The sequence below is a fragment of the Rhinoraja longicauda genome, chromosome 4, assembly GCF_053455715.1.
Source record: "Rhinoraja longicauda isolate Sanriku21f chromosome 4, sRhiLon1.1, whole genome shotgun sequence".
NCBI classification, from domain to species: Eukaryota; Metazoa; Chordata; class Chondrichthyes; order Rajiformes; family Arhynchobatidae; genus Rhinoraja; species Rhinoraja longicauda.
The window spans coordinates 29758126-29830214 of record NC_135956.1 but is presented as its reverse complement, the minus strand read 5'-3'; the positions used below and the strand labels follow the sequence as shown (position 1 = coordinate 29830214).

At 40.6% G+C, this 72089-nt stretch overlaps 1 protein-coding gene across 1 annotated transcript; it reads right to left on the bottom strand.

The window, feature by feature from the left end:
- Positions 1 to 13030: 13030 nt before the first annotated feature.
- rab2a (RAB2A, member RAS oncogene family) lies at positions 13031 to 71373 on the bottom strand. The gene is made up of 8 exons (XM_078397436.1): positions 71222 to 71373; positions 54121 to 54192; positions 51924 to 51991; positions 48872 to 48954; positions 47096 to 47188; positions 44784 to 44895; positions 26962 to 27030; positions 13031 to 13392 (listed from the first exon to the last, which is right to left on the bottom strand). Exons 1-8 carry the CDS (start codon positions 71268 to 71270, stop codon positions 13297 to 13299), a joined length of 642 nt encoding a protein of 213 aa, XP_078253562.1. The 5' UTR covers positions 71271 to 71373; the 3' UTR covers positions 13031 to 13296.
- Positions 71374 to 72089: the final 716 nt, after the last annotated feature.

The following is a 72089-nucleotide window of genomic DNA, read 5'->3' as shown; positions in this document are numbered from 1 at the left end:
AATTATGTCCATACAAGAATAAGCCATTCAGTTCTATTAGTGTGTTCTGCATTCACATAATAGTTCTGTACATTAATTTTATTGCTAATAATCTTATATTAAAATCTTAACATTCGTTCTTGAAATTTTTGATTGATCCAATAATTACAATTTTAATATGTTTACCATGCATCACATTATTTTAAATAAAGCTCTTTTTGAAAAAACACCCTTTAAAAAAGTACCACACGGTTCATCTCCAATTTTAAGAATATGTCCACTTGTTCTGGACTTTTCTGGAAGAGAAAAATAGTTAATCTGTAATAGGATTGTGCCCCCTCTGAAGTCAATTTGTCTCTCCAGAGGGTATGATATCCAAAACACAACACAGTGTTTCATGTATAGAATTTGGCCCGCATTCCACAACAAGAAAAGTTGTGTTCGAGTTGAGTTTGAGACTTTAATTTTTTTATTCTTGTTGAATAGGTTTTAGTGATTTGTACACATTCGTATTTAAATCAATTTCTCTCTCACTGCTCTGGTCAATTATTGAGATTGGCATTACCTGGTCTGGAGTAGATGACATCTCTAAACATGGCAGTGAACTGCCATGTCCACCAGGATTCTCTTGAACTTACAGTACATCAATGCACTATAGGAAGGTTTCTGACCAGATACCTCTCAGCCTGGAATGGCAGCTGCCCTGTTCTTGACCTAAACCTACAGCACAGCTTTGGCCATTACGGATTCAACCCGAAACGTCACCCATTCCTTTTCTCCAGAAATGCTGCCTGTCCCGCTGAGTTACTCCAGCACTTTGTGTCTATCTTCGGTTTAAATCAGCATCTGCAGTTCCTTCCTACACATGGACGACCATAATCCATCTTCACATTTCAACGGTAAGGCTGGAAATATCATCAAGGAAGCCTCCCACCTTGGTCGTTCCCTTTTCTCTCTTCTGCCTTCTGGGAGAAGATACATGAGTTTGAAAGTCCAGACATCCAGCCAAAAACTAAATTTTCCCTACTTCTATCAGACTCCTGAACTAATCCCATCTTTCACACCCGCTTTCTTGACGTGCTGCCATGTACCCTTATTCTTAATTCTACTTCATTCATTTATTGCATTATTCCACTAGATTTTTTTGCACTACTTCAGTTTGCACTGCAATCTTTCTGCTGTTTTGCATTGCATTTGTTGTTGTATTTGACAGTACCATGTGTACAGTTTACTCTGAGCTTCATGAGGAATAATGTACTAAGATCTTTAATGCCCACATGAGAGTATATTAGGTTAATACATGAAACTTAAGATCTAAAATCTCATAATGAAACACATTCCCTCAATTGCAAACAGCCACGATTATGTGCCCAAGTCTCAGGAGTGCAGCTTAAGCCCATGATCTAACTCAAGGTTAACTTGTTAAGTCACAAATTACACCCATTTTCTTCAGTGCTGAGTTTGGATACTGAAACTAATTATTAATCTGTTTTTCAAAGAACTCTCTTGTTTAGTGAATATTACTAAGACTTAAAATAAGTTTCATTTCTGAAAATTAATCCATTTTGTTACTAATTAATAATGACCAATGGAAGGGAAAGTAAAATACAAAATACAATTGTCTGAAATATAAAAACAGAGATGTAATGCTGAGGCTCTATAAGGCGCTGGTCAGGCCGCATTTGGCGTACTGTGGGCAAATCTAGGCCCCATATCCGAGGAAGGATGTGCTGGCTCTGGAGAGGGTCCAGAGGAGGTTTACAAGAATGATTCCAGGAATGAGTGGGTTAGCATATGATGAGTATTTGACAGCACTGGGCCTCTGCTCGCCGGAGTTTGTGAAGGTTGAACGGGACCTCATTGAACCTTACAGAATAAAGAAAGGCATAGAGTGGATGTGGAAAGGATGTTTCCACTGGCGGGAAAGTCTAGGACCAGAGGTCATAGCCTCAGAATTAAAGGGCGTTCTTTAAGAAAGGAGGTGAGGAGGAACTTATCTAGTCAGAGGGCAGTTAATCTGTGGAGCTCATTGCCTCAGAGGGTTGTGGAGGCCAAGTCAGTGGATATTTTTAAGACAGAGATAGACAAATTCTTGATTAGAATGGGTATCGATTTCGGGGAGGGCAGGAAAATGGGATTAGGAGGCACAGATCAGCCATGATTGAATGGTGGAGTAGACTCAATGGGCTGAATAGCCTAATTCAACAAATATAACTTATGAACTTGTAAAATTTATTAGTAAGGACACACTTGATTTTGGTTTATTATTGTCACGTGTACCATTGTTTTGTTTTGTTTGCTAGTCAAGCAAATCATGCCATACACGAGTACATCAGGTATTGCAAGAGAGAAAACAATTGCGTAGAATATAGTGTAATAGCTACAAAGTACAATTTTTTTTTAAATGTGCAAGGGCCACAATGAGATTGATCAGGAATTCATTCTTAGTATATGAGAGATCCATTCAAGTCTGATAACAACAGAAAAAAAGTGTTTTGAATCTGGTGGTACGTGTTTAAGCTTTTATATTTTTTGCCTAACAGGAGAGGGGAGAAGAGAATGACTGGGTTCTGAGTTGTCCTTGATTATGTTGTTTACATTGCCAAGGCATCGTGTCGCATAGATGGAGTCAATGGGGATGAGGCTGGTTTGTGTGAAGGGTACTTCCGTTTTAAGAAAGATAAATTATAACAAACCCTTTTAAATATTTGGGGAGTAACTGGAGGATCGGTGAATACATACATTTGGATGTTTAGAAAGTATCGCAATAGATTATTACGCAATAGTGAGATTCTTGTGATGTGTTTGATGAGCAAGAAACAAGGAAGAAGCAAGTCATTTTCAGGATGGCAGGGTGTCGTGATTTGTTTGATGGCTTTGAATACAAGTGATCTTAGTGTAAATGTAAGGATAAATTGCTGGAATTATATTGGACCAGTTTGATGACACCCGAGTACCCTGGACATTCCTCATCTCTTTACGTAAAGGTCAGCAAAAGCTTGCAACATTGACACTTAGGATGAGAAGCTGGTCTTAAGATAGAGATTTAGTAAATTCAGAGGGCTAGAGAGACTAGAACTCGTGGCTACAATCTGAGAAGAGGACTAAATTTAGGACTGAGATTAACTTTTTTTTCATTCAAAGGATTGCTTTTCTGGAATTTCCTGTCCCGGAGGAATGTTGAAGTTCAGTTAAAGATAAATTGATTATTTGCGTACAAAAAGGAATCAAATCCAGAGAAATGGTCAAAGTACAATAATGATGTGAAACTGTTTAATATAAAGCTTTTATTAAATGATGGTGCCAGTTCAACCACACAACTTGCTCATGTCAAACTCTAATGGAAAATGGTTGTGGGGGAGGGGTGTTGGAAAGTAAAACTAAAGTAACTGGGTACTGGCAAATAGAAACATTTCCACTAGCTCCAACATTTCTCATGCATCATTGATGATCCAGGCACATTGTTACAGAGTTTCTCGAGGCAGTGGGCCTGGGCCAACCACCTACAGTTGTTTTAAGAAAATAAACCACCTACAGTTGTTTCATCAATAGTTTTCTTCCAGTATTAGGGCAGAAAGTGTTCTTACTGAAGCCCTTTGACTTATTGATACTTGGTTTCAAGAACAAACAAAAACTTGGACGATGCAGTGAAGGTCCCCTTATAATTCTAAGGCATTTTCTCTATCCACAGGCACCTGGCACTACAATAAAAATTATACTCCACTTGAGCTTGACTAAGTAGCTGGCTTTATTGACACTAAATTCACCATTTGAAATCTATCCATCACCAGAACTACATGGCTGCCAAAATTTCAACCACAAGATGCCAAGGCTTCTGCTACTTAGAAGGATGTCAAATAATCAGAATTGGACAGCACAGTAAAAGGCACTTTGGCCCATCTTGTCCATGGCATACTGAGCTTGTTCCATTTACCTGCATTTGACCCAGTACCCTCTAAACCTTTCCAATCTATATATCTGATTGTCTTTTAAAAGTTGTAATAGTATCTACTTCTGAAGCATCCTTAGGCTGCTTGCTCATTCCAGATAGACTACCCTCAGGGGAAAAGTTGCTCAAGGTCTTTCTTAAAACTTTCCCCTTTCACCATAAACCTATGGTCTCCAATTTTAAAATCTTTTACCCTGAGAAACAGACAATGAGCGTTAACTTTATCCATACCCCGCACGATCTTATGTATCTCATTAAGGTCACCCCTCAGCCTCCTACACTCCAAAGAAGAATAGTTCCAACCTCTGCCTATAACTCAAGCCCAGGTAACATCCCAGCAAATCGCTTTTGCACTTTTCATAGTTAATATCATCTTTCCTACAGCTAGGCAACCAGAACTACACACTACTCTAGGCTTGGGCAGAACAGTGGTGTAGCGGTAAAGTTGCAGACTTACAGCACCAGAGACCCAGGTTCAATCTTGACTATGGGTTCTGTCTGCATGGAGTTTGTACTTTCTCCCCAAGACCACGTGGGTTTTCTCCTGGTGCACTGTTGGTCGGCAAGGACTCGGTGAGCTGAAGGGGCTGTTTCCATGCTGTACTTCCAAACTAAATTAACCTAAAGGTGTGGTGTTACCAATGATCTGCACAGTTGCATTATCATATCTGCTTTTGTACTCAATAAATTTCGCAATGAAGGCAAGCGTGCCAAATACATTCACCAGTGTCCATCTGTCACTTGTTGGAAACCATGCACCTGTACACCCAGTTCTCTCTGTTCTGACACTCTGCAGGGTTCTACCATTTATAGCTCATTTGTCCTGGTTTGACGTACCAAAGTGTAACACCTCACACTTAAATTCCATATAGAAAAGATCCACTGCCCTGCCTCATCATTCCTCTTGGTGATCTCTGCAAAAATCTATCACATATGTGAGCTATGGTTTCCCACACACAAAGCAAGCCATACTGACTATCCCTAATCAGTCTGCGCCTATCCCCTTCAACAAGTTTCCCACCACTGATCACAAGGTCGCAGCATGTAGTTTCCTGGCTTGTCCTTGCTGCCATTCTTAAATAACAGTAAAGCATTAGCCCTAGCCTCCCCCCACCTGTTCCCCAGTTTGATACACTGCCCCCCCCCCCCTTCCCCAGTTTGATACACTGCACATCTGAATATTAGGTACTACGAAATCTGTAGATTCATACAATGAAGAGTTGTAGCTACAGTAGTGTGAGCTACGCTTCTAGCCAAGTTCCAGTATTGGTCACATGCCGATGTCTACCCAGCCAGGTGGAAAATTGGCTGGCCATGTTTAATACGGTATGGCTGGGTAAATCAGTCGTATACCATAGCGAGGAAACTTTTCATCAGCTCCAGGTAAGTGGTTGCAACGTCATCAGAAATTGAATTCTCAGGACAGTTCGCTTTGTGGCCAGAAATGTCCTGGGTGGTGATAGTCAGAGTTTGGACAATTGGATAACCATATCATTTTTTAGCTTGCCCTCAGGCAGTTTAGGAATGGCTAGGTTTTCCTTGGTAGGTTAAGGATTGTTAGCAGATTGCCAAGAATAACATTTATTGGAATTGGATTGTGTCCCAGCATGAGGCTGTGGGGTTTCAGACATGCACATGCTGTCCTTCTGATGATCAGCTTTATTATTATTTTGTGGAAGCCTCCATTTCCTGTCGTAGGATTCCAAATATAGATCTTCTCATGAATTTTGAGCCTTGTGAGCCAGGACTAAATCATCAGCATATAAAGAGGCATGACTTTATCAAAGAGAAGTTGCTGCAGTACATACTGAAGAGCACTGGTGCCAATTCTGATCCCCAAGGAGCCCATTAATGATGATGAATGTACAGCAGTTGCATTAATACCAAAGTGCTTAAGGAATTGTTAGTTTCTGAGTAGGAAGTTGGACATTTTCACATATCAATAAATTGAGTATTGCACAGCACACATTTACACCACATGAGAATATCACATAACAGATCAAAAACTCTGGCTTCAGATTTCCATTCAATTATGCTTCATTAGTCATGAAACATCAGCAAAGTCAAATGTTATCAAGTAGTACTTAATCATTGATAATTTATTGATCAATTTCCAAGACAACTACTATATTCTAAACTTCATTGCAACTTTTGTCCAAATATGGACAGATGAATTGAATTCAGGTGTGAGAGTAATTGCCTATCACATTATAGGAGCAACACAGCCTGCTGCTATAGTTTTCAGTTTTAAAAACATTAGTTTTTACAAGGCTTCCCACGAAGAAAGTTAGGTTAATTAATATTTATTGAGCTGATAAGAATGCTGGGAGAATAAAAGATGGGATTTATGCAGGACCAGTCAGTGTAAATAGGTGATTCATGGTTGGTGCAGTCTCAGTGGGCCAAAATATATATTTCTGGCTTTATGACATGTTTGCAACTCATCAGCTAACAAATCAGTTTGTTTCAGCAAGCAGCATATCTTACAAACATTGATGCTTGGGCGAATGTAATAAGTAACAAATAATCTACATTTCACCCATCTGCCAGGTACCCTATTATCCCTAAGTCACTTCCCCATGACATTCCATTATCACCGAATCTCCTATTAACACAATGTGGAAATTAAATGGTAGAAAGAAAACCCAGGGTGGTTTTCATTAATATTTGGAGACAAAACTGAAACAAAGCTTCCATATTTGCCAGGGCAGAGTGGAAGTTTTAGGGTTAAGACATTTCTTCCCTCAGAACTCTGTCATTGACCATCCCTTTACAATCACGAATGCTGCTTGATCTGATGACTTCTTCAAGGAGTTTATCTGCTGTCTTTTAGTCTTGTATGTAATCTGCGTTAGAAAACGTTTGACATTTGTTTTCTCTGAATGCCAATTCTCCTGACAAAAGAAAGAACAATTTGGAAAATAGATCGATTTTTTAACACAATCTTAACCTAGGGAAATAAAAGCTTGCCTCGCCTTCATCCCCTTTCAAAACATATCCTTCTGGAAGCTGGCTCAAAGCAAAATACCAGAAAATATTTTCAGTTGGAAATCTTGAAGAATCATCAAGCTGAACCAAAGTCTTAAATCTCTGTATTATAGAAACTGATTCTTATAAAAATTACAAATATTTAAAGTGGCTTTAAAGGTAATCTTACGCACACATTGTTTGCTCACTATAAGTGCAATTTATTCTGAGCTGATTAAAATTTAAATAAACAATTCACTGTCGAGAACTGCATCAGAATAGTGCTGGAGGTTTAGTTCACCATTGCAGTGTCCCACATATCCTTTTGGTACTACATGGAAAAATAAAATCACAAATCATAAAAATATCCTCTTAATTGAATTTGCACCACTTTTTTATTCACTATGGTGAAATTTGCTGTGCATTTTAAAAGATACAATTGAGCATTGTTATTGCAATATAATTAATGTTGTGTAAAACCTACACAATCCAATATGTTCAATAACTTATTTCTCCCCAACATGTAATGATTCAGCATTTGCAAAACTTGAACAATTCATTTGAGGAACCACCTACCATTGTCAACATGGGTTGAATTATTGGATAATTATTGATCATACAATTTCATTAATGCAGAACTATTTTCATTTTCCTGCCTGGTTTAAGGCACACTTTAGCAATGAAATAAAAATATCTTCAGAAATATTAAATTAAATGTAATGAGCAAGGATCCCTGTGCAAAAGTGTACTGAATGTGGAAATCATCAAAGTACGTAATATTACTTCCAGTTCACTGTTTGTCATTTGTTTTTAACTTTTACAGTAAGTGATAAAATCTTGGCATTAATTCATTATTTCCTTTGGCATAGTAAATTTGAGGTCTCCAATGACTCTGACCAATTTCTACAGATGCACCATAGAAATCATTCTTTCTGGATGCATCGCAGCCTGGCATGGCAACTGCTCTGCCCAATACTGCAAATAATTCGAAAGTTGTGAATGCAACCCAATCCATCACATAAACCAGCCTTGCTCCCACTGACTCCATCCAGACTTGATGCTCCCGCAGGAAAGCAGTCAAAGTCAAGGACCACCCACACCCCGTCCATTCTCTCTTTTCCCTTCTTCTGTAGGACATAAGTTGCAAAAGCTTGAAAGCACCTACCACCAAATTAAAGAATTGCTTCTTCCCCACTCGATTCTTGAACAGACCTCTTGTATGTTAGGGATTGACACCCAATCTTCCAAAAGGGAGAGACAGGATAAGCATGCAGGCAAGAAAGTGGGAGAAAGAATATTACAATGGAAAAGTGAGATTATTCAGCTTTGGAGGAAGCTGCCTGTCGAGCTGCCTGTCCGTGGGTGCGGGGGGAAGAGAGGGGAAGTTTTGTTGCCTCCATCACAGTGAGGGGGTGTTTGGAGTCACTGTGATGGATGTTTGTGTTGGGGTCGGGTGTCCTGTGTTCTTTTCTTTTTTGCTGTGTTTTGTGTGACTGCTGAAATTTCGTTCGGTGTAAAAAGCCGAGTGACAATAAAGTGTTGTCATGTTATGTTATATAGAGTACAGCAAAACTCATTAGTACAGAGGACTCAGATCTTCCAATTTATGAAAAGCCCCATGTTAAAATGATGTTATAATGAGCAATTTGCAAAGTCTGTGCTAAACATGATGCCAAGATAAACTAATCTCATCTGCCTGCACTGGATCCATGTGTCTATCTAAAAGCCTATCGTATCTGCCTCCATCACAGACACCTACCCCTGTAAATAGACTTGCCCCGCACATCTTCTTTAAACTTTACCTTCTCATCTTAAACCGATGTCCCCAAGTCTTTGACATTTCCACCCTGGGATAATAGGTTCTGACCATCTGTCTTATCCATGTCTCTCAAATATATACTTCTAATATTTCTCCAACCTCTGGTATTCCAGAGAAAATTATATTAATTTGCCCAACCTCCCCTTGTTGCTAATACCTCCTAATCCAGGCAGCATTCTAGTAAACTTCTTTTGTAGCAATATGTAATTTTTCCTTGGTAATTCCCAAGATCAAAGATGACTTGCTCAGTAATTTCCAAGGTGAATAATGAAGTAACAAGGTGGGAGCAACAGACTCTTCCACAGAAGGACCAGGAGTTATCCGGCTAGGCAGATGGCTGGTAGTTTAAGAGGTGGTGCATTATGCTGCCCAGGAATATAAATGCATAGTCCCAGGAATATAAATGTTATCCAGAATGCTCATGCACTTAAAGCATTCTTGGGCCAGGAATTCCCACATCAGTAGGAATGATGCGATTTTTTTGGAAGGCCCATTTCAAGCACATCCTTGAATGATTTCCTCCATCTACTTGACATCTTCCCATGAACGAGATCAGAACAGTGGACGTGTTTCCCAGAATCCGGCGTGGGGCATGCAAACAACATGGCCTGCTCAGCAGAGGCAGAGTTAATTGTGTAACGTCCTCTATGCTGGGGATGGTTTGTTTATCCAGTGAATATTTTGCAGATTTAGCATTGGTGCAATCTTTAGGTCTTGAGATAGACTAGGTCTCAGGGCATACACGACAAGGATCATTGTTGTCCAGTTGATCCTGAGGTTTGAACCAGGTCATACCCTTCAATTGACCAAAAGCTATGCAAGCACAAGGGAATTTGGGACCTCCTGACCGGGAGGTTGAAAGGCCATATTCCAACTACACCATAATAAGGCCTCAGTTGCTTAAGCTTTTAATCTCTGTGATGAAAGGTTTGGGTCATAAATACACAATCTCATTGCTCAAAACTAAGAAGAGGATATACCAGCAGACCCCATCGTGATCTCTAATTGTGGAAAAAAAACCAAGTCTTGACTGCGGTAACTACAGTGAGGTCTTCCATAAAGGAAGTCATTGCTGGGGTATTTCTGAACCATTTCCTCCCAGTGGGCAAAGAGCTTCTCTCATTCTAAAGGTATAATGGACAAAATCTCCATAAGTCATAGGAGTAGAATTAGTCCATTAGTTTTGTTTACAGTGCACAAGCAGCTTCCACTGATCTAAATACAGTTTGTGCAGTCATCATGATGGATTTCCCAAGAAGGCACTCGAGTAATATGATTTAGTGCGGCCCTGCAGAACACCCAATTTTTAGTGCTCTAGATTGTGGAGACCAGACCCTCAAAGCATGCCTACCATTCGGTCCATCGCATCTACTCTGCCAATCATGGCTGATATGTCTTTATCTCTGATCCCCATTCCTTCTCGCCTAATCAGAAATGAAGTGAGAAGCCTTAACTGTTTCTCAACCTCACATCAAAATTCAACTGAGATAGACCAAGAAGCACTCTCCTCAAATTTTACCAACCTGCTGAAGCTCATCATCCCCTTGTGATTGCCTCATACTGGCATGAAATCCATAATTGCAACCAAGGGATTATTGATCAATATCAATGAAGACCAGTGCCAAACAAGATTGTGTCTTTGCCCAAGATTGGGCCTCTTACCCAAAGAATAGACACATCTTGGATGCAGTGGTGTTCATTCTATTGTTTCCTCAGATTTGGGGGTCATCTCGAGATAAAAGATCAAGGGTTGTAGTCACTGGATCTTAGAAGAGTCCATGACATTTTGAAAGGGTAGATGCAAGGGTTAAACACATGCATATTAATGAATTTATTTTCTCACACACTCAGAACACCCCAAATAATTTCTTGTTATTCAAACCACTTAGTTTTCTCAACTCTCAGAAATTTAATAAGTGGCAATAATGAAAGTGAACCCAACCAATATTGGAGCGACTTTTGAAATTTAATTGTGAAAACATAATTCTGAAAACCCTAGAACTGTCCAAACAAATTTTGCAAATTATTGCACTGCCAACTAAGACTAGAGAATCTGAAACGCACCAAATGACTGTGTCAATTGGTAAATCATTTTAAGTCTCTTTTCCAGAGGGCCACATCTGTTAACTCTCTTCTCCAGAGAGCCACAGGTGTAAGGCATATTCAAGACAGATCAATATATAACTGGAAACAGCAGAAATCAAGTAGCTTGGACATTGGGCGAGAAATCGATTGTAGGTACTAGATCATCTCATCTATCATTGCATGAATAATTTGTGCAGTTAGTGGAGCCAGATGTTCCATCATCTCACTAAGTTGCCATGGACAGAATTAGTCAGCAGGCTATTTGGCATGAAAGGGACCATAATTGCATTCAACTCATCTTCACCCAGCAATCAGAGTGCACCACATTTAAAGACAGGAATCCCGTTTAATGTTTTTTCTCCCCTAATTGAAGATCAGTCAATTGCAGAACACCGTCACCCAAACCTTCAAGCTCACTGGCAACTTAATTGTACAATCCTGGTACATTCAAAATCATTTAACTTAGTCAGGAGCTCATTTACAAACATTAAACACATGCATATTAGTGAATTTATTTTCTCACACACTCAGAACACCCCAAAGAATTTCTTGTTATTCAAACCACTTAGTTTTCTCAACTCTCAGAAATTTAACAAGTGGCAATAATGAAAGTGAACCCAACCAATATTGGAGCGACTTTTGAAATTTAATTGTGAAAACATAATTCTGAAAACCCTAGAACTGTCCAAAAATTTTGCAAATTCTTGCACTGCCATCATCTCCCCAAACTACATATATGTTTTTAACCATCCTTTCCCAAAATAAAACCCTATGCAATCTTCAAATGTGATTAATTATTCGCTACTTCAATTCTTAATGATAGAAACATTGTCCATATACTGCCTTCAAGTTAATTGCAACAGATGCATTAGAATCCTGAATAAATGGCTTTGTATATCATTACATAAATATTCATTAAAGACAATTGTTTTCCCTTAAAATTTCTGGGTGTGAAAAGTGACAATACAAAATTAATTATTGACCAACCATTGGAATAAAAGTTAAATGTAATAAGATTCAGCAGGTGTGGAGCTGGTTTTAATGCAAATTAAAAAACCAACGTAAGTACTGATTTTAGGACCAGGTTTTGCTGTCTGATTAAATGCTCATACAAAAGTTAATGTATTATTGGCATCTTAACTCATTACTTTCTGAATACTTTACCAATGTCTTTCTTCCTGTTCAATTATCTTTGACCTGCTTTGGTTTATAGCTGTCACCAAGTTTTACCAGTAGCAATTAACTGCCCAAAATGCCTTTTTTGTTGTGAGAAAAGGCAAAACACAATTAACCTTCATAAGATGTTACTTTAAAGTTTTAGTTTAAACACATTTCTATATATTTAAGGAAAATGGGGTTAACAAAGCTCATTTAAACCAGCATCTGCAGTTCCTACTTACACACTTCACAAAGCTGCAGCCTGTTCAGTTTTTGCCAGGTTGTTTCATTTTGGCAGGTTTATTATTTTATGACCCCTGTACAATAAACAAGATCTTCACTGACAAAACAGAACAAACTGCCAAGAAAGAAAAACTTTACACCACTTTTACATCTAATTTTAAAGCTCATGTTTAAATTTACTGGTCAAAGAAATACATGCAGATAAAAATGTGTGTAATGAGAAAAAAGTTCTACACATTTCAATGCACCACCCCAAACAAAACAAAAAGGATCCTCTCAGCTGCCATTTGTTGTAATCTTGTCAAACTACTCCTTAAGGCAAACCTGATTCATTTTTGAAGGGGGTGCTTTAAAGAAGCTGAATAGACATTTGGCATTAAAATAGACAAATGAAGATATGAAGTCTGTGACAATGTACATTTAACTTGAGTTACATTTGAGAGTTATGGATGTAGGTTTCAGTGGTAGGATGGGGAACAGAACAGTTGGTAGTGAGCCCAAAAAGTAAAACCATCACAAATTTGGAATAGACAAAGCTTTAGACTAGAACAATACTGCCATTTTAAGCTGTAGTCATCCAGAAAATGTTTGTGATCTGCTTAACTACGAAGGGATTTCAGCTCGACCAACATATACCCAAGCTTGTTATTTTAACTATATATACACAAAGTGGATGATAAATACAGAATTAAAACATTCCTCTAGCATTTCTCCACAGCATTTGAAATTTGACAGCTTTTACAGTTTGGTATTGCAAAATAAGTAACAGTGATAGCAATTTTAATCCACACAATTAAAATACTCAGACGAAATTTGTAGTGTTTAATACAATTCATTTTGTCGTCAAGGGCAAAATAGACAAAAGATTAAGCAGAAAAAATAACTGTAAATAGGTGCAAGTACAATTTTCAAATCCTGTCATTAAGCAAATTCCTGCTGAGAACAGTACATACAATGTTTACAAGGTTTATGAAGGACTTTCCGGATATCCCCTGTTAGATAAAACATACAGCAATGGCCTCACTTCTTGAACTGATAAGGAAGAGAGTGAAAAGGTAAAGGGCCCCAAGTCAAGCAGACAGATAGTCGAAGAACCTCAACAACAACCTCCACCAGCCTGTTGTCCTCCATGGCTACCCGGATGTGATGCGTTGGTAGCAGCGTGCTGTGGTCCAATCTTTATGCCATTTGCCTTGAAGGAGACATTGAAAAAAATTAGGAGTGGTACATGTATAACAGATTCAGGAGACTGGAATATTATTATTATAACTCTAAAAATTGCCGAGTCATTTTGGTGCACATAAAAAACAATTGAACAAATCATTTGCAGAATTTGTTTACTTTTATAAACCTTTTTTCCAAAATCAAATATCTACATAATGCTGCATAATGTTTCTATCCAAGATCACGGTGGCGCAGCGGTAGAGTTGCTGCTTTACAGCGAATGCAGCGCCGGAGACTTAGGTTCGATCCTGACTACGGGTGCTGTACTGTAAGGAGTTTGTACGTTCTCCCCGTGACCTGCGTGGGTTTTCTCCGAGATCTTCGGTTTCCTCCCACACTCCAAAGACGTACAGGTATGTAGGTTAATTGACTGGGTAAATGTAAAAATTGTCCCTAGTGTGTGTAGGATAGTGTTAATAGTGTTAGTGTGCGGGGATCGCTGGGCGGCGCGGACTTGGTGGGCCGAAAGGGCCTGTTTCTGCGCTGTATATATATATGATATGATATGATTTGATCACTTTAATACTTGCATATCGTTTATCCACTGAACATCACGGCATTTCTATTCACTTATTTTCTCGAACACTATTGGTCTTATTAAATTCTGATTGTAATGCTCTATCTTACAAACATTCAAATTTTGCTTTGAAATTATAAATTCGAGATGTTTATACGAAGGAGGCAAAGTTGTGAGAGGAACTAAAATAGCATACAAAGGGATACAGGTAGGTTGGACAAGTGAGCAAATATCTGCCAAGTGAAATGTAATGGGGGAAAAGTGTGGAATTATCCATATTGCACAAACAATAAAGTTACCTAAAAAGAGAGATTAGGATGTCGTAGTGCATGATGCTCACGTAATTTGGAAAGCTTATCATTGCTAAAAGAATTGAATACAACAGTAGGTAGGTTAAGCTTTAGTTACATGGAATATTATCACACCCAGAGTACCTTACAGTGCCCGCAATAATGTTTGGGACAAAGACCCATCATTTATTTATTTGCCTCTGTACTCCACAATTTGTAATAGACAAAATCACATGCGGTTAAAGTGCACATTGTCAGATTTTATTAAAGGGTATTTTTTATACATTTTGGTTTCACCATGTAGAAATTACAGCTGTGATTATACATAGTCCCCCCCCATTTCAGGGCACCATGACGTTTGGAACACATGGCTTCATAGGTGTTTGTAATTATTCAGGTGTGTTTAAATGCCTCCTTAATGCAGGGATAAGGGAGCTTTCAGCACCTAGTCTTTCCTCCAGTCTTTCCATCACCTTTGGAAAGTTTAATTGATGTTTATCAACAGGAGGATCAAAGTTGTGCCAATGAAAGTCAAAGAGACTGAGAAACAAGAAAAAAAAACTGTTAGAGACATCAGCCAAACCTTAGGCTTACCAAAATCAACTGTTTGGAACATCATTAAGAAGAAAGAGAGCACTGGAGAGCTTACTAATCGCAAAGGGACTGGCAGGCCAAGGAAGACCTCCACAGCTGATAAAAGTAGATTGTCTCTATAATAAAGAAAAATCCCCAAATACCAGTCCGACAGATCGGAAACACTCTTCAGGAGTCAGGTGTGAATTTGTCAATGACCACTGTCCACATAAATCTTCAGGAATAGAAATACAGAGGCTATACAGACCACAAGATGCAAACCACTGGTTAGCTGCAAAAATAGGATGGCCAGGTTACAGTTTGCCAAGAAGTACTTAAAAGAGCAAGCACAGTTCTTGAAAAAAGGTCTTGTGGACAGATGAGACGAAGATTAACTTATATCAGAGTGATGGCAATAGCAAAGTATGGAAGAGAGAAGGAACTGCCCAATATCCAAAGCATACCACCTCATCTGTGAAACACGGTGGTGGGGGTGTTATGGCCTGGGAATGTGTGGCTGCTGAAGGTACTGGGTCACTTATCTTCATTGATGATACAACTGCTGATGGAAGTAGCATAATGAATTCTTACGCATATACACATCCTATCTGCTCAAGTTCAAACAAATGCCTCAAAACTCATTGGCCGGTGGTTCATTCTATAGCAAGACAATGATCCCAAACATACTGCTAAAGATACAAAGGAGTTTTTCCAAAGCTAAAAAATGGTCAATTCTTGAGTGGCCAAGTCAATCAACCGATCTGAACCCAATTGAGCATGCCTTTTATATGCTGAAGAGAAAACTGAAGGGGACTAGCCCTCAAAACAAGCATAAGCTAAAGATGGCTGCAATACACGCCTGGCAGAGCATCACCAGAGAAGACACCCAGCAACTGGTGATGTCCATGAATCGCAGACTTCAAGCAGTCATTGGATATGCAACAAAATACTAAACATGACTATTTTCATTTACATGACATTGCTGTGTCCCAAACATTATGGTGCCTGAAATGGGAGGACAATGTATAAACACTGCTGTAATTTCTACATGGTGAAACCAAAATGTATAAAAATGGCCTTTATTAAAATCTGCCAAAGTGCACTTTCGCCATGTGATCTTTTTTTTCTATTACAAATCTCAAATTGTGGAGTACAGAGGCAAATAAATGAATGATGGGTATTTGTCCCAAACATTATGTAGGGCACTGTATATGATTTAGATCTCATTTAAGGAAAGAGGTTAATTGGAAGGTGTTCCACGGGTGCTTACTTGACAAATAACTATAAAGGGCTGCCTCATGGAGAAAGATTGGACAGACTGGTTTGTATCAGGAAGAGTTTAGAGTGAAGACGATTAAAACATACAAGATCCTCGGGAGATTTCATTAGGTGGATATGGTGAGGGTGCTTTCTCTTTTATGGGAGAATCTCAAACTATGTGTTATCATTTAAAAATAAGGGTCACCATTTTAAACAAATGTGGCAATTATTTTGCCTTCATGGACTGTCAAGATTCTTTGCAATTCCCTTCCTCAAATGGCAGACAAATATTTTTTGTTGAATGGTGCAGGTTGAGGGGTTGATCGGCATTCTCCTGATCATATGTAAAAGCAAAGTAGTCACGATGAATGTTTATTTAAAAAAAGGTACTTGTTCTGCCATAACTGGAGTAATGTGTCCACTTCTGAGCATCACATCAAGAAAAAGATAGCAGAGAGTGGATGTGGAAAGGATGTTTTCACTGGTGGGAGAGTCTTGGACCAGAGGTCAGAGGCTCAGAATTAAAGGGTGCTCTTTTAGAAAAGAGGTGAGGAAGAAATTCTTTAGGTGCAGGAAAGAACTGCAGATGCTGGTTTAAATCGAAGGTAGACACAAAATGCTGGTATCACAAAATGCTGGAGTAACAGTGGGTCAGACAGCATCTCAGGAGAGAAGGAATGGGTGACGTTTAGGGTCGAGACCCTTCTTCAGCCTGAAGGGTCTCAACCCGAAACGTCACCCATTCCTTCTCTCCTGAGATGCTGCCTGACCCGCTGAGTTACTCCAGCATTTTGTGATACCTTCGATTTGTACCAGCATCTGCAGTTATTTTCCTATACAAAATGCTGGAGTAACTCAGCGGGAAGGCAGCATCTCTGGAGAGAAGGAATGGGCGACACTTTGACCCGATACATCACCCATTCATTCTCTCCAGAGATGCTGCCAGTCCCGCTGAGTTACTCCTGCATTTTGTGTCTACCTTCGAGGAATCTCTTTAGTCAGAGGATACTTAATTTATGGAACTCATTGCCACAGAGAGCTGTGGAGGCCAAGTCAGTGGATATTTTTGAGGCAAAGATAGACAAATTCCTGATTAGAATGGGTGTCAAGGGTTATGGGGAGAAGGCAGAGATCAGCCACGATTGAATGGCGGAGTGGACTCGATGGGCCGAATGGCCTAATTCTACTCCTGTAACTTGTGAAAAATGGAAAGACTGACAATGTAGAAGAAAATAACCAAAATTATTCCAAGGATGCAGTACGTCATTTATGTGGATCGGCTGGAAAAGCTGGAGTTGTTTGCCTGGTAACCGAGGAGGTTGCAAGGACATTTGGCAGAGAAATTAATAATCATGAAGTGTATCAGCAGAGTAGGTAGGAAACCTGTTTCCTTTAGCAGTAACTAGATGATATAAAATAAGCGACTGGCAATCCAAAAAGGCTTTTTTTTTAAAAAACCACACACGCCGCATTGTTGAAGTCTAGAATTCAAAGCCAGGAGTGGGAGGAGGCCGATTCAAATGGAGTACACAAAAAGGAGCTAGATAAGTATATGAAAAGATTGAATTTGCCGGGCTACAGACAGAGAGAATGGGACGGCCGAATCCCTCTTTCAGAGTTAGTCTAGACACGATGGGCCGAATGCCGTCATTCCATGCTGTAATGATTTTGTAAAATCTTTCATTTTTTAACATGTAACCCAACAACTTTAAAAGCCAACTTCTCTCAAAAAATAAGTTGAGCTCAATTCGTTTGGATGAAAATGAATCTGCTTCTGTTATACACAACATAAAATTGTACATGTTATTGTTTAATTGTATTTCCAAAATAAAAGAACCAAAGAGCTTTTGAAAAATGACCTACAATACTCTGTATACAACTTGTGCTAAACAGGTGCTCCATATAAATGATTCCCCATTGTGTTAAATGAGCAGAATATAAAAACACTGATCCTCCAGGCACCAATTCTTTTGCCAGTTTGAATCAGCTGTACATGCCAAGAGTACGAGTGTTCTATGTCATCAATAACCTCAGCACTCCCCAAAGACATGGCAGTTTGCCAAGAACCCACACGCGTGTACACTGAGCACTTTCATTCATCAAACACAGACTTATCTTAACACTTACTGGCTCAAGTGGTTACACCTTAAACCTATTTTTTCCCCCTAAAAGTCACGGTTAACACAATAAAATTTGCTTAGAAGCAAAGTACTCTGATAAATCTCAGCTTTTATAAAAAAAAATACTTGGCAGACATTCCAGTTTTACATTAGCCTTGGGGTTTCTGGCAGCAGTTTTGTATTTACACCAGATGATGTGGTTTAAGTTCACTCTAACTCCTCTTATTGAATACATGCCCTATGGCTCATTGGTTTCATCCATCTGGACTAGTAGCAACCTTTTGCGATATCGTGAAGCACAAGCATGGCACTTATCCAAGTAACAAATAACAAACGCTTGTGGTTTCTGACAATGCGAACACTCAAACCCTTGTCAGATAGGAAAGAAGACTTGTGAAAGATTATAGAAGACTTGTTTATTTGTAAAATTAAACAATCAGTAAATTATTGTAATATTTTTGCACCAGGCCTTTTAAATGCACCATGCGCCCAGACAGTGCATTTGCTTTTCATTTCACCCTTAATGTTTAATCTCATTTTTCAAACTCAATCAAGCAATTTGTCCTTTTTACTGTTTTAACTAGTTTGAGAGAAGTAAAAGCTTTCCAAATAAGTTATGAGACTGCATGATATTCTTCAAATGAATAGGAATATTAAACTTTCAAAGTAACACTTTACTATTGTAAACCATCAGAAAGTTAGGGAGATGTGAATAGGCAAAACAATTTCCTGGCAGAATCTCAGGCAGGTTTCATTAGATAGATTTATAGGATGTAACCAACATTTTTGGCTCTATTCTTCACACTTAAACTAAATCTGACATTCAGTCTGCTAATAGAGCTACTGCTCTTTGATTCTGAGGCCAAGTTGATAATTCAGATTAGTGTAAATGTGACAGTGTACATCCAATTCTCACCAATGATAGCTGACTTCAATATTTCTATCATTGTTATTTCAAATGTTAGCAGCAACATTTTTTAGTTTTGTTTAGAGTGCACACGCAGTTTCCACTGATCTAAATACAGTTTGTGCAGTCATCATGATGCATTTCCCAAGAATGTACTTCAGTAAGATGATTTAGTGCGGCCCTGCAGAACACTCAATGTTTAGTGCTCTACATTGTGGAGACCAGCCATGCCTACTATACTTTAAAAAAATATACACCAGAATTGCACATTGCTGTGCTGGGATCCTGCCTTCCACTGAACACTTGCAGCATGAAACAGTGATCTTATCACCACATGGCTCAGTGTGGAAGAAACCCCCAAAGTAATGACCAGAGGCTGCTGTGAGGTCTGATGGGCAGGCTGGAGCTGATGCTTTGACCACTCAACACTGAGATGCTGGCCTCAGGGCTGTATGGTTACTGATCCCAACATCCCCCGACACCAGCCCTCACAGGCAAATTGCCCTCAGGTTCACTCCACATAAAAAAACCTTGCGGCAAATAGATCACTATAACCATATAATTGGTGCACAAGCACCAGGATAGGACAGAGGCTTCCACAAATATTCCAACACAGCAGTAGGAAGTGCAAGAAGTCATGCCAGTTTGCTGACAACAGCATCGTCACTATTTCAATCAGTATTGCATCACCATATATATACACTATAATTACCTTCACAAACTGCTGGAGTAACTCAGCAGGTCAGGCAGCATCTCAGGAGAGAAGGAATGGGTGACGTTTCGGGTCGAGACCCTTCTTCAGACTGAAGAATTACTATAATGACCTAATTTAGTGCCAAATCCACTAGTCCTCATTCCAGAACATATTGTGAATACTAAAGTACCAGCTAAATTATATAAAAATCAAAAGCAAAGGATAATTTTTGTTTACAAAAATATTTCAAATATAACATATTCCTGATAATTCTCATCTTTCACTGATAATATTGCTCACCAGAAATGAACTTATATTCGTTGTCAAAAAATCCTACACAACCATCTGCAATTATGCCTTTAAATTCTTCAAGTGCAAAGTTGATACAAGCATTTTTATCAATTTTGTATAAAATCCAAAACACAGAATATGGCCCAAATACTGATCAGATTGTAGCCACCAACGTCACTTCTGCTTAGAGCAGGACAATGTACTGAATTTGGTCCATACCAAACAAGTTTAATTTTTTTAAAAAGACATAAAATTATAAAACCATCAAGAAATTCGATGATACCCTATAAATATTTTACCATTTTGCTGCAGCGTTCCTTAAACTGCAATCTACATTACCTAGCAGTCTGAAGAAAGTCCCAACCCGAAACGTTCTCAATCCATGTCTCTCCAGATATTTGCTGCGTTACTCCAGCACTTCTATACACGATTCCAGCATCTGCAGTTCTTTGTCTATCTCTCACCTAGCACCGAAGATAGACACAAAATGCCGGAGTATTTCAGCGGGACAGACAGCACCTCTGGACAGAAGGAATGGGCGACCTTTCGGATCGAGACCCTTCTTCAGACACCTCACCTAGCACCAGTGATCAGTATCATCTGCTATCACAATCCCAAGGTGCACCCAAGAAAATGTTTCCAGTTTCAATCATAGTTTAGAAACTACTTAAATTAGTGTTTCCCCAATCATATTTTTGAAACACTCAAATGTTGGTTGAGATTATGCATTTATCCAAGATAGGGGATCGCTGGGCGGCACGGACTTGGTGGGCCGAAAAGGCCTGTTTCCGGCTGTATATATATGATATGATGATATGATACCAACTGTCAAAATAATAGTTAGACTTAATATCACCAACAATGCAGCACTTAAACTTTAGATTCTGCACAAGCTACTAAGATTAAATCTATCTGACCATTGGTGAATACAATAAAAGTCCAATTTCGTTGCAGCTCATACACAACTCCAACTGCGTTTAAATGACAGCCATTTCAGCATTTCACTTCCTTTCGTTTTGGTTTGGTCAGAACACCCTCTAGTGTTGGTCCACAAGATTGCTCTGGGAGCTGTACATGTTTCTGTATCTAACTAGACCTTCAATTGGATATTGATCAAATTAATGTGCAAGAAATGAAGTTTCACTACATTGATAATTAACAACTGAGCAAACTAAAATTATGAATTGTGTTCTATGCTCTTAGAAAAAGTTCCAAGCTTTCGTGTTGTTTTTGTGGTCTACATAACAAGATCTGATAAGGGGACTAGAGGTAAAAGAGCCATTAGGAGGCAGTGATCACAACATGATAAGTTTTACTCTGCAAATGGAAAGGCAGAAGGGAAAATCGGAAGTGTCGGTATTACAGTATAGCAAAGGGGATTTCAGAGGCATGAGGCGGGAGCTGGCCAAAATTGATTGGAAGGAGGCCCTAGCAGGGAAGACGGTAGAACAGCAATGGCAGGTATTCCTGGGAATAATGCAGAGGTTGCAGGATCAATTTATTCCAAAGAGGTGGAAAGACTCTAAGGGGAGTAAGAGACACCTGTGGCTGACAAGGGAAGTCAGGGACAGCATAAAAATTAAGGAGAGGAAGTATAACATAGCAAAGAAGAGTGGGAAGACAGAGGATTGGGACTCTTTTAAAGAGCAACAAAAGTTAACTAAAAAGGCATTACGAGGAGAAAAGATGAGGTACGAGGGTAAACTAGCCAATAATATAAAGGAGGATAGCAAAAGTTTTTTTAGGTACGTGAAGAGGAAAAAAATAGTCAAGGCAAATGTGGGTCCCTTGAAGACAGAAGCAGGGGAATTTATTATGGGGAACAAAGAAATGGCAGACGAGTTAAACCGTTACTTTGGATCTGTCTTCACTGAGGAAGATACACACAATCTCCCAAATGTTCTAGGGGCTGGAGAACCTAGGGTGATGGAGGAACTGAAGGAAATCCACATTAGGCAGGAAATGGTTTTGGGTAGACTGATGGGACTGAAGGCTGATAAATCCCCAGGGCCTGATGGTCTGCATCCCAGAGTACTTAAGGAGGTGGCTCTAGAAATAGTGGAAGCATTGGAGATCATTTTTCAATGTTCTATAGATTCAGGATCAGTTCCTGTGGATTGGAGAATAGCAAATGTTATCCCACTTTTTAAGAAAGGAGGGAGAGAGAAAACGGGTAATTATAGACCAGTTAGTCTGACATCAGTGGTGGGGAAAATGCTGGAGTCAATTATAAAAGACGAAATTGCTGAGCATTTGGATAGCAGTAACGGGATCGTTCCGAGTCAGCATGGATTTACGAAGGGGAAATCATGCTTGACAAATCTACTGGAATTTTTTGAGGATGTAACTAGGAAAATTGACAAGGGAGAGTCAGTGGATGTGGTGTACCTCGACTTTCAGAAAGCCTTCGACAAGGTCCCACATAGGAGATTAGTGGGCAAAATTAGGGCACATGGTATTGGGGGTAGGGTACTGACATGGATAGAAAATTGGTTAACAGACAGAAAGCAAAGAGTGGGGATAAATGGGTCCCTTTCGGAATGGCAGGCAGTGACCAGTGGGGTACCGCAAGGTTCGGTGCTGGGACCCCAGCTATTTACGATATACATTAATGACTTAGACGAAGGGATTAAAAGTACCATTAGCAAATTTGCAGATGATACTAAGTTGGGGGGTAGTGTGAATTGTGAGGAAGATGCAATAAGGCTGCAGGGTGACCTGGACAGGTTGTGTGAGTGGGCGGATACATGGCAGATGCAGTTTAATGTAGATAAGTGTGAGGTTATTCACTTTGGAAGTAAGAATAGAAAGGCAGATTATTATCTGAATGGTGTCAAGTTAGGAGGAGGGGGAGTTCAACGAGATCTGGGTGTCCTAGTGCATCAGTCAATGAAAGGAAGCATGCAGGTTCAGCAGGCAGTGAAGAAAGCCAATGGAATGTTGGCCTTCGTAACAAGAGGAGTTGAGTATAGGAGCAAAGAGGTCCTTCTACAGTTGTACCGGGCCCTGGTGAGACCGCACCTGGAGTACTGTGTGCAGTTTTGGTCTCCAAATTTGAGGAAGGATATTCTTGCTATGGAGGGCGTGCAGCGTAGGTTCACTAGATTAATTCCCGGAATGGCGGGACTGTCGTATGTTGAAAGGCTGGAGCGATTGGGCTTGTATACACTGGAATTTAGAAGGATGAGGGGGGATCTTATTGAAACATATAAGATAATTAGGGGATTGGACACATTAGAGGCAGATAACATGTTCCCAATGTTGGGGGAGTCCAGAACAAGGGGCCACAGTTTGAGAATAAGGGGTAGGCCATTTAGAACAGAGATGAGGAAGAACTTTTTCAGTCAGAGGGTGGTGAAGGTGTGGAATTCTCTGCCTCAGAAGGCAGTGGAGGCCAGTTCGTTGGATGCTTTCAAGAGAGAGCTGGATAGAGCTCTTAAGGATAGCGGAGTGAGGGGGTATGGGGAGAAGGCAGGAACGGGGTACTGATTGATAGTGATCAGCCATGATCGCATTGAATGGCGGTGCTGGCTCGAAGGGCTGAATGGCCTACTCCTGCACCTATTGTCTATTGTCTATTGTCTATATGGAGCCTATATTTTAAAATATCAGGAATTTAATAACATCTAAATTTAATAGATATGACAACAAAATATTTCATTATAAATTCAAAATACAACAATCTCCACCTATTTCTAAGCAGTTAAGAAAAATTCACATTGCATTGAGGAAAAGATTGCACCAGGTTACCCGAATATGTTTTTCTCATGCTTTAAGCCAATGGTAATTAAATCCAGTTCAAGAACAAGAATTTCTCTCTCTCTATGGTGCATGCCTATTCCAGATAAATTTATGCCCAGGTGATATTAACATGTAAATGAGATGAGCCCAGAAAGTTCTGGATCCAACTACATGCCACATGAATAGAAACATTGAAGAGGTGCAGGAGGCCATTCCACAATTATATGATCATCCACAATCAGTAACCTGTGCCTGCCGTCTCCCCATATCCCCTGATTCCACCAGCCCCTAGAGCTCTATCTAACTCTCTTTTAAATTCATCCAGTGAATTGTCCTCTACTGCCCTCTGTGGCAGAGAATTCCACAAATTCACAACTCTCTGGGTGAAAAAGTTTTTTCTCATCTCAGTTTTAAATGGCCTCCCCTTTATTCTTAGACTGTAGTCCCTGGTTCTGGACTCCTCCAACATTGGGAACATTTTTCCTGCATCTAGCTTGTCCAGTCCTTTTGCTTGTAGCAGCAAAATAACTCATTTACATTGGGATCAGAAAAGGGATGGTGGGAGTGAGGTAGAAAAATGGGGAGGGGGGGCGGGGCAATCAAGGGCTGTTCCTGTGGTGTGCTGTTTTATATTCTATGTTTAAGCTAGGGAAGAAATTGCAGAGGGTCTTGCAGAGATATTTGCATCATCTTTAGCCACAGTCAGGAAGACTGGAGGGTGATTAATGCTGTACCATTATTCAAGAAGGGAATCAAGGGCAAGCCAGGTAACTACAGACTAGTAAGCCCGAGCGTTTCAGGTAAGTTAGTCGAAGGGAATCTGAGGGACAGGATCTACCAGCATTTGGAGAGAAAAGGGATTGATTAAGGGATAGTCAACACAAGTTTGTGATGGGGAAATTATGTCACATAAATCTGTTAGTTTTTTTTGAAGAGTTAACCAAGAGAATTGATGAGGGCCTGGTATTGCTCATTGTCTATATGGATTTCAACAAGACCTCTAACAAGGTCCAGCATGATAGGCTAGTTTGGAAGGTTAAATTACATGGGATCCAGGGAGAGCTAACTAATGTTAACAGATTATTGGCTGAAAACCGAGCTTGGTAGAAAGTTGCTTTTTAGACTGGAGGCCCTGGACTAATGGTGTACCACAGGGATCAGTGCTTGACCATTGTTGCTCGTCATTTATTTTAACGATTTGTTGCGTCAGAGTTATACAGCACTGAACCAGGCCATACCTCCCAACTTTCCCACGCCGACCAACTTGCCCATCTACATAGTCCCACATGCTATGCTTGGCCCATAACCCTCTAAACCTATCCTATCCATGTAGCTGTTCAAATGTCTCTTTAATGTTATGATAGTACATGCCTTAACTACCTCCTCTGGCAACTCATTGCATATACCCACCACCCTTTTGTTTACTCCAGCAGTTTGTGTCTACCTTCACGTTCCCATTAAATCTTTTCCCCCTCACCTTAAACCTATGTCCTCTGGTTCTTGAGCCCTCCATTCTGGGCAAAAGACTGTGCACTTACTTGATTTATTCCTCTCATGATTTTGTACACCTCTCTAAGACCTTTTATCTTCCTGCGCTCCAATATATTACAAGAGAACGAACGAGGAATAGTTGGTAAGTTTGCGGATGATACTAAAATAAGTGGTATCGTAGTAAGGGAAGAAGGTTGTCAAAAATTAGTGAGATCTTGATCAGCTAGGTAAGTGGGACATGAATGGCGAATGGTATTCAATATAGATAAGTTGGAGTTGTTATATTTTGGAAAGACCTTTAGTGAACATTAGAGTCCAGCATACTGTTGTAGAACAGAGACCTTGAAGTACAAGTAAACAGATCCCAAAAATGGTGTCACAGGTAGACAGGGTGATGATGAAGGCAGCAGTTGGCACATTGACTTTCAGTTAGGGCATTGAGTACAGGAGTTGTGAAATTGCAGTAATGCCAGACATTGATGAGGCTACACTTGGAGTATTATGTACAGTTTTCGTTAACTTGCTGTAGCAAAGACATCATTCTGAAAGAATGCAGAAAAGATTTAAGGAACACTGCCAAGATGTGTGGGCCTAAGTTATATAGAGAGTGGTTGGTTAGGAAAGAACTTTATTCCTTGGACTGTAGGAGTCAGAGGAGTGACCATATAGAGGTATATAGAGGAACATAGATAAGGTATAAGTAATGTAGGTACAATAACAGGTTTTAAAAGACATTTGGATAAGAAATATTTAGAGGAACACAGGCCTAATGCTGACAAACTGTATAGATGAGCGTTTTGTTCGACATAGACAAGTTGAACAGAAAAGCCAATTCCAAGGGCTACTTATCAGAGCTTAATAGACTACAAGTAGTAAATCTAAGTTTTGAGAGGTTTGTTTTAGAGGAACAAGGCCACTCCTGATGAAAACTAATCATGCCAGCGCTCTGGGGAAAGACGACGGGAAAGAACAAAGCAAATATATATTGTAATGGAAAACTGTTTACAGATTTTGTTTTCAAACAATTAATTTACATAAATTAAATGAAACTGCTGGAGAAACAGCATATCAATCGACATCTGAGGGAAACGGAGAGATGTTGGTTTGGGTCGGGACCTTCCTTTCAGACTGCCTGACCCACTCATTTCCTCCAGCAGTTTTCTTTTTGCTCAAGATTCCAGCATCTACAGGCTATTACGTTTCCAAACATGTACTTACTTACATAGCATGACTGGGCATTAACCACATACCTTTTCATTAATGTTGCATTACTGTATAAGTATACTGTGAGAAATCTAATCAAAGATTCTCCAATCAGCCAACAGCAGGGATTAAGTACCTCTTTACTGAATTATTAGCCTATGAGATTATTCCTTTGGGTTTATATTCAAATTAGTTTTGGAATGGTGGCCTGGCAGTTCCATGCGTACATCTCTGGACAACATCAATTCAAACAATTGATTTTCTTTCTCTTAAATAAATTAATTCTGTCTTGAAAGAAATAAATAAATCATCTAGATAAGTTGCAGCTAATTTTTTTCAGTGTACGGTGTCAAAAATTAAAAATTCTTGTTTCACATTAGGCCACTCATTACTTACAAGAATTAAACATTCAATACCATAACACAGAAACTCAAGCAACAAGGTTCTTACCTCATTATTTATATCAAAGACTCCTTCTTGTATTTTTTCATAGATCTCCCTAGCTGTGTTAATAAATGCCTGCAATTTAAAAGAAAACATATGATAAAAATGTTAAGGTACCTACAACATTCATCGAAATCACTCATTCAACACACCAGTTCTACTGAGTATGGTCCCCGAATCACAATTTATTTTGGTACAAACACGGACTAAATTATCCATAGAAAATTGGAAACAAAATGTGGAATAAATCTTGGAACGCAAGCACATGACCTGCACACCCAAATGTAGTTAATTTACCATGTATTTGTACTTCAGAACTTGTAATGAGATTGACATACTAAATTTTGGAAGATTTGCACGATAGACTGGGCTGCATCCACAACTTTCTGCTATTTATTGCAGTTTTCGGCGAGTAGTTGGCAAACCAAATTCATGTGTATTCCAAAAGGATGCTTTCTACAGTGTATTTGTAGAAATTACCAAAAGTGAATTTAGATATGCTGAATTTCGAATTGAATACGCTGTCACGTGACGTCACTGTGAAATTCTTTGCTTGCATACCCAAGGTACGCAATAGTTGCCACATAAAGGGTGCTGATAAAGTTACAATGTATCCAGTGCCAGGTCCACCCTTCACCCCAACATATCCCTTCACCCTAACATATCCCCCCCCCCCCCCCCCCTTCACGGCCCCCTCCCCCCACGCCGGGTCTTCCTTTGTTCTCCCCCCGCATCAGGTCCCCCCCTTTGTTCTCCCCGTTCCCCTCCCTCACTGCAGTCTCCCCATACCGGGTCCCCCCTTTGTTCTCCCCGTTCCCCGCCCTCACTGCAGTCTCCCCATACCGACCGGGTCCTCCTTTGTTCGTATTAATTCTTAATTTCCTTAATCTTCTGAGGTAGTGGAGGGATTGGTGTGCTTTCTTGGCCATGGCATCAAAGAGGTTGAATCGAGACAAATTGGTGCTGATTTTTATTGGATGCCAAAAAATAGTGAAGAAAAAGCTATCCTGTACTCTATGGTGAGAACACTAGTCCAATTTGATAACCCTTCCTATCCATATATCTGTCCAAATGTCTTAAGCTGTCCTAGTTGGTCATGGACTCCTGCGCCACCTCCTAATTCTGCAGCATGATGTCAGTCTTCAATATTTCCAGAATATGACAGGCTGCAGCCCGAATTGAGGAATTGAAAGTGATGCTCTTCAAAATCTAATTGCATTGCACTACAGCCCTTAATCCTCATCCCCAACTGCTTGCCAATCCCTAACTCCACAATCAGTGAGCATCACAGGCACTGGAGTGCACACTGGACAAAAAATCATTTAAATCTAAAATTGTGACAAAAATCGAAAATATTATTTTAATTAAAACACTGATGGAACAGGGTGCAAAAGGGACAGTTTCAGGCCTTTACATACAAATCACTTAAAATTTGGGTTAAACACCATTAACTATGTGTTTTCAGTTTGAAAATGAATGAAAATGGCTAATTAACACTAACACATTACTGATCATCCAGTATATATTTATTTATTTTAAAATAATAATATTGAAATAAGGTGGTGACCATTGTAGCTTGACTCATAACCAAAAAAAATCAGGATAATCCTGCATCTATAGATTAGATGGACAGAACAATGAATGGATTTAAACACAATAATTTAAAATGTAACAGGAATTAAATCAAGAGATTACAGGAGGCAAATTCCCATGGACAGGAGAGATGCTAGGAAAGCTCAAGGAGATTCTGGAAAACCTTGAGGGAGTTTCTGGGAGATTTGATAAAGTACAAGGGGGAAAAGAGGAAGCAGAAATAGTTGAACAGATGGTCCCCGACAAAGCAGAAGGAAAAAAAGCACAGCTATTAAGGAGGCAAGGTTCACCCTGTTGTGAGGCACAAAAGAGAAAAAACTCGAGGGTGGGGAACATGGAAGTACAATTCTTTAAAAACAAACATTTTTCGTTTTTAGCACCATTGCCAGAATACCATGTCTCTTCATCAATAGGAAAGGACATGGGATTATATGCAACTAGAATGTGCAGTGAAGTGATGGATGGGTGTTTTCAAACCAAGGTTGAGACAAAGTTCAAGTACATGCCAAGCCATTAGTTAAGAAACATGGAAAAAAATCCAATGCGTTGTAGACATTCAGATTCAGCTTCATATAGCTGATCGGGTAAGAAGGGATGGCGTCAGTAGTTAGGAACAAATGACGACTTTGGCCTTTGTAGTGTGGAAATTTCAGTTCACCCAATGCCGTATGTCAGTCAAGCAGCATGTCAATTTAAGGCCGACAGAGCTGGTTCTCAGCAAATATGTGGAAACCGACGTCGTGATACAAAAAAAGCATATACAACCTGGCAATCCTGTTAAATCCTCCCCATTAACACAGAAAGTCAGGACTGTTTTTCTGAGAACAACTGAGCAAGATCCATTCTTTTCATCAGATATCCCACACCACAATCCCAAAGTTTCTGATCTACCAATGTAGATCAAAAGGTAATGTTTGTACAATGTGGGGCTAAACTCAGATGACTGAATGGCTTGGGAGTCCTTAACATTGACTCCAAATGCCAAGAAATCTTATGGCATTAGATCAAACTTATATAAAATGAAACATACTGATTACAAACTATTACCCTCTCTTAGCTAACAAATCAATCCTCTTCCAGTTGAGAGATAGCACTAGAGGAAGCAAAGAAGTCAGGCCAAGTGAGTTTATTGTCATATGCTCAAGTACAGTGAAGTACAGGTACAATGAAAAGCTAGCTTGCAGCAGCACAGGCAAGATGTAGACAACATACCAAACATAAATATATAAATTATATAAGACAGTGAAATTAAAGACCATGCAATATATTACATTTGTGCAAAAGCACAAGCTACTGCAAGAGGTGGTCCATAGTGTGTAGGGAGGAACTACAGATGCTGGTTTAAACCAAAGACAGACACAAAAGGCTGGAGTAACTCAGCGGGTCAAGTGATCCATAGTGTTCTGTTGCTGAGATAGGATTAAGGTTGTGCAGGTCGGTTCAAGAATTGGATGGCAGGAGGAAAGTAGCTATTCCTGAACCTGGTGGTGTAGGACTTCCGACTTCTGTACTTCCTGCCCGATGGTAGCAGTGAGAATTGTGGGGAGCCTTGATATTAGATGCAACCTTTCTTGAGGAAGCTCCTCAAGAGGATTCTTTCGATGGCAAGGAAGACTGTGCCCTTGATGGACCGAACACTGTCAATAATACAAAGTATTCAAGCTGGGAACTTCAAATGTTTCTGATGAAAACTGCCTCTGTCGTTTAGACTAGATCTGTGAAAGGTAATGAGAGAACTAATAGAAACCCAAGTAAGATAGATGGAAGAATAAGGCATTTGGCGCATCCTATCCATAAATTGTATGCTTCATTCAAACTCTCCTTCAGCCTTTTCGCAATCAAAATGTAAATGCATATCCTCTACAGTAACATTCCTTAATCCAGCATTTATAGGATTTTGGCGGTGCTAAACCAACAGATTTTCCAGACTACTAGATGTTATTTATATTCTCCAACAGATTTTATAATTCTCTTTCATTAATGTTAACACTGTAGAATATTAAATTTTCCCATGGACACATATGGAGCACAATAAACCAAACCAGTTCAACCAGATACCAAACCATCACAGCTTCAAAACATTTGGATAGCTGATTATTAGCATTTTACTGTGCTCCCTCCTCCCCAGGCTTGAAGCGTTTCCATTCCTCAACTTTGTCATGACCAATTTACTTGTCACTAATCTGATCCAGTTATGACATTGTCTAGCCCTTGTACAAAGTCCCACCAACAGAGTACATTCCATTACAATGTCATTTCATTCCATTTCACCATACCAAATACCAGCTCAAATTTGGACATCCATGCAATACCATGGGCTATCATTACAGCCTGGCATCCTACTATAATGTGTAACCTTGTGGTCTGACATATTCATCACTATCTTAACTATTAGTCAGAAAATCTTTCTTAGTTCAAAAAGCAGAACATGGGAAAGCAGCAAAAGGAAGAACCAAAAATAAGATCTGAGAAGACTGCATTCAGGATATATGCATGCTAAATTGTATAACAACATGCCACAGACATATCAATAGCCAATGATTCAACTCTAAGTTCTGCATTGAACTGTGCTATACAACTGTGCAGAAAGGAACTACAGATGCTGGTTTAAATTGAAGACAGACGCAAAATGCTTGAGTAACTCAGCGGGACAGGCAGCATCTCTAGACAGAAGGAATGGGTGACGTTTCGGGGTGATGCGGCATAGACGGAGGAATTGGGAGGTGGGGATAGTCTTTACAGGAAGCAGGGTGGGAAGAAGTGTATTCTCGATAGCTATGGGAGTCATAATAGATGTGTGCTGTATAACTAATTGGAGGATGCTGCTTTGTAAACATTCCCATTTTCAATAATGGTTGAACACAGCCACACAGGTTTGCCCACAAGCACATATGCATCTGCAACCTACCCTCAACCAGAAGTGCCAAATTAGTGATTTATTCATCTTCTACTTGGCATGTGTCTGGCGTAAATTTCATGCGATAGAAAAATGGTTGAAAGTACTGGATACCCAAGAACAAAATCACCCCACCTGTACAGCTGAACTTTTATATTCTATGAACAGTCTTATGAACATCTCTACTTCCTCAAAGGTTTGAGGAGATTTGGCATGTTGCCGCATACTCTTATCGGACATTTACAAGTGTACAATGGAAGACACACAGACTACCTGCATCAGTGAGCTATTTGGCCCTTGCTCACCATTCAATTATGGTTGACTTTTTAAACCTCAGTACCACTTTCCTGCCTTAAACCTGTATCCAAAATTCCCCCAGAGTATTCATCCTTTCATTTTTTTTGTCTCCATGTTAGTCAGTTGGAGGACAGGACTCAAAAGCGCCTTTAGTGTTGTTTAGCACTGCTCAAAATCAGAGTGTAGAATTGCCACTCAGAGTTGGCCACCATAGATGAAAAAAGAGTAGGAAATAAAGCTACAACTTGTAATTTGAATGCGATCTTAAGAGTTTCAGTCTTGTGATAAACTATCTTGCAACTTGCAACAGTATTATTTAGTAACTTTTTTATCTAATTGATTTCAAAGAAAATGTGGCTAAAAGCTTTATCTGCAGGGCATTGCTATACACGGCAGAGATACTTCATTTTTAATGAATAAAACTTGTACGTTGCTCGTTTTCCCCCCAAAACAATCAATTAACTGAATTTATTTATTCGTTCGTTGGTTGAGCTCTATTCTGTAATTTAAAGAAATAAATACATAAAACTGATTGGATAATTGAAAAACTGTACACAGATTTGCTTCAGTTTCAAGAAAAGATACATTTTTATCAAATGACTTTGGGCTCTGAACAAGTACATTTGGCTTCCAGCCAATACCAAACTTAATCAAATACTTCCATTTTCCTTGGCAACTAAAGCTGCTCTGTACGTCAACTCAATTTGTGTTTTGAATAATATACTTTACCTCAATGACTTTACAAATTATATTAATTGGTAATTGCAGTTTCAAATTTCATGCTATTATATACAACTTGAATTCCATAATCGGGGTCTGCAAATTACTCACTTAGTAACTCAAACAAGATGCATAATAGTCAAGACCATTTTTGAAACTTTATATACACAAACACCAAACTATGCTGTGTATGACACACTTTTACATTATTGTGCATTTCAATCGGATACCATCTACCAAATTTAAAAGGCCAGACTTTGCCAGAGACTAATCAAAAGCATGTTATGTATCATACGCAAAATCTCAGGCAATTAAGAATAAAAATGCAAAATTTATAAAACATTATAATCTACATTTTTTTTCACACTTTTCCCCACCCGATTACATTTTTATGAGTCCTGGAAGCACTAACTTTTCACTTTGGATTTCAGAAGAGCTATAAACCTCTGTGGCATTTCACTCAAGGTCTATTTATATTTGAGCCTGAAGAATGACAAGAAAGCAATTTAAAAAAGAGACTGGACTTTTAAATTCACTTAGATTGAATATGGCAAAAGCACAATTTATAGCTGACCCTTAGTTTCCTTCAGAGGTAATAGTGAACCACTTCAAATCACCTGCCAAATTACTCAAACAATACGTTTCTGGTATTTGCCAGCCTGGGATTTTGATAGACAATAGGTGCAGGAGTAGGCCATTCAGCCCTTCGAGCTAGCACCACCATTCACTGCGTTCATGGCTGATCATCCACAATCAGTATCCCGTTCCTGCCCTCCCCATATCCCTTGACTCCGCTTTCTTTAAGAGCTCTATCTAACTCTCTCTTGAAAGCATCCAGAGATTTGGCCTCCACTGCCTTCTGAGACAGAGAATTCCACAGATTTACAACTGAGTGAAAAAGTTTTTTCTCATCTCTGTTCTAAATGGCCTACCCCTTATTCTTAAACTGTGGCCCCTGGTTCTGGACTCCCCCAACATCTGGAACATGTTTCCTGCCTCTAACATGTCCAATCCCTTAATAGTCTTATATGTTTCAATAAGACCCCCTCTCATCCTTCTAAATTCCAGTGTATACAAGCCCGGTCGCTCCAGTCTTTCAACATACCACAGTCACGCCACCCTGTGAATTAACCTCCTGAACCTACGCTGCATTGCCTCAATAGCAAGAATGTCCTTCCTCAAATTTGGAGACAAAACTGCACACAATACTCCAGGTGTGCTATCACTAGGGCCCTGTACAACTGCAGAAGGACCTCTTTGCTCCAATACTCAACTCCTCTTGTTATAAAGGCCAACATGCCATTAGCTTTCTTCACTGCCTGCTGTACCTGCATGCTTAGTTTCAGTGACTGGTGAACAAGGACATCCAGATCTCGTTGTACTTCCCCTTTTCCTAACTTGGCACCATTCAAATAATAATCTGCCTTCCTGTTCTTGCCACCAAAGTGGATAACCTCACATTTATCCACATTAAACTGCATCTGCCATGCATCTGCCCACTCACACAACCTGTCCAAGTCACCCTGCATCCTCATAGCATCCTCCTCACAGTTCACACTGTCACCCAGCTTTGTGCCATCTGCAAATTTGCTAATGTTACTTTTAATCCCTTTATCCAAGTCATTAATGTTTATTGTAAATAGCTGCGGTCCCAGCACTGAGCCTTGCGGTACCCCACAAGTCACTGCCTGCCATTCCGAAAGGGACCCGTTAATCCCTACTCTTTGTTTCCTGTCTGCCAACCAATTTTCTGTCCACATCAGTACCCTACCCCCAATACCCTGGGCTCTAATTTTGCCCACTAATCTCCTATGTGGGACCTTATCAAAGACTTCCTGAAAGTCCAGGTACAGTACATCCACTGGCTCTCCCTTGTCCATTTTCCTAGTTACATCCTCATAAAATTCCAGAAGATTAGTCAAGCATGATTTCCCCTTCGTAAATCCATGCTGACTTGGAACGATCCTGTTACTGCTATCCAAATGTTCCGCTATTTCTTTTTATAATTAACTCCAGTATCTTCCCCACCACCAATGTCAGGCTAACTGGTCTATAATTTCCTCTTTTCTCTCTCCATCCTTTCTTAAAAAGTGGGATAACATTAGCTACCTCCAATCCACGGGAACTGATCCTGAATCTATAGAACATTGGAAAATGATCACCAATGCATCCACGATTTTTAGAGCCACTTCCTTAAGTACCCTGGGATGCAGACCATCAGGCCCTGAGGATTTATCGGCCTTCAGTCCCATCAGTCTACCCAATACCATTTCCTGCCTAACGTGAATTTTCTTCAATTCCTCCGTCACCCTAGGACCTCTGGCCACTACAACATCTGGGAGATTGTTTGTGAAGACAGATCCAAAGTACCTGTTCAACTCGTGTGCCATTTCCTTGTTCCCCATAATACATTCACCTGCTTCTGTCTTCAAGGGACCCACATTTGTCTTAACTATTTTATTTCTCTTCACATACCAAAAGAACCTTTTACTATCCTTTATATTCTTGGCTAGCTTACCTTCGGACCTCATCTTTTCTCCCCGTATTGGCTTTTTATTTATCTTCTGTTGCTCTTTAAAAGTTTCCCAATCCTCTGGCTTCCCACTCATCTTTGCTATGTTATACTTCTCTTTTATTTTTATACTGTCCCTTGACTTCCCTTGTCAGCCACAGTCGCCTCTTACTCCCCTTAGAATCTTTCTTTCTCTTTGGAATGAACTGATCCTGCACCTTCTGTATTATTCCCAGAAATACCTGCCATTGTTGTTCCACCGTCTTCCCTGCTAGGGTCTCTTTCCAGTCAATTTTGGCCAGCTCCTCTCTCATGCCTCCATAGTCCCCTTTGCTCAACTGTAATACCGACACTTCAGATTTTCCCTTCTCCCTCTCAAATTGTAGATTAAAACATCATATTATGATCACTACCTCTTAATGGCTCTTTTACTTTGAGTTCCCTTATCAAATCCAGTTCATTATACAATAAATCCAAAATTGCCTTCTCCCTGGTAGGCTCCAGTACAAGCTGCTCTAAGAATCCATCTCGGCAGCACTCCACAAACTCCCTTTCTTGGGGTCCATTACCAACCTGATTTTCCCAAGTCTACCTGCATGTTGAAATCTCCCATAACCACCGTAGCATTACCTTTGTGACATGTTAATTTTAACTCGATTCAACTTGCACCCTATATCCAGGCTACTGTTTGGGGGCCTGTAGATAACTCCCATTAGGGTCTTTTTACCCTTACAATTCCTCAGTTCTATCCATACTGACTCTACATCTCCAGATTCTATGTCACCCCTCGCAAGGGACTGAATTTCATTCCTTACCAACAGAGCTACCCTATCCCCTCTGCCCACCTGTCTGTCTTTTTGATGGTAATGGATTAGACTGAAAGTCAAAAGTTGGCAAACTTTTTGTTGAAGATGGTCATTGCCTAACATCTAGATAGCAACATGTATGTTACTTGCTCATTAGTCTAAATAATTCAAGATCATTGTGCATGTCTTTAAGTATACAGATCCAGATGGATAGATAGTCTAAGATGCTTAACATGAAATTCATGCACGTAAGATCATTGATGAAGCAAGTGGAGATTGCTGTTCATAACGAAACCCTGCAGATTTCTTTGGGATTGTGAAGACTGACAAGAACCATTATTAACTGCATTTGTTAGAAATGACTGGTTACTTCAGGTTATTACCCATCATCTCCCCAAATATTCCCATCGACATTAATAGAACTCCTTGGTATCACATTAAGGCAAATGCTGCTTTGATACCACATTTTAATTGCACAATTTTTGGGGGATCACATTCCAGCTGACATATTCAGCTCACATTCATTTTTTGTTGCCAACCTAGAAAAGTGACTAGCTTTCGACATCAAGTCCAGCACTACAGCTCTCAAAGTATTAGTGCACTTGGTCATTTATTCATGCCATGAATGAATAAAAAACTGGTTGTGATGAATGGACTGTTTTCACCATTCAAAATTTCAAATGCCAATTTGGCTGAACAAACAAGCAACTTGGCACTGCTGGAGAAAATAGTGGGGACAAACCTTGAGGGGTGTTTTGGTGTATTCCACCTAGTAAAGTTAAATTAATTTTAGTTCATATTCTTTCCGCAAATATAGATCACCAATACACTTGCAGGAAGACAAACTGAACTAACATTTTAGGTCAAACACCCTTCATCAGAACAGGGAAGGAGTCAAAAGCTTATTAAGCTGCAGAGCAGGAGGAATGCAAAAAGCAGATTGATTTTCAAAATCAGTTATTCTTGATGTTGTGCTGCCTCGTGCTCTCACCCCATTCTTGATAAATCTTCTCCAACTATACTTTCCAGCTATCATCGCAAGTATATGCTGCCATTATATAAAATCAGTTCTTTATTTTGTTCAAATAAACATAAAGCCAAGATGCACGTAAAGCATGACAATTACATTTTAAGATTATGCTCCTTGTTTAGCTAATATGTTGAGAACACATACAGTTCGTAACATTTTTAAAGCTGCACTGTACATGTACAAATGGCATAAGAAAAAATGCTTCATGTGGAAGATTTAAACTTTGACCATAAAGTCCATCATCATTTTTATTGAACAACATTTTGGGGATCACATTCCACAATTCGGCCCCTTATGTCCCTGGTGACTACTAAAAATAAAGTCTTTCCTACAAAATGTCACAGTAATTGCCACACCTTAAGGATCATTGTATTACAAGTCAGAGTAATTTACTTTTATGTAGAATTCAGATTTCAATCTGCTTCAGACATTTTATCCAATAACCGCTTTTAATGTGGTAAATCAAAAGCATGTGGTCCTGGTTAGCAATAAAATAGGTGTGCAAAAAACACAAGGAAGGAAACTTAAAAACAACAACTACCAGAAAATAGCAAAAGGTTACAAATAGATTCAGATTTCCAGCATCTGCAGTCCTTTTATTTCCAAAGCGTGTACTGTGCTGAAAACCCCATATTTTAGCAAAAGAACAAGGATTTACAACCAAGCCTCAGAGGGGATGTCTGGTCATTTTTACTAGATACACTGTTAGGTGGTAAAGCAGTGTAGATAATTTGGAATAAGACTAATAGATGTCAAGTGGGAAGAACTGGAAGAATTCAGTCATTTACTTCAGACCAAAATTAAATCAGAAAAGGTAGACAATAGACAATAAGTGCAGGAGGAGGCCATTCGGCCCTTCGAGCCAGCACTGACATTCAATGTGATCATGGCTGATCATTCTCAATCAGTACCCCGTTCCTGCCTTCTCCCCATACCCCCTGACTCCGCTATCCTTAAGAGCTCTATCTAGCTCTCTCTTGAATGCATTCAGAGAATTGGCCTCCACTGCCTTCTGAGGCAGAGAATTCCACAGATTCACAACTCTCTGACTGAAAACGTTTTTCCTCATCTCAGTTCTAAATGGCCTACCCCTTATTCTTAAACTGTGGCCCCTTGTTCTGGACTCCCCCAACATTGGTAACATGTTTCCTGCCTCTAACGTGTCCAACCCCTTAATAATCTTATACATTTCGATAAGATCTCCTCTCATCCTTCTAAATTCCAGTGTATACAAGGTAACATTGTTATAAGCAGCAGGAGCAGAATTAGGCCGTTCAGCCCATCATAGACACAAAATGCTGGAGGAACTCAGCAGGACAGGCAGCATCTCTGGATAGAAGGAATGGGTGACGTTTTGGGTCGAGAAGACTGAAGGGTCTCGACCCAAAACTCCAGCATTTTGTGTTTATCTTAGGTTTAAACCAGCATCTGCAGTTCCTTCCTTCACATTCAGCCATTCAATCGTGGCTGATCTATCTCTCCTTCCTAACCCCATTCTCCTACCTTCTCCCCATAACCCCTGACACCCATGCTAATCACGAATTTATCTCTGCCATAAAAATATCCATTGACTAGGCCTTCACAGACTTCTGTGGCAATGAATTCCACAGATTCCACCATCCAAAGAAATTCCCCCTCATCTCCTTCCTAAAGGAATGTCCTTTAATTCTGAGACTATGACCTCTGGTCCTAGACTCCAGGGAGTACAGGCCTAGTGTTGTTAAACGCTGATCATATGTTAACTTACTCATTCCTGGGATCATTCTTGTAAACCTTCTCTGGACCCTCTCCAGGGCAGACATATCCTTCCTCAGATGTGGTGTCCAAAATTGCTCACAAAACTCCAAAATGCAGCCTGGCCAGTGCCTTATAAACCCTTAGAATTACATCCCTGTTTTTAACTTTTTGGGAATCCTGCGCCAGCACTCCCAGGTCCCTTTGCACCTCAGATTTCTGGATTCTCTCCCCATTTAGAAAATAGTCTACTCCCTTATTCCTATTACCAAAATGCATTACTCCACACTTTGTTATACCAAGAGGAATAAAACCAGGAATTGTACACCAGGTAATCGAACACCAGTTGCCAGGATTATGTTGGAATCTATTATTATGGTCGTGGTTAGAAGACAGAGCCATTGAGTTATACACCAAAGAAACAGGCCCTTCAGCCAAACCTATCCACACATACCCATGTTGTCTAACCAAGTTAGAACCACTTGCCAGTGCCTGTTCCACATTCCTCTAAACCTTACCTAGCCACGTACTTCCAAGCACCTTCCAAATGTCATAATTGTGTCTGCCTCTCCACTTCGTCTGGCAGCGACTCTTGGAAATAGTTGCTCCTCAGAATCCTTTTAAATCTTTCCACTCTCCCCCAAATCCACAGTTCTAGTTTGGACTCCACTACCCTAAGGAAAGACAACAGCTATTCACCTCATCTCTGCCCATCATGATTTTATGTACCTCTAAGGTCACTCCTCAGCTTCAGGGGAAATAATCCTGGTCTATCCAGCTTTCCTTAACTCAAAATGCCAAGTCCTAGTAACATCCTTTAATGATATCCTTCCTATAGTAGGGCAACCAGAACTGGAAACAGTACTTAAAATGTGGCGATACCAACCTTTTTTTTATAGAGCTGTAACATGCACCTTGACTCCCATACTTAAAAGTGACTGAAGGCACCATACATTCTTCACCACCCTATCGCCCTGTGATACCACTTGCATGGAACTGTGTACCTGCACACTCAGGTCTCTGTTTTACAACATTCTGCAGGACCCTACTATTTAACATGCAGCTTGCATTTATTTAAATTAAGCTGCCTGTCATCCTTTTTATAATGGCCCAAGTTGACCATGATCCCTTTGTAATCTTAGTAGCAAGATGTAAAAAAAAACCTCTTCCTTAATGTCAGAAAAACAAAGGAGCTGGTCATTAATTTCAGGAAGATGGGGAGTATATGTCCAAGTCTGTTTTAATGGTACCAAAGTCAAGGTGGTTGAGAGCTTCATATCCCTAGGTGTAAGAACTGGACATTTTTTTTGCTAATTGTGTTTTTTATTAATGTCTTGTTTTCTTGCCCATCACAAATTAACCTGTGTTCAACTTTACCTCTTGGTATTATTTTTTGGAGTCATGATGTAGACATATGATGTTACAGTGCAAAATACTGACCTCTACTGGCAAGATACAACAATTAAACAGCAAACAGTTGAAACGCAGTGCAACTGAAAATAATGGAGTTTTAGCTTTTTACTTAAATGGCTATTTTAATGGAATAGTATAATAACTACTTTTTAAAAAATGATAACATTTACAACAAATATTTTATCTTAGGTAGACACAAAATGCTGAAGTAACTCAGCGGAACAGGCAGCATCTCTGGAGAGATTATATACAGCAAATGATCCTCTCAACATTTTTGCCATTTCCAATGCGATCCCACTACTGGCCACATCTTCCTATCTACACCCCTTTGCGCAGAGACCGTTCCCTCCGCAACTCCCTGGTCAACTCATCCCTTCCCACCCAAACCACCCCTTCCCCAGGTACTCTCCATTGCAACCACAGGAGATGTCCCTTTACCTCCCCCCTCGACTCCATCCAAGAACGCCGACAGTCATTTCAGGTGAGGCAGAAGTTCACTTGCATCTCCTCCAACCTCATCTGCTGTATCCGCTGTCCCAGGTGTCAACTCCGGTACATCGGCGAGACCAAGTGCAGGCTCGCCGATCGTTTCGCTGAATACCTCTACTCAGTCCGCCTTAACCTACCCGATCTCCCGGTAGTGCAGCACTTTAACTCCCCCTCCCATTACCACTCAGGAAACATACATGGGTGAGGCTCAGCACAAACTGTAATCTTTGACAATCACATTTCGTTCAAACTTGTTCTGAATGACAAATAAAGTTATTCTATTCTATTTCAACTACAGTGCCCCCCCGTAATGTTTGAGACAAAGACCCATCATTTATTTATTTGCTTCTGTACTCCACAATTTGAGATTTGTAATAGAAACAAAATCATACGTGGTTAAAGTGCACATTGTCAGATTTTCATAAAGGCTATTTTTATATATTTTGGTGTCACCATGTAGAAATTACAGCAGTGTTTATACATAGTCCCCCCATTTCAGGGCACCATAATGTTTGGGACACAGCAATGTCATGTAAATTAAATGTAAATGTTTTGTTTTTTGTTGCATATCCTTTGCATGCAATGACTGCTCGAAGTCTGCGATTCATGGACATCACCAGATGCTGGGTGTCTTCTCCGCTGATGCTCTGCCAGGCCTGTATTGCAGCCATCTTTAGCTTATGCTTGCTTTGGGAGCTAGTCCCCTTCAGTTTTCTCTTCAGCATTTAAAAGGCATGCTCAATTGGGTTCAGATCGGGTGATTGAATTGGCCACTCAAGAATTTACCATTTTTTAGCTTTGAAAAACTGTTGCTTTAGCAGTATGTCTAGCTGTAGAATGAACCACCAGCCAATGAGTTTTGAGGCATTTGTCTGAATTTGAGCAGATAGGATATGTCTGTACACTTCAGAATTCATTATGCTATACCATCAGCAGTTGTATCATCAATGAAGATAAGTGAGCCAGTAACTTCAGCAGCCATACATGCCCAGGCCATAACACCTCCACCACCATGTTTCACAGATGAGGTGGTATGCTTTGGATCTTGGGCAATTCCTTCTCTCCTCCATACTTTGCTCTTGCCATCACTCTAATGTAAGTTAATCTTTGTCTCATCTGTCCACAAAAAGACCATTTTCCAGAACTATGGTTGCTCTTTTAAGTAGTTCTTGGCAAACTTTAACCTGGCCATCCTATTTTTGCAGCTAACCAGTATCTTGCAGTGTAGCCTCTGTATTTCTGTTCATGAAGTCTTCTATGGACAGTGGTCATTGACAAATCCACACCTGATTCCTGAAGAGTGTTTCTGATCTGTCGGACAGGTGTTTGGGGGGTTTTCTTTATTATAGAGAGAATTCTTCTGTCATCAGATGTGGAGGTCTTCCTTGGCCTGCCACTCCCTTTGCGATTAGTAAGCTCACCAGTGCTCTCTTTCTTGTTAATGATGTTCCAAACAGTTGATTTTGGTAAGCCTAAGGTTTGGCTGATGTCTCTAACAGTTTTATTGTTTCTCAGTCTCATAATGGCTCTTTGACTTTCATTGGCACAACTTTGGTCCTCATGTTGATAAACAGCAAGAAAAGTTTCCAAAGGTCATGGAAAGACTGGAGGAAAGACTAGGTGCTGAGAGCTCTCTTATACCTGCATTACGGAAGCAATTAAACACACCTGAGCAATTACAAACACCTGTGAAGCCATGTATCCCAAACATTATGGTGCCCTGAAATGGGGGGGGACTATGTATAAACACAGCTGTAAATTTCTACATGGTGAAACCAAAATGTGTAAAAATACCCTTTAATAAGATCTGATAATGTGTACTTCAACCAAGTGATTTTATTCTATCACAAATCTCAAATTGTGGAGCAGAGCGCCAAATAAATAAATGATGGGTCTTTGTCCCAAACATTATGGATGGCACTGTGGACACAAAATGTTGGAGTAAATCAGTGGGACAGGCACCATCTCTGAATAGAAGGAATGGGTGATGTTTCGGGTCGAGTCCCTTCTTCAGACCGAGAGTCAGCGGAGAGGTAGACACTGGGATATGGAAGGGTAAGGTGTGGAACCAAGACATCAAAGGGGATGCAGATCAAGGAAAATGTGGAATAGATCATTGTTAGCTAGGGGGAAGTTGACAATGAAGCATACAAAGATAAAAATTTAATCAGAAGGACAATCAGACTGGTTGGAGAACTGCAATGGGGGAGGGTTGGAGAGAGAGGGAAAGCAAGGGTTACTTGATATCAATATTCATACCACTGGGCTGTAAGCTGCCCAAGCGAAATATGAGGTGCTGTTCTCCAATTTGCATTGGGCCTCACTCCGACAGTGGAGGAGGCCCAGGACAGAAAGGTCAGTATGGGAATGTGAGGAGGAGTTAAAGTGTTTAGCAACTGGGAGATCATGTAGGTTTAAGTGAACACCTCTCTGTCCGCCCAAAACCTACAGGATCTCCCAGTCGCTAAACACTTTAACTACCCCTCCCATTCCCATACTGACATTTCTGTCCTTGGCCTCCTCCACTGTCAGAGCCTTATCAGGCATAGAACATGAGAAAAATCTTCATTTTGACCTTGAAACGAAAATTATTGACAAACTTCTCCTTGCATTCTTAAAAACGTGTATCTTTAATTTATAGATGAATCACAGAACACTTTTGAATAGTCGATTCAACTTTTACAGGTACACAGTAGAGAGTATTCTGACTGGTTGTGTCACAGCCGAATTTAGTTATCGAAAGTACAGGAATGAAGGCGACTACAAAAGTGGCAGTCATTGCCAAGTCTATCATGTTACCACCCCACTATTGAAGGGATCAACAGAAGGCCCGGCCTCAAAAAGGCAGCTAATATTATCAACGACCCACAAAATGGTCCATTTGTGCTGCTACCATTGGGAAGGTGAGACAGGAGCCAGAGAACCTCCAGGTTCAAGAGCTGCTTCTTCCCATTAACCATCAGGCTCTTGAACCACACTGCACAACCCTACCTCAGCAACAAACTATATTAGATTTTGTTTTTTGTTGTATTATGTACCTTGGTTTTGCACTATTATGATATTTTTACCAACTGCTACTGATTATAAATCAATTGTATTGTTTCTTTGTATATTTGTGTGTTATTGTGATAATGGACCTGCAAAGGTGCAGCAAATATTAGGAAGGAGGAGCCAGCGCTGCCCTCGCAGCTGCGGCTTGCCTGCAGTCCGTTTGTCTTTTGTGTTTTTTGTTGTTTTTGTCTGAATTGTAGGTTAAATATGGTGTAGTGTTTGTATGTTATGTGGGGTGGGGGGGTGGGAACTGTAAAATTCTTCTCCTGAGCGGAGACGCGACCTTTGTTTTCTGGGCCGTGTCTCCGTTCCTGCTGCGGCCTACCAACGGCCATGCACCTGGAGCGGGCGGCCTCCGGCTGGGACCACCTGGGCTCTGGTTCGCAGAGCCCACGGCCAGGACTCACCACCTGCGGAGCTGGCTGCCTTCGGAGGCTGCGGGAGCGGCTGCGACTCGTCTCCAGAGGCTTCGGCGCGGGCCACCTGGACGTCGGAAGCCCGCAGGCCCCTGGGTGGGGGCCGATATCGGGAGCTCCGGCAGCGGCAGCGACAGCGTCTTCGCCCGCCCCGAATCGCGGGGCTTGGGTCGGCCCGCCACGGACCTTTCACTGTCCGGCGCGGCCTGAAATAGGCCGCGCGATTTTCGCCGCCGGCGGGGGCTTCAATGTCGTGAGCCCCGACCGCCCCGATGTGGCAACTCCAACAGCCTGACCGCAGGAGAAGATGGCAGGGGAAGAGAAAAATACATTCTGGCCTCCCATCACAGTGAGGAGGGGACTGGAGGAGACTACTGTGATGGATGTTTCTTTCGTTTCTTTTGTTTGGTGTTGGTTATGATTGTATGTGTTATTGCATTTTTATTGATTATTCTTATTGGTCTTATTGTTGAACTGCGGGTAATTTTTCATTTCACTACACATTTATGTGTATGTGACAAATAAATGACTATTGACTATTGAATAAGAATTTAACATATCTGTTCCAGGTACATATCACAATTAAATATTCTTTCTACACCAGGCTGCTAAAACAAGGAGACGAAATGATTGAAAATGTTTGTGAAATTGACAGGACAGTCAGTTAGCAAAATTAAACATAAATATTAATTTTCAATGCCCAAGCACCAAATTTGTTCCTTAGCAATCAAGCCTCAATAATACCAGTTCAAAAATATTAGGTGTTCCAAGAAATATTTAGTTCGCATGGTATTTGCTTATATCCATTTCAAATTGCTTTGAAGAAAATAAACCCAATCTGTTGAAATATTAAAATACTAAGCAATCTTACCTCTTCAACATTGCAAGCTGTCTTTGCAGAAGTCTCCATGAAAATGAGGCCATGTTCTCTTGCAAAAGCCTCCCCTTCATCCTTCTTCACCTCCCGTCTTGATTCCAAATCACTAAAAAAAGTGATAATATTTAAGAAACAAATTTCACCTTCCAAGGTCACCTCATTCATGGTTGCTTGTAAAAGCATGGAGATTCTCTGTGTGAAGCTTAGACAATAATTAGATACTCTTTCCATTGTTCACCCTTTAATTCAAAACCTCTTGATAAAACATCTGTGGGCAAGATATCGATCAGAAATGCAAACCCTTTTTAATAACTATGTGAGAGGGTAATGACACCATTAGTATCCTATCATCCCATCTGATATTAGCTAATACAGTAAAACTCAAATTTGGAAAGCAACCTCAAAACCTTTCATCAGAACTGAAAAGTCATGAACCATGTATTATGTTGGTTAACACCATGACCAGACAGATAATTGAGCTGGAAGTAGACGTTTTATTAATTTTTGGGGGATTTTTTCCATTAGAGTAAGATTAACAAAACAGTATGTGTAAGAAGGAACTGCAGATGCTGGCTTAAACTGAAGATAGGCACAAAATGCTGGAATAACTCAGCAGGATTGGCAGCATCTCTGGAGAGATGGAATGGGTGACGTTTTGGGTTGAGACCCTTCTTCAGTAGTAATACCATTTTGATTTAGTTGGTTGCAGGTTTTAGCAATTTGCAAATACTCCAGACAATTTCTGAACAAATTTATAAAATTGGCAATGGCGATTTGTTTGGTCACCAACCTTCACATGTACCAAGAGTGTTAAAAACTATGCTATGGCAAATCACTTCAATGCTAGTTTCATAGAAGTCTCCAAAATAGATGCCAAATCATGTTCTCTGCTTCCAATCCTCTTTACACATGCAAATTGCAAAGCTCCAAAGTCTGCAACTTTGCCTTCCCTTCTCCCAACTTAAAACTCCAACTCCTCCATCAAGCACAAATCAGAAGCATCATACAATGTCCTCTACTCCCATTATCCTGCTCATTCAAAAACCTTATTGAGGGTGATCCAAGGATAAATCAGTTATTTCTCTCCTCCTCCCCCCCCCCCCCCCCCCCCCCCGGCCCTCCCACAACCTATCCCCAGCCTTCTTCCTTCCACATGATCTGTGGAAGTACGACTACATATATAATTTGAGTCAATCAAACAGCTGATTTTACAGGTACTCATTTTCCTTCTTTGTTGCTAGGTCAAAATAGCAGAACTTTTGAACAGCCTCATGAGTATATTCTTTACAAAGAACTGCTTGTCATGACTGTCATAACATGATAGCTTTATCGGTTGGGCATTGAGTGCAGCTTCATACGACTTGGTTTGGCTGCATTTGGAGCATTGTGCACAGTTCTGAAGGGCCTGAACCTGTGCTGTACTGTCCTACATTTCCTTAGCTAATAAACGTAACTGTGGCAACACTGCTCCTGTATGAAACATAAAAAAGCCACGTACTGAAAAATCTGTTACTTTTGCATAATTAAAGCTTCAAGAGATTAATATACTACTAGACCAAGTAGGGCCCAACCCTCTCCTGCATTGTGCAGCACCCTCTCTTTCCCCCTTTCCCCCCATCCCCCCTCCTCCTCCCAATCCACCCCCTACCTCTCCCCTCCCCCTTCCCCTCCCCGCCCCGCTCCATCCCCCTCAACCTCCCTTATCCTCTCTCCTCCCCCCCCTCCACCCCCTCTCTCCCTAGGAGATAGATTTAAACTTTAAAATGTGAATAACTAAAAATATAACACCGATTTCAATGAAACTTCTTCCATTAGCACCAAAGGGACGACGGTGAGTAAGGTGGGCCGAAAACTGTTGCGCTATCGTGTACCGTTTTGGCTGTAGTTCAGGAACAAACAAACAAACGAGAGTTTTAGTATATAGATGACATAATTTGACAATTCCAACAATGAGGTGTTGGAAAATATGGAGGGCAAGGATGACTTTCCATCCTTAACTATCTAATACCATACACGTGCTGATTACAATATGCTTCAAAACGAAGCACAGCAAATCAGCTATCAAGATTGTTAAAAATCATGATGCTTTGTTTTGACAAGCTGTCACTGAAAATTATTCCTGTTCAGCATTTTCTTCTGTAGTTTCTGGATTATTGCTGCTGTAGACTGCATTTTTCCACTGCAACAAAATGTTTGGAATACCTATAACAATGGTAGTAACTGTTCTCAGTTTAGTTCATTACCTTTGCACCATGGGTCTAAAAGTAAGAACAGTTTTCTTAGGGCCTGACATGTTAAAAAATTACCTCTTATTTCCAATAAGCATGATGACCATATTTGAGTTGGAATGTTGGCGAGCATCTTCTAACCAAGTTGTCAAGTGATTGAACGTGTCCCTTCTGTGGGAGAGAAATTGTTACATGATGGAAAATATCTTGGAATTTAAATCTAAGGATTTTAAGCAAAAGCATTAATCTAATTTAAGAGATGCAAACTCTAACCCCTTATCTTAATGCCTGCCTTTATCTTGCACCGAACCACAAACACACTTCTCCAATCATTTTTTGAGTTCCCTTGATCTAATTTCCATTCCATTCAAAAAGCATGCTTGAGGTTTAAAGACACAAGAAAAGCTCTAATCTTAGCTCATTATCTTTCGAGTCTACTTGACAAAAAAATATACACCAACATTTAATTGCAACTCACAAAGCATACTCACCCCTGCAAATCTTCCCTTTTTTATGAACAGGTCTGCAGCCATTCCTCCCGACTCTAGAAACCAATTATTTTGTTTTTCCTTACATTCCTGCTCTAAATTATTTATCATTAAGAAAGCTTCAACTGACGTCTTCCAGCTTCATTGGATCATTCATCACATTTCTACTTCATTCTAAAGAAAATGTTTGCACCATTTGCCAATTTATGTTTAATTCTGCCAAAGACTTCTCCCCAGCTTTTATTCTGAAGGGATAAAGAGATGGAGAATGACTTCAAGAACTTTAAGCAAGAATTCAGTTATTTCAAAATCTTTTAAAGCCATTAGGTTAAAACTAATTGCGTTTCCAAGGATTTGTTCCTAAATCTCTAACGGACATTAAACATTTTAAACAAATATAAGTTGCTTTTTTAAAAAAAAATTGAGTTTGCATTTTTGTCCCTGAATATTTTGAAGGAATGTTGAGATATGTAGAACTGAACATATTTCAAATAGCTAGCTTCAGTCATTGAAGTCAATGACTGTGCCAGATAGCAGTTTCTCTGCTCATTTTGTCTAAGAAGAATTCTCTCTGGGATGGCGGGACTGTCATATGAGGAAAGATTGGAAAGACTGGGCTTGTAGTCACTGGAGTTTAGAAGGATGAGAGGCATATTAAATTATAAAAGGACTGAACAAGCTAGATGCAGGAAAAATGTTTCCAATGTTGGGGGAGTCCAGAACAGGGGCCACATTCTAAGAATAAAGGGGATGCCATTTAAAACTGAGGTGAGAAGCAAACTTTTTCACCCGGAGAGTTGTGAATTTGTGGAATTCTCTGCCACAGAAGACAATGGAGACCAATTCATTGGATGAATTTAAAAGAGAGTTAGATAGAGCTCTGGGGGCTAGTGGAATCTAGAGATATGGGGAGATGGCAGGCACAGGTTACTGATTGTGGATGATCAGCCATGATCACAATGAATGGTAGTGCTGGCTCGAAGGGCCTAATGGCCTCCTCCTGCACCTATTTTCTATGTTTCTCTAGTGGCTTCCACAAGTTCCTGCTGGAAGATTGCCAAAGGTAAGTTTTAATTATGTGATCTGACACTACTAGCCACTGACCACAAAATAGCATTCTTCCAAATCACATCTCTAATTTATCCTTAACCATGCATTGGGGAAGTTGCTTGACTAAATAAGAGGAAATGGGTAAAAACCTTAAAGGAGTGAATCTAAAATCAGTTGAAATCACAAGATTGTTCAACAGAAGACTTGCTTTAAGACCTTTACTTTAAAGTAAATAAGGAATTACATTTCATCGAAACTTTAAATTGACTTGTGCTACTTTTTATTAATACATTTTAAATCACTGTATAAGAATTACCTTGTGATGTCATAAACTAGCAAGGCACCAGCTGCTCCTCTATAGTAGGATCTTGTGATAGAGCGGAAAGACTCCTGACCAGCCTAGAAAAACAAGACAGATTGCAAAAATACATACTTTTATTCAAAGTTTTTGCCTTTCCTGGAAAACAAATGCTATGCTTAAACATACATTCGATTTCTACTTTTAATTGCAAGGTGCTGATTGTTATTTTTTCTCTCGTTGTTCTAATCCCATACAGGCACCGGATTCCCTAAATTCAATCTACTTACTCCAGGCCTGAACCATCATTTGTCTCTAACAAAAAAAAAAGATTGGGAGACTGGGTGGCGGCAAACACACAAACAGCGAATGAAACATCGAGCAAGGCCAAGATGTTCCTACATAATATGTGCAATTCAAGTGTACGTGCACATGTCGATGAAAAAAATAAATCCCAAATTCAAAACAATTGGAAAGATCATCATCTACTGCTTCAGGGAACAGTGAACAGCCACACTAGGTCAGATCAGGTAAGGAGAATAGATGTCCTTCCAAATAAAGTGTGATCATAGAACTGCTTTATTGATAGCAATTTCTTAAAATTCTTGAATTGTCATTATTGCGATTTGAAATTAAATTCAGATCATTGACATCCTCAAATTGAACACTTTACGCCGACATTAAATAGATTTTACCAACTCGTTGTTAATCGCAAGCAAGACCTCACCTAGAACAACATTTCCAATTCTAAAAATTACTCTGTAGGATAGATGAAGGAAGTAGGAGAGCGGGATGTTTGATATTATGAATTATATTCAAGTAATAAAGACATTTGATTGCAGGCGGGATGATAACCATAGGGTACAGATCAAAAGGGAATGGGCAGAAAAACCATAACGAAGAAAAAAAACTAATAAACCAATGCTGAAAAAAAGAACTAAATACTGGAGAAGGAAATTTGCACAGCTGTAGATAAAGAGCAGGAGAGTTCCCCACTTGCATGCTTTGTTAGATCAATCCCATTACCAATGTGCCTTATTTAAAATAATGATTGCCACCGCCAGAGACTCTATTCTCAGATTTGCATCGTACAGACAAAAGGGAAATTACAGAAGTAATTAGTAACATGCAAGACAAGAGATCAAATGCTGTCAGGGAAATTAGTGAAGATTCATTTCGGTCAATTGACAAAAGGTTTGCCTTCCTACTACAAAAAAATTACAAATATAACATGATACAATTGCATTATTTTTAAATTCAATTTACAAAAAATAGTGAAATAACAGTGTTCTTTGCTAACATTAATATAGTGAAAGTAAAAATTTAATTTTGCAAGTAGTTACAGTGCCCTCCATAATGTTTGGGACAAAGATCCATCATTTATTTATTTGCCTCTGTACCCCACAATTTGAGATTTGTAAAAAATCACTTGTGGTTACAGTGCACATTGTCAGATTTTATTAAAGGGTATTTTTATACATTTTGGTTTCACCATGTAGAAATTACAGCTGTGTTTATACAAAGTCCCCCCATTTCAGGGCACCATAATGTTTGGGAAACATGGCTTCACAGGTGTTTGTGATTGCTCAGGTGTGTTTAATTGCCTCCTTAATGCAGGTATAAGAGAGCTCTCAGCACCTAATCTTTCCTCCAATCTTTCCATAGCTTTTGGAAAATGTTATTGCTGTTTATCAACACGAGGACCAAAGCTGAGCCAATGAAAGTCAAAGAAGCCATAATGAGACTGAGAAACAAGAATAAAACTGTTAGACATCAGCCAAACCTTAGGCATACCAAAATCAACTGTTTGGAACATCATTAACAAGGAAGAGAGCACTGGTGAGCTTACTAATCGCAAAGGGACTGGCAGGCCAAGGAAGACCTCCACATCTGATGACAGAAGAATTCTCTATAATAAAGAAAACCTCCCAAACACCTGTCCGGCAGATCAGAAACACTCTTCGGGAATCAGGTGTGGATTTGTCAATGACCACTGTCCACAGAAGACTTCATGAACAGAAATACAGAGGCTACACTGCAAGATGCAAACCACTGGTTAGCTGCAAAAATAGGTTACAGTTTGCCAAGAAGTACTTAAAAGAGCAAACACAGTTCTGGAAAAAAGGTCTTGTGGACAGATGAGACAAAGATTAACATATCAGAGTGATGGCAAGAGCAAAGTATGGAAGAGAGAAGGAACTGCCCAAGATCCAAAGCATACCACCTCATGACTGCTGAAGGTGCTGGGTCACTTATCTTCATTGATGATACAACTGCTGATGGTAGTAGCATAATGAATTCTGAAGTGTATAGACACATCCCATCTGCTCAAGTTCAAACAGTTGCCTCAAAACTCATTGGTCGGCAGTTCATTCTGCAGCGACAATGATCCCAAACATACTGCTAAAGCAACAAAGGAGTTTTTCAAAGCTAAAATATGGTCAATTCTTGAATGGCCAAATCAATCACCCGATCTGAACCCAATTGAGCATTCCTTTTATATGCTGAAGAGAAAACTGAAGGGGACTGCCCCCCCCCCAAAAAAGCATAAGCTAAAGATGGCTACAATACAGGCCTGGCAGAGAAGACACCCAGCAACTGATGATGTCCATGAATTGCAGTCTTCAAGCAGTCATTGCATGCAAAGGACATGCAAAATACTAAACATGACTACTTTCATTTACATGACATTGCTGTGTCCCAAACATTATGGTGCCCTGAAATGGGGGGACTATGTATAAACACTGCTGTAATTTCGACATGGTGAAACCAAAATGCCTTTATTAAAATGTGCACTTTAACCACATGTGATTTTTTTCTATTACAAATCTCAAATTGAGGCGTTCAGAGGCAAATAAATAAATGATGGTTTCTTTGTCCCAAACATTATGGAGGGCACTGTAAATACCAGAAACTAGAACTGATACAGCTACAAAGCACAAAATAAATCTACTGTATATCAATCATTTGACATGGGGAAATTAATGCCAGATGCTTGATCATACATTTATAGAATTATTCTGGCAAACAATTAGATATGGCATTCAAATAGCCTATCTGAAAGACTTACTGTATCCCAAATCTGAAGTTTTATTTGTTTTCCATCGATGGTTATCATTCGAGCTCCAAATTCTACGCCTGAATAAAAATTAGAAAGGAATCATTAATAGCTTGAGTGTACTACTACGGATCAGTTTTGGATGACCAATCCTGAATTTGGGGCAAAAGGAGTGTGAAGCCTTAATTTACTTTCAGTATCCTTATTTAAAAGTTAATATTTGTCAGTAGTTAGAAAGTCCATGGGATCCCTAAACAGGTACAGAGTACAACAGCAAGGACGTCATGTTAAACCCATACAAAACACTGGTCAGTCCATAAATAGAATACTCATTCATTTTTAAGACTTCATCGTCCCAGACAAGGCACCAACAAAAAAAAGCTTGATCCCAGAGAAGAATCTTCAGCTACAAGGTTAAACTGGAAAGCTGGGAATTTTTCTTGGACCAAAAAAGGTTGATAGAGGTTATCGGGCAAATGGAAACGAGCTGTTCTTATTATATGACCCAAGGAACACAAACATTAAAGGGCTGCATAATCTTCCATAGGTTTCTCGAATCTCAGGCTAGAGAGCCTGTCTGCAGAGCCCGCAGCATGTTAACGTGCCCTAAAACATATCAGCTGCCCACTCCAGCTCTGACTCGTATAAACGAGTGAGACATTGGCTGCTCGAACAAATATTTATTTTGTTATTTAACCAAGTTTCAATGTTGTGAATAATTTTTAAATGCAAATATATTTCTGCATTCAAAATTTGTAATTTTTCCATCTTTAAACTAGGTCTTGTTATGGTTTTCAAAGAGTCATTCAAAGTAACGAAGACTTTGACATTCCACATGCAAGACCTCAATCGATATGAAGAGACTTATGAATTCCGAGGACCAACTATGCCAAGTCCACTCTGCTGATGGCCCATGTCAAAATGCTGGAGTTATCTCCTCAAGGATCCCTGGACCAATAGCTGCTGTCCATTGAGGGGCTGGATCTGGTGGGGATATCCCTTCCCTTGTTTGAGGGATATCACCCTAGTGCTCCACGAATGAAAGGGCGTTTTGCTTAAAGATAGATGTGAACACTACTGAGAATGAGATTGTTGAATTTAGACACTATGAATGTATGTAGAATTTTTGCAGTTTTTGATTTGTATTCTTATTCTATTTTTATTCTGAATAAAGTTTATTTTTGAAATGAAAAAGATAGCACTATTCTGATCCACCAGACTAGAGATCCTCAGGGCTGTGCACTTAGTCCCTTATTCTGTTCCCTGTACACTCATGATTGTGTAGCCAGGCACAGTGCCAACCTGATCTTTAAGTTCACTAATGATACCACTATTGTGAGCCAGATCAACAACGTGATGTAGTAGAAAAGGACCTTGTGTCATAGTATCAGAACAACTACGCAACTGTCCTACATTAATGTACATAAAGCAACGCAATTCAAAATCCTTCCTAAATTGGTTCAGTCTTCCAATTAAGTTTAGTAGTCTATTCCATACATTGTCGAAATGGTAGAGCTTAACCATACTGGAATCCCCCACCTTTACTCTGGGGAGCCACCTCTGCTCTCACAGCCTAAGTTCCTGACAAGGTGTTCCAAGCCAAGGTCTTTGTGATACATCAACAGAGGCCCGATCACCACTGAATCTTTGCTACATCTCACCATCCTATATCTGGGTGGAGGAGAACCAGCATAATTAGACCCACATATCTACATCAGGCAATTAAATGTAGGCAGGGGCATGCCAAGAGGCGTGGAGGCACAAGTCCAGGCAATGGACCAAATCAAGATCAACCTCGATGCAAAGCACTACTGGCACCATAATAGGTTTTGATCAGATTTGTATTTTATAGATTTTAATTCACAGTGTCGCAAATCCTCACTTGTAGCAGTTATCTAATACACAAATTAACCTCATTTTATTGGTCTTCACTGTTACATCTTTGCACTAAATGTCACTGGCAATCATCACAGCCTTGTACAACATTATGCCAACTTATAACCTTACTATTCCCATATTATTTTTCAAAAGGAGATTATATTCAATTTTTTAATTGTATTATTCAAAAGAAGAATACCAGAAAAGAGCCCAATAGGGGGATGATAGCTGATTTTTGAGAATTCTTTGAGTGGAAATCAATACTATTGAGATTTGTTTTAAGGGAGCAAGAAAAATGTTGGATCCGCACAAATGCTTAACACATACTCACCAATGGTAAGGTCGTGAACAGGTTGGAATCTTTTGTCTGTAAACTGTAATAATAAACATGACTTCCCCACACCTACAAAACAAAAGAAATCCCAAACATTATTAAAATCTAAATACACTCGTACAAAAGGATAACAAAATAACACAACTTAAGTAAATTATATAATAGATGGATGCTTGAAAACATGCAACAGAGCATGTCATCCCACATCTCGGTATCCATGTTAATTCGCAATTTTGCAGAAATAGAAGAAATTATTAACATCAAACATTGTCTGTTGTGATGGGAAAGAAAGGCAAAACTAAAAGATGAGGCAATAGTGGAAAATAAATAAATGTCAATATATTAAGATTTATTTTACCCAATGGTTGATCAATCTTTGGGAAAGAAAGCATGTTAATATTAGATCACTGCACCAATAAGTGAAATGAACCAATCTTAACATGCTGATAGATACAAACCGATAGATGTAAAAAGTAAATAATTTTGGTACCCAATTGCATGTCCCAAATGGATATCATCAACCATACAAAGAGGTACATAACCATTGTTTGGGCCACTCAATTGAAAAGAAAATCTGGTTACAAATACCTGCCATCCAATGGCATTCCTTCAATTAATTGCCATGGCTTGGCATGGAAAAGCTGCCTATGTGAGTTGGTATTGAGATGCCTGGAAAGAGAAGTGTGGCAATTCAACAATGAGATGTGGGTCTCAAGGGTTCATCCTGGCTGGCACTGTGATGGAAACTTGTCTCTCAGGCTCCATTATTTGGCTGCATTGCTCTATTCCAGCCCAAACATTTCTGTAGGAGTATAACCTTGATGTTTAGCAACAACAATTGAAGATACCTCACAGAAGTCCCCAAGCTGTAAGACCTGTGCATCCAAAGAAAGAGGGAGAAACAACAGCTTCCGTCAAATCCAAGAGGGTGACAAGGGAAACTGCAGAGTACAGGCAGCTTGTCAACATGTGAAGCAGATGCTGTTCATCTTAGCAACAACCCACAGAGACTGGACCAGACAAGGTGCATCTGAGGCCCAGGCCAGTGCTAGACAACTGCACCACCTGCCCCATTCTGCCAATTATCAGCTTTGCGTTTGGCCTCCAACCCACGCAATGCGATACTCAATGCTGCAAGGGTGCCAGCAAAGGGCAGGGATTCATGTCATATTTCTACAACAGCACAGGGCTTTACACTAGATTCCCATCACTGCCTGTAATGCATCTCTACATAACCACATTTTAGCACGAATGACATTCATGTTCTCTTTCCTGGGAAAATACACCAATGAGCCAAAACATTATGACCACTGACAGGTGAAGTGAATAACATTGATTATCTTGTTATAATGGCACCTGTCAAGGGGTGGGATATATTAGGCAGCAAGTGAACAGTCAGTTCTTGAAGTTGATGTGTTGCATGCAGGAGAAATGGGCAGGAGTAAAGACCTGAGCGACTTTGACAAGGGCCAAATTGTCGTGGCCAGACGTCTGGGTCACAGCATCTCTGAAACGTCAAGGCTCGTGGGGTGCTCCCGGTCAGCAGTGGTGAGTACTGACCAACGGTGGTCTGAGGAGGGACAAACCGGCAACAGGGTGCTGGGTGCCCTCAGGCTCATCGATGCGTGAGAGCAACGAAGGCTATCCCGTTTGGTCCGAACTGACAGAAGGTCTACTGTGGCACAAATCACAGAAAATTTTAATGGTGGTCACGGGAGGAATGTGTCACAATACACAGTGCATCACATCCTGCTGCGTATGGGGCTGCATAGCTGCAAAGTGCCCATGATGACCCCTATCCATTGTCCAAACCGCCTACATTGGGCACGCGACATCAGAACTGGAATTGGGGCAGTGGAAGAAGGTCGCCTAGTCGATGAGTCCCATTTCCTTTTAGATCACGTGGATGGCCGTGTACGTGCACGCCGTTTACCTAGGGAAGTGATGGCACCAGGATGCACTGTGGGAAGACGACAACCCACAGTGCATCCTGGTGATAGAGTGTGATGCTCTGGGCAATGTTCTGCTGGGAAGCCCTGGGTCCGGCCATTCATGTGGACGTCAATTTGACAAGTGTCACCTACCCAAAGATCGTTGCAGACCAGGTACACACACCCCTTCATGGCAATGGCGTTCCCTGATGGCAGTGGCCTCTTTCAGTAGGATAATGCACCCTGCCACACTGCACACATTGTTCGGGAAAGGTTTGAGGAACATGATGAAGTGTTGACTGTGTTGCCCTGGCCTCCAAATTCTCCAGATCTCAATCTGATTGAGAATCTGTGGGATGTGCTGTGGGAACCATCTTTAATTGGAAGTTATTGGACTTCACTGTTATATCTTGCACTAAATGTTGTACCTTTTATCCTTTATCCAAGCTAGTTACAGAGAATGAAAAGTTGTACAAAATCCTGACCAGTCATGCAAAAAATCCACAGGAAATAAAATAAAGCCATAAATAAAGCACCTAGGATAAATTCAAAATGTCATCCCCATGATCAAAGCTTAAAATTTAAAGAAGTTAAGCTGACTGGGCCTATTCATTAGAATTTCAATGGATGGGAGAAGATCTCAAGCTTACAACATTCTTAACATGAGGATGGTTTCCCTTAACTGGGCACAGCTTGAAAATTAAGAGTAAACTATTTTGAACTCAGATGATGAGAAATTATTTCACTCAGAGGATGAAATATCTTTGTGGACAGCTTTGCAAGCTCAGGTTTGTCCAAAGCGGAGATAGATTTCCAGGCAGTAAGGGAATCAAGTGAATGGAGGATAGTGCTGGAAAACAGCGTTGAGATGGAACAGCTGCCATGATTTGGATGAACAGTAAAGCAGGCTCAAAGAATTGTGTGGCCTACTCCTGTTATATCCAATGTTCTTAAACTACTGATTAAAAAAAATGATTTAAAAAAAACTTTAATATTAATTTTAGCAATCAATGAGCACTATCTCAGCATGTTTTGGTCAGCTAACATTTCAAGATTCATACAAATGCACAAAATTTTAGATAATTTCTTTATTTGAATTAGTCAATTTTCCTAATGGTCAGGTAGTCTTGCCATATACGACTTTTCTCTCTTCCCAGTAAAATAGAGACACTGATAATTCTAGAATACTCAAACTCATACCAAGTTGTTGCTTCTAATACAGCTGCACCAAACCCCTTCAACTGCACTCATGTAAACACTCAACTGCACATGACTAGAAGAGCATATACTCCACCCCCCACCCCACCCAAAAAGAATTATACATAGTTCCACCCCAATTGTATTTTTCAAACGGAAAATGATTAATCCATGTAACAAAAATTAGTATTAGGACACTTTTAAAATCAGTTTCAAATTTCTCCAAAAGAAACACACCATTAAAAGTTAATAACCTGCCCCTAACCTTGCCAAGTTTTGTTAACATTGTACTTAACATCTAAAAGATAGTCACTCCTTGGACATTGAACATGATGTGCAATCAAATGTAATATTACATTTTGGATGCACATTTCCAGCAATTCTCTGCAACTTCTATTACAGCCAAAATGCTCAATTAATTAAGGAAAATTAAATACATTTCATGCAAAATATCATTTCCAAACATGGCATTACAGTAAGTTAATAAGTCATAGGGGCAGATATAGGCCATTTGGCCCATCTATTCTACACCGCCATTCAATCATGGCTGATCTCTCTTTCCCTCTCAACCCCAAAGAGAACAAAGGAGGAGCCGGCATACTTTGTAACTTTATCAGCGCCATAGGTGGCCACCATTTGCATACCTTGGGTATGCAAGCAAAAAATTTCACTGTGCCTTCTCACATGTGACAACAAAATATTCCATTCCATTCCCTTAGCTTCTCCCCATAACCTTTGACACCCTTAGTCATTAAGAACCTGTCAATCTGTTTTAAAAATACTAGTGTTTATATAAGTAAAAGTTTTACAAATATTGTGTTTGGGTTCAAAAGCAGTTCAAACCAAGAAAAGTGCTTCAGACTTCCCCGTCTAGTGAAATGGGGGAAGTACGTTTTCCTACTGTCTTGTCCTTAATTATGACCCAAAATGGAAGAATATTTTGCTCTTTCAAATTCAGGTCTACTTATTGTTATGGCTCTTGTAGCTTTTATTGGCAGTGGAACGATTTAACTTGCATTGAGAATTTAACCAACAAGCATGCACGATAAAGGCAGTATTTCACAACTGTCAGAGTAAAAACATGCACATTATTCCCAAAGTTACTGAATTTTAGGCAATAATTACTTCAATTAGATTGACATGTTATACACAAAAGTCTTTCAACAGACACATTACAGCATAGTGGCAGGAGTGGCACAGCTGGTAGAGCTGCTGCCTCACCATCAGTGACAAAGGTTCGATCCTGACCGTGGGTGCTTTTGGTGCGAAGTTTGCACATTCTGTGATGAGTTTCCTTCGTGTGCTGTGGTTTCCTCCCGCATCCCAAGGACATGTAGATTAATTGGTCTCTAAATTACCCCAGCATTGTAGGGAGAACTTGTGAGCATGTAATTGATGGTCGGAGTGGAATCGGTGGGCCAAAGGGCCTCTTTCTATGTTGTATTTTTCAATCAATTCAATTAATTAAATTCAGTGTAGTGACAATTGCACATTTTAAACATATAAAATGTTAATTTCTTAACAGAATTTATTCATAACCGTTACAATTCAGTAGATACCGAGGTTTGAGTTGTTCTGCTGGCAACAAAAGAGCAGCTTGATAAATTGGCCAAGCAATTAAAGTGCACAAATAGGGGGCGGTACAATGGCGCAGGGGTAGAGTTGCTGCCTTTCAGCACCAGAGATCCGGGTTCGATCCTGAATACGAGTTCTGTCTGTATGGAGTTTGTACATTCTCGCTGAAATGGGTTTTCTCCGGATGCTCCGGTTTCTTCCCACATTCTGAAGATTTGCAGGTTCGTAGGTTAATTGGCTTTTGTAATTTCTCCCTAATTTGTAGGGAGTGGATGTGAAACTGGGATAACATAGAACTAGTGTCCAGGTGATTGATAGTCTGCACAAATAGACTTCGACCAACAGCCGTCAGAGCTATACAGATGGTATCCTTCCTTGCTCCAAAACATATTAAACTCTGGAGCCACAGCAACAAGGTTGATTCCTAACTTCCCTTCAGAAAGTCCCTGTAAACCATTCCATATCAACACAGTTGCATTAAATCAGTAAAAACGCAACCAGATGGACCACCTGACATCAACCTAGGTGCCAAATTTTGAGGATAGATACTAAGTGCTGGAGTAACTCAGCAGGTCAGGCAGCATCTCTGGAGCAATATGGGCGACCTTTCGGGTCAGAACCCTTCTTCAGACTCAAAGGGCATGTGAGGTGTCAAAAATAAACTCCAATACATCCAGAACTCCGCTGCCCGTCTACTCACCCACCCCCCGACCCGTGACCATATCACCCCCGTCCTCTACAAGCTCCACTGGCTCCCCATCCCCCAAAGAATCCAGTACAAAATCCTCCTCATGACCTACAAAGCCCTCCATAACCTGGCCCCATCCTACCTGACTGACCTCCTCCACAGACACACTCCCACCCGCACCCTCCGCTCTGCTGCTGCTAACCTCCTGTCCCCCCCTCATCCGGACCAAACTCAGATCCTGGGGGGACAGGGCTTTCTCCATCGCTGCTCCCACCCTCTGGAACTCATTACCCCAAACCGTCAGAGACTCCTCCTCACTCACCACATTCAAAACATCACTGAAGTCTCACTTGTTCAACACCGCCTTCAATCATTGACCGTCGCTCCACCTTATTCTTCCTTTTCTGTTTGTTTATTTATTTATCTTTATGTTATATCTAATATGTAAAGCGTCTTTGGGTTTCTAGAAAAGCGCTATACAAATGTAATGCATTATTATTATTATTATTATTATGGACATAGGCAGGAAGGGATTGGGCCAGGACCATGGAATGGAAGCATGTGGAAATGATTTTATTGGGCGGAAGCAGGCAGAAACAATGTCTGTCAGGGCAATTTAGTTTAGAGATACAGCACAGAAACAGTCCCTTCGGCCCATCAAGTTCACGCTGACCGGTGATCCCCACTCTCTCCTACACACACTAGGGACAATTACAATTATACCAAGCCAATTAACCTACAAACTACGTCTTTGGAGTGTGGGAGGAAACCGGAGATCCCGGAGAAAACCCACGCAGTCACGGGGAGAGCGTACAAACTCCATGCATAGAGTATGGAGACAGGATCAAAATCTGGGTCTCTGGCGCTGTAAGGCAGCAACTCTACCGCTGCGCCACCGTGCTGCCAGTTCTGCCTCTGGATTTTGGGGGGGGAGGTAAAACTGGGCAGTGCGGGACTGGGGAATGATAAGGTTGGAAGCTGTGGAGGGCAGCCAGCCAGAAGTGATAAAACCAAAGATGGTCTGAGAGATAATGGCCTGGTGCTCATCTGTGGGGTCATGGTCCAGCGGTAGGAGGTGGTGTCCGAGAGCTGGTACCTGGCCTCCACCCGTTAGAGAGCAACCTGCCCCACTACCACGTGCCATTCCTTTTCAGCAGACTTGATGATAATGTTGGGATTGTTGCAAAGTGAACGCAGGGCTGTGCGTTCGGAGGGGAGAAGAGGTTAGAGTAGGTAAGGGGAGTAGAAAAGTCAAGATGTTAGAAATGAAAAGTTTTAGACGGGGTAGAAAGGGGTAGTCCAAGAGGAGGAGGACCATAGGAGACGGCAGAAGGGGTCATCACTGGGTGGCAAGGACTCCTACCCATAGAAAAAGGCATGAAGGAGGAGACAACGGAAGAAAAGCTCTACACCATGGTGTGCATGGAACCCTTTGAGGTGGGGGGTGGAAGGGGACAAAGGTGAGGCCTCTGTTGAGGACAGACCCTTCTCTGTCAGAAAGGACGTGGTCAAATTTTCATAATTTGAATAATCTTATACATCTCCAGGACATGTTTAGTTTAGTTTATTGTCACGTGTGCCAAGGTACACCAAAAAACCTTTTTATTGCATGCTATCCAGTCAGTGAAAAGACTACACGATTACAATCGAGCTATCCACACTCTACAGGATACTATATATATCAGGATAAAGGGGATAACTTTGTGTGCAAGATACAGTCCAAATAAAAATTACAGTCCAAAGGTCTCCAATGTGGTGGGTAAGGACCACTCTCCAGTTGGTGATAGAATGGTTCAGTTGCAGTTGGTACTTAGCCAAAGCTTTGATTTGGCTGGTCCAGGGCAAATTGCTGGTGATATTTACTCCCAAGAACTTGAGACTTTCAATCATCTCTACTTTGGCAGTGTCAACGCATACTGGGGTATGTGCAGCGCTTCGCTTCTTCAATTAGATCACAATCCTCTTTGGCTTACTGACATTGAAAGGTTGTTGTCTTGGAACCCCGTTATGAGGTTCTCAATCTCCTTCCTGTACTCTGTCGTGTCAGTCATAGAGTGATACAGTGTGAAAACAGGCCCTTTGGCCCAACATGTCCCAGCTACACTGGTCCCACCTGCCTGCACATGGCCCACATCCCTCCAAACCTGTCCTATCCATGTACCTGTCTAACTGTTTCTTAAACGTTGGGATAGAACCAGCCTCAACTACCTAATCTGGCAGTTTGTTTCATACACCCACCACCCTTTGTGTGAAAAAGTTACCCCTCAGATTCCTATTAAATATTTTCTCCTTAACCTTGAACTTTGTCCTCTGGTCCTCGATTCCCCTACCCTGGGTAAGACCGTGCCCGATCTATTCCTCGCATGATTTTATATCCCTCTGTAAGATCACCCCTCATCCTTCTGCGCCCCAAGGAATAGAGACCGTCTACTCAACCTCTCCCTATAGCTCACGTCCTCTAGCCCAGGCAACATCCTCGTAAATCTTCTCTTTCAAGCTTGACAATATCATTCCTATAACATGGTGGTGAAGTATTTGATATCCAGGCCACTAAGGGGATGTCATCTGCAAATTTGTAAATTAAGTTGGATTGGAATTTGGCTGCACAGTCACGAGTGTACATGGAGTAAGGAAGGGAGCTGAGAAACATAGAAAATAGGTGCAGGAGTAGGCCATTCGGCCCTTCGAGACTGCACCTCCATTCAATATGATCATGGCTGATCATCCAGCTCAGTAACCTGTACCTGCCTTCTCTCCATATCCCCTGATCCCTTTAGCCACAAGGGCCACATCTAACTCCCTCTTAAATATAGCCAATGAACTGGCCTCAACTACCTTCTGTGGCAGAGAATTCCACAGACTCACCACTCTCTGTGTGAAGAAATGTTTTCTCATCTCGGTCCTAAAAGACTTCCCCCTTATCCTTAAGCTGTGACCCCTGGTTCTGGACTTCCCCAACATCGGGAACAATCTTCCCGCATCTAGCCTCTCCAACCCCTTAAGAATTTTATATGTTTCTATACGATCCCCCCTCAGTCTTCTAAATTCCAGCGAGTATAAGCCTAGTCTATCCAGTCTTTCTTCATATGAAAGTCCTGCCATCCCAGGGATCAATCTGGTGAACCTTCTCTGTACTCTCTCTAAGGCTAAAATGTCTTTCCTATAGAACACATGCTTGCGGAGCAAAAAATGTTGAGTATCACCGTAGAGGATGATTTGTCACCTATCCTCACTGATTGTGGTCTGCTTGTCATGAAGCCGAGGTTCCAGTTGCAGAGCTGAGTGCTGACACCAACTTCCACGAGTTTAGAGATGAGCTTGGATGGGATAATGGTATTGAAAGCAGAGTTGCAATCCATGAATCAGTCTGACGTAGGCGTCTCACTAATCTAGGTGTTCCAAGGATGAATGCAGGGCCAGGGACATAGCATCAGCCATGGACGTGTTGCGGAGGTAAGCCAACTGCAGTGGATCAACATTGCTTGGTAGGCTGAATTTAAAACGTCCCATTACTCGCCTCTCAAAGCATATTGTGATGGTAGATCTCATGTCCCTGGACAGTAATCATTAAGGCATGAGATCTTGCTTTTCTTCAGCTCCAGGGTGATAGTGGTCTTGAAGCAGGTGGGTCCCTCATAACGGCTTAGGGAGTGATGAAATATGCCCATGAATGCTAAAATATCTTAATGCCAAATTAACAGAAAAAGACAACAAAAAGCAGTAAATCTTCAATTGCCAGTACAGTACATGTAAGCATTTGGTTCAATGAAGGACTTTAATTCTACATGACAACAAGATTTCCTGCTTGCTGTTGGCAGGTGGGGCCAGATCTAGTTTTCATATTTATACAAAGCCAGAAAGCTCACAAATGGTAATTATAAACTAAGCTCTGCTTTTGTAAAGGAAGAGTGGCAGCAAAATATTTGATATTACATGGTGTTTAATTATTCAATTAAATGGTTGATTAATGGAAAAATACCATATATAAACCCTGAATTATGCACAGCTAATGGACTATTCATAAACTTACAAATGCAATGTTGGGGAACAGCAAGCAATTGACACAGAGGTTCCTCCCACAAATAGCAGTGACAACTGACCAACTGATAAGTTTTAGTGATATTAGCTGTGAGGAAATATCTTGCCAACCGCCTTGCTCTCTTTCAAAAAACCTCACCTTTTGCATCTCTCAGCGTGATAACGCCTCAACATTTTTTTCTGATAAATAGCCTCAAATCCAATCAGGTTTATTGTCATACAGGAATGTCAAGATACAGGTACAATGAAAATCTTACTTTCAACAGCACAGACACACAGACTAAAACACAAAAACAAAATTATATAAAAATTAACATAAAATTCTGCAAAACAGTGCAAATACACTAGTGCAAAACACAAATAGAAAAAAATAGCGACTCCATGAAAGTGCAATAAATAGATGGTCCATAGCACTCGGTTGGATTGGGGTTGTGCAGTTTGGTTCAAAAACCAAATAATTGTATGAATGCAACTTCAGGCCTAGCTAACTGATCAGCTCCTTGGAGTTATTTCAGCTTGGAGTAAACCCTAATAGGATTGAATCCTTAATTTTGTATTAGAAGCATAGCAGATATCCCTCGTCAGGCCGATAGCAAAATAGTTTAGTTTTGTTTATTGTCATGTGTATCTAGGTACAGTGAAAAGCATTTTGTTGCATGCTATCCAGTCAGCAAAAAGACTATACATGATTACAATCAAACAGTCCAGTGTACACATGCAGGATAAAGGGGAAAACATGTAATGCAAGATAAAGTTCAGTAAAGTCCAATTAAAGATAGTCCAAGGATCTCCTATAAGGTAGACGGTTGATCAGGACCGCTCTCTAGATGGCAATAGGATGGTTCAATTTCCTGCTAACAGTTAGGAATAAACTCCCTGAATCTAGGAGGTATGCGGTTTTACACTTTTGTATCTCTTGCCTGATGGGAGGGGAGAAGAGAAATGAGTCGTCTGGGGTACGACTCATTTTTGATCATGCCTTGTCGAAGCAGCTTGAAGTGTAGATTGAGTCAATGGAAGGGAGATTGGTCTGCACGATGGTCTGGGCTGCGTCCACAATTCTCTGCAATTTATTGCCTTCTTGGATGGAGCTGTTCCCAAACCATGCTGTGATGCATCCTGATAAAATACTTTCTATGTGTATCTGTTGATGTTGGTGAGAATTGTTGGGGACATGCCGAACATCCCAAGCCTTCTAAGGAAGTAGATACGTTGGTGTGCTTTCTTGGCAGTTACTTTGTGGACAGGTCCAGCACAAGTTGCTGGTGATATTTACTCCTAGGAACTTTGAGTCAAGAATATTTAAGAGCCTTTAGAGAATTTTATAATTAGTATGCTCTCTAAAATATGTCAAGGAGTATTTAATTATGATTATGTACCAGCAATGGAACAATGAAATTCTCAGCTACAACTTAACAGGCCCCTTAATGCAGTAACACAAAGATAAATAATGAATAATATAAATTATTAAGTGGAATACCAAGTGACCATAATAATGCAAAACCATTGTCGTTAGAGCAACCAAACACACAGCTCGTAGGAGACCAAAATTGCAGAGGTTAGTGAGGGTTTTAGTGTTATTGCAGTGTTCAAGAGCCTGATGGTCGCTGGGAAGAAGCAGTTCACATGTTTAGTTTTCATCTTTGGGTACCTTCTTCCTGCTGGTAGTAGCAAAATGGCAGCATGGCCAGGGTGCCGTGGTCCTTTGATGATACTGGCTGCAGACCTCCCAACATTTGATTTTACAAATTCAGATTTTTGATGTCCAAAATTCAGAATTTTACATCAAAATTCATAATATGGCATGTAATGCAACTTTTCAGCAAAAAAAAGTATGCACGACAAATGCACATACACGTTGTGTTACATTCATGTGTGAAAAACGACTATTATTTCCAACAGTCTGTAGATCTTGGACTACATGTACAATGTCAGGCCTATCATGAGTATATTCTACTATTTATAGAAAGGTTATTGAACAGAAATTCTTTTTACAACAAAGAAAAAATTGTTTTGCTTTGTTTTTTTCTATTTTGCTTTTTCCTTACACATCCCAATTCTCTTGGTATTGAATAAAAGAACAATGGTCATAAAATGTATGACTAAGTTATGAAGAAAGTTTCATTTTAAAAAACTGCACATACCTAATTTAATTGAAGACATACTTGCTCCAGTGGTCTTCATCAGCAAATCACAATGGTCTATGTCCCCCCCAAACCTACTCCCCCCCCACCCCTCTATCCCTCCCCTCCACCCCTTTCCCCCCAAATCCACTCCCCCACCCCTCCTTCCCCACTCTCTCCCTCCCTTCCTCCACCCCCCGACCCCCACTCCCTCCTCCTACTCCAATGCCTCCCTCCCCCGCACCCCATCCCCTCTCAACATCAACGGGCCTCACATTCCGCAGCGAGGCTAGGCTAGTGGCAAGGCTCGGCCGGGCCAGCGGCAAGAGGTGAGAGGAGAGGCCAGCGGCAAGAGGTGAGGCCGGGCCAGCGGCGGGGCAAGGCGAGCCGAGCCCAGCGGCATGTGTTTTGCGGAAAAATGTGAGGCAAAATCAGAATGGCGGAAATGAAATAATAAAGCGGAAACTTTCCACCGAATTCGGAAGGGTTGCGAGGTCTGCTGGCTGCCTTTTTGAACTAGCGCCTCCTATATATCTCTTCAATGATGGCACGGTATCAATGCCTACCATTCTTTATAGTCTCCTCCTGGGCATTCAAGTTGCCAAACCAGGCCATGATGCAACCAGACAGTATGCTCTCTATTGTACACCTGTAGAAATTAGATTGAATATTCAGTGACATATGGAATCCCCTCAATCTTTTAAGAAACTTGAGGCATTAATAAGGTTTCAATAGACAATAGGTGCAGGAGTAGGCCATTCGGACCTTCGAGCTAGCACCGCCATTCACCGTGATCATGGCTGATCATGCACAATCAGTACCCCGTTCTTGCCTTCTCCCCATATCCCTTGACTCCGCGATCATTAAGAGCTCTATCTAACTCTCTCTTGAAAGTATCCAGAGAATTGGCCTCCACTGCCTTCTGAGGCAGAGAATTCAACAGCTTCACAACTCTGAGTGTTGTTCATTGCCTAGTTGCAATAAATGAATAACAATCTGATGTCCATTTTTTTATTACCCAAAGAGTCCAGCATAGTGGAGAGCCAGCAAGATCACATCCTCTATTGATCTGTTATGGCAGTAGGTGAATTGTAGTGCGTCCAGGGCGTCACTAAGGCAGGAATTGATATGCGTCATAACTCAAAACACTTCATCACCACAATACCACCCGTCAATAGTCAGTGAGGCATGTCATCCTACTCTTCTCGGGCAAAGATATTATCGTGTCCCTTTAAAGCAAATGGGAGCTTCAAACCTTAGTAATGAGATGTATAAAATGCCTGCAAAAACTTCAGCCACTTGGTCCACGCAGGTTTTTAAGAATGTGGCCAGGTACATCATCGGGAACAGTTCGTTGACTGAAATTAGTGTAGTGGGGGGCACTGAGGGCCCCCGAGAATGTACATCAATAATCTCCCTTACAAAGTGAGCATAAAAAACATTCAGTTCATCCGGGAGTCATACCTCGTTGTCACTTGAGCTACTACTTGGTTTTGCCTTGCAGGAAGTGAAGGCATACAAGCCCTGCTAAAGATGCCAAATGTTCATCTAAAGCCAGGTGCTAAACAGTATTCAAGTCAGGTCAGGAATATTATTAGTTTAAGAAAAAAAGCTGCTCTTCATTTGTCACCTGATAAATCTTGCAAAAGTGAGCTGAGCCAGACGGGACAGAAACGGACCCTTCAGCTCGGAGCGTGCACTGACTCCAAACACTCATTTACACTAATCCTAAACGGATCCCATTTTTCCCCAATAGTCTCATGAAGTCACACCAAATTCTACCATTCACCTACACGAGCTGCATTTTACAGCAGCCAATTAATCTGCCAACCCAAACATCTTTGGGTTGTGGAAGGAAACTAGAGTGGGAAACCGATAAAGTTACAGGAAGAATGTGCAAACAGACAGCACCAAAGATCAGACTGAACCGCAGCCACTGGAGGTGCGAGGTACCAACTCTCCCACATGGGTCGGCAAACGACTATATCCTTGAGCACACGTGTTGTGAATCTTCAAATTAGTTTCATTTTAAACAATTACACTGCTCCATCAGGAGCTTGCTTAGTCAAATTTGAGATTCTGAAAATGTTTATTTCTGTCTAATCAATTCATTTTATTTGCTAATGTTACACGATTACCATATTGTTATTTGTACTGAGTTTTCCCCTAAGAGACATTTCTTTTTAATATCAAATTTGTTGAACTAATAAAATAACTACTTAGGAGTCAAATTGTGGCAAGTTCCTAGTCAACCTACCTTGTTCTTGTTGCTAAAATCCATGATTAGCTTGTTGATCAATTTGCCAATAGTTTCCATAACTACATTCAGTACACAAAATTCAAACTCAAGAATTTTAGATACCCATTTGGTTTCAATTGTATATGAAATACAAGAAAAGTTACGTGCACCAGCATAAATCAACCAGTACATGTTTCACCAGGGCTTAGAAAATTGAAAATAGCCGAGTACCCATGTGGTAGCATAGAATAATTTAGACAAATACACCGTAGAAATTTATTTTTATTTTTAAATGGGCCTGGAAGATAAAGTTCTTATTTTAATTAAATGAAATTAAGCTGCTTTAAACACACCATCCAGTAATTACAAATAAAATGTTTAATTGCCCAGCATATAATGAATTATATTGCCTTGCCTTGTCTCGCTGGAGCTGCCCAATTTTCTTGTTATATTTCCAACATGGCTTGGGTATGTCATTTCAAAAATGTTTTGCCAATCAGGCCAGAATTGATTTGTGTTCATATCATATATATATATATATACAGCCGGAAACAGGCCTTTTCGGCCCTCCAAGTCCGTGCCGCCCAGCGATCCCCGTACATTAACACTATCCTACACCCACTAGGGACAATTTTTACATTTGCCCAGCCAATTAACCTACATACCTGTACGTCTTTGGAGTGTGGGAGGAAACCGAAGATCTCGGAGAAAACCCACGCAGGTCACGGGGAGAACGTACAAACTCCTTACAGTGCAGCACCCATAGTCAGGATCGAACCTGAGTCTCCAGCGCTGCATTCGCTGTAAAGCAGCAACTCTACCGCTGCGCTACCGTACCGCCCTGTTCATCTGTGTGGAGATTTTTCTCTTTTTTTTTTCAAACAAAGTTCTATTTAATATATCTTGGTTGTTTATGCTAAATATACTAAATAAAAAATAGTCACTTGCTCTCTAGTATTTCCTAAAGAAATAGATTTCTCTGTAATAATCTTTTTTGGTACTACTTTATTGTACAGTGAAATTCCTGTTTTGCATACCGTTCAGTAAAAATCTTACTATGATTAAGCACAATCGTACTTCAGCACAAAAGTGTAAGAACAATAGTTTTTTCACTGAGACAGTACAGAAACAAAGGGAAAAATATAAAAACAACCGTGTATTATTCAGCTCATCTGATGCATCTTACAAAAAAGTAATGAATAACAATGGCAAACAAGGCTCGTCCTCGCTGGTTTTCTGCAAAAGCAACACAGCAATTCCCGATCCCACATCTTTTCTGTGGAGCCCTACCATTTTTTCCCTTCCAAGTATTTTGTCCTTTGAAAACTGTAATCAAAATTGTCCCTACCACCAGGTCAGTCAAAACATTCCAATTGCTGATCATTCACTAAGTAGAAGATTTTTCTGGAGAACATGGACAGGTGACATTTTGGGTCAGGACCCGAAGAGTCACCTATCCATGCTCTCCTGAGGTGCTGCCTAATCCGCTGAGCTACTCCAGCACTATTATTTTGTAAACCAGCATCTGCAGTTTCTTGTTTCTAAAAGATTTTTCTATGTAGCTTTTGGCTCTTTCAGCAATTACTTTAAATGCTCTAGATGTTCCACTGAAACCAAATGTCTCCATTAATTCTAAGCAGAAACCTCACACCCAACCCAATTCCCTCAATTCTGGAATAGTTCTTGTAAACCTATCCTACCCTTTCAAGGCCGTCACAAACTTCCTAAAGTGCAGTGTTGGAATTGGAAGTCTGAAACTATCCTCATAATACCACCACATTATATGTAGTCCACAAAACGTGAATCTATCTTGTGTAAATCTAAGTCATTAATAATTAATATCCAAGAAACACCAGGGCCCATTTTCCTATGAGACAGTTTATCAAACAACTTTTGGAACTGTATACCTATATTCACAGTATTGTCTTCTCATTACTTAACATCAAAAAACTCAACGAGATTAGTTAAACATGACTTGCCCATTTACAAGTTTGCTAGTTTCCAATAACCAATTTATTCTTAAAGAAACCATTTGTCAGTAGTTTGAAAACTTTCCTACAGACTAAATTGATTATCTGTTGCAGTTTTATTTGGAACCAAATCAAGGATCTCTACAGTTAAAAATATAGAATTCACCAATTAAAGTTTGGCACCAGTTTAACTTCAGTTTGTTTTTGACAAGTTCCAAGTAAGGTTCAAAATCAATCCACTGATGTTTTAAGAACGGGTTGCAATGTAAAACATCACCTGAATAGTCAACTGCTGTGCACTTCAGCTTCATACAAGCAACCTGCATATTTTTAAAATATGTGTAGGAAAGAACTGTAGATGCTGGTTTAAATCGAAGATAGACACAAAATGCTGGAGTAACTCAGCAGGACAGGCAGAATCTCTGGAGAGAAGGAATGGGTGACGTTTGGGGTCGAGATTTTTTAAGATGGTGGGGCAAGAGTAAAGAACCTTTTCATACATCATTCAAATCATTTCGATTCTATTATGTTTTCACTTCTCTCCCTCCTATCGTTGGCTGAGATTATCTATTCCTGCGATTCCATCTATCGTAATCTCACAATTCGCCTAATCCTACCCAAAATCCGTTCTCACAGAATGTTGTAGAGTGTGAAATCATACGTTTGTCCACGATATAAAAATTGATGCATTATTTTCACCGACAATTCCGATACTTCAGTAATACGAGAATTGAGTTGTGTTTACCCAATGGCAAATTCGGACCTTTGGTGGTAAGGGCACAAATTGTATCCATTCTGTTAATCTCCATCCCAACGCGCAGTTGTCGCCATCCCGGGGAGCGTCCTCAGAGCAAACTCGGCTTTGCTTCGTTAACCGAATTACAGGCGAAACAGTGCGGCGAGGAGCACTGCACTGCACTGCACTGCACTGCACTGCACACTGGCTCTCAGCCGTGGATCCGGGCGAGGCCTCGAGGAAGTTTGGATCTTCTCTCACTTTAATGGCCCAATTTAGTGACGTTTCAGTGATGGGATCTACAATGCCCCGGCCCTGCCTCCAGGCTTTGACAGGGACGCCCACGTCCACGGGCCTGCACTTGGAGACAGGAGCGGAAACAGCTGTGAGCGCGGCTGAAAACCTCTCCCGAGAGCCGCGCAGCTCCACCACACCCAGCCGCCGCAAGCACAAGGCCGGGCCGGGCAGGGCCGAACCGCGAGAGACGCAGGCCAGGGAAGGTTGGCAATGGGCTGGGAGCGGAGGCCCAAACCAAAGCCTAAGGGTGCCTTTCCCCACCCTCCCGTTGAACCAGCAAACCCCGACTGTGCCCGGGGCTCACCTGTATCCCCAATGATGATGTACTTGAAGAGGTAAGCGTACGCCATCATGTATCCGCGGTGACTGCGCCCTCAAGCCGCCGCCGCCGCCTCGACAATAACAGCTCCTTGTCGACGTCAGCAGCGGAAATGCCGGGCTGGCAGCCGGCCGCTGACAGCGCCCTCAGCGGCACCTGCCCGAACTGCCGCCTCTCCGGCCTCCGAGTCCGCACACCTAAATGCTCGCCTCTTTGCAGGCTCATGCCGACTCATTCACCCAAACGCTGGGAGCATAAACCTCACATGAACCATCTGCAAAACACAGGTAGAAACCCCCACATTTTCTTGGAAATGTGATGTAAAACAGCGAATCAAGTCAAGTTCAATTTAATGCTGGGGACCCTCTGCAGGTCAGGTGGTGTTTGTAAAGAGAAGAAATGTTAACCCTGTATATCTCTCCACAGATGTTGCATGATCTGCTAAGAATAACTTACTTTCATACAAATCTAAAGCATTTAATTAAACTTCCCCTGCTATTCGACACTGCTCCCTAACTATAAAGGCATACAGTGAGATCACTTCCCATATCTTTGGAGCTACCTTCACAAAAGTAGACCAATGATGAAATTCGCCTTTGCATTCAATATATCAGCACAGTCATGGTGTTCAAAAATCAAGATCTGAAACCGGGCACAAAGCTCATGGTTTGCTGGGCATCAGTATTTCCCACCCGCTTGTGGAGCTATACTATCCACATCAGGCATCTCAGAGAACTGGGAGATTTTGCTCCACAAAATCCTCCACACCACTGGGAAGATAAGTACACCAAAATCAATGTCCTCTCCCAGGCCAACATCCCAGCATTAAGGCACTAATTAATGTCAAGTTACT

What these genes read in the sequence shown, in the direction of transcription:
- rab2a (XM_078397436.1), bottom strand. Translation starts at nt 71,270, where the DNA reads ATGATGGCGTACGCTTACCTCTTCAAGTACATCATCATTGGGGATACA. An exon ending in TGTTCACGACCTTACCATTG is followed by an intron (nt 51,992 to 54,120) that starts GTGAGTATGTGT and finishes ATTTTTATTCAG; the next exon opens with GCGTAGAATTTGGAGCTCGA. An exon ending in ATGCTTATTGGAAATAAGAG is followed by an intron (nt 44,896 to 47,095) that starts GTAATTTTTTAA and finishes CACTTTTTTTAG; the next exon opens with TGATTTGGAATCAAGACGGG.